At 54.6% G+C, this 68893-nt stretch overlaps 3 protein-coding genes, 1 long non-coding RNA gene and 1 pseudogene across 4 annotated transcripts in view; 2 read left to right on the top strand and 3 right to left on the bottom strand.

Annotated features, from left to right (window-relative positions):
• Nucleotides 1-997, bottom strand: part of LOC125330347 — a 2151-nt pseudogene extending 1154 nt beyond the window's left edge.
• A 10402-nt stretch (nucleotides 998-11399) lies between these two features.
• On the bottom strand, nucleotides 11400-16092 carry LOC125330405. The gene is made up of 2 exons (XR_007205502.1): nucleotides 15800-16092; nucleotides 11400-11712 (listed from the first exon to the last, which is right to left on the bottom strand). It is a non-coding gene; the product is annotated as an uncharacterized LOC125330405 (long non-coding RNA).
• On the top strand, nucleotides 13549-19167 carry LOC125330339 (zinc finger protein 239-like). The gene is made up of 3 exons (XM_048313369.1): nucleotides 13549-13685; nucleotides 17636-17719; nucleotides 17904-19167. The coding sequence occupies exons 2-3, from the start codon at nucleotides 17698-17700 to the stop codon at nucleotides 18740-18742; spliced, it is 861 nt and encodes a 286-aa protein (XP_048169326.1). The 5' UTR covers nucleotides 13549-13685; nucleotides 17636-17697; the 3' UTR covers nucleotides 18743-19167.
• A 19267-nt stretch (nucleotides 19168-38434) lies between these two features.
• On the bottom strand, nucleotides 38435-39243 carry LOC125334587 (endogenous retrovirus group K member 6 Pro protein-like). The gene is made up of 2 exons (XM_048321587.1): nucleotides 38977-39243; nucleotides 38435-38560 (listed from the first exon to the last, which is right to left on the bottom strand). The coding sequence occupies exons 1-2, from the start codon at nucleotides 39241-39243 to the stop codon at nucleotides 38435-38437; spliced, it is 393 nt and encodes a 130-aa protein (XP_048177544.1).
• Nucleotides 39244-64214: 24971 nt separating this feature from the next.
• Nucleotides 64215-68893, top strand: part of LOC125330290 (zinc finger protein 3 homolog) — a 6019-nt gene continuing 1340 nt past the window's right edge. Inside the window, exons 1-3 of the mRNA XM_048313273.1 lie at nucleotides 64215-64345; nucleotides 67966-68049; nucleotides 68234-68893. The exon at nucleotides 68234-68893 is cut by the window's right edge and continues 1015 nt beyond it. Coding sequence (XP_048169230.1) covers nucleotides 68028-68049; nucleotides 68234-68893 — 682 coding nt within the window. The 5' untranslated portion in view covers nucleotides 64215-64345; nucleotides 67966-68027. The remainder of the gene's footprint in view (nucleotides 64346-67965; nucleotides 68050-68233) is intronic.

Raw genomic sequence — 68893 nt, forward strand, 5'->3', positions numbered from 1 at the left:
CACAGGGTTGGTCTGTCCTCCTCAGAGCACCCTGGGCTGCGTTTGCCGCCCCTCCTCCTGCGGGGTCTCCGTGGTTTTTCCTCCCCGTTGGATTCCTGTGCCATGGAGCCGCTCAAAACAGCCTCTTCCACCAGGTTCTGCTGCGGGGATTTGTCCTCCCTGGGCTCCATCCTCAGCTCCTTGTCTGGGGAGGAAGGACAAGGAGAGGATGGGATTTGCCTCCGTGCCACAGGGAAGGGCAAGGAGATCCCCCCAGTCCGTCCCCAGCAGGACGGCGTCGGCAGCGGGGTTGTCCTGCAGCCGGGGGCGATGCTGGGCTGGGAGATGGAGCAGGAGAGAGGGGGAAAGGGGCAGTGACTTCCTCCTCACCTGCCTGGGGGTCCTGGGGCATCTTCCTCTTCCTCGCAGCCTCCTCCTATATCTGGCCAAGGTTTGGGAATGGGAAATCCTGGTCTGGGGAGAAACAAGGGATGAGCACGTTTAGTTGGAAGGTCCCTCTGCCCAAGTCCATCTCGAGAAGTCACTGGGCATTTGGGGTGCATAGAAACATCCCAAACACCAAGATTAAGTCCTGAGAAAGCCTCCCAGGAGTTCATATTTTGTGATCCCTCCCCTTTTGTGTTCGGGGTTCCCCCCATCCCAGCTGCTGTGGGTCATGCTTGTATTGGGGATCCCACTCTCTACTTGGTCCCCACCCTTCCCAGGCTGCTGGGAATCCCAGGAATCCAAAAAGTTCCCCACTCTTCTGTCTCCCCACTTAGGGATGCCAGGGAACCCCACTTATGGTCCTGGGGTCCCTTCTCCCCTTATTCTCTGCTTCAGGGTGCAGGGGGTCCCAGGAGTCCCCTCCCCCTTCCCCTCTCCAGGCTGTTGAGGGTCCTGTGAATCGTGGTGCTCCCCCCTCTCTGGGCTCCCCACTTTGGGGTCCTGGGGGTCACAGGGGTTCGCCCCTCCAGACTGCCGGGGTTCCCCTGGTCCCAGTACTGCCCCTCTCTGTTCTCCTCACTCTGGGGCTCCCGAGGTTCCACCCTCTGGCTCCACTGATGGGTCCTGCAGGCCCCTGACTCCGGGACGGAGGCAGCGGTGCCTGACCCGGGTGGATCCAACCCCCACTGCAGGAGGGACCCGCATGCCTCCAACCCCCGCCAGGTCTCTGCCAGCGTCTGCTGCAGGGACCCCCAAAAACACCTCCTGGGGACTCCCCAGTGTCCCCCCCCAAGGGGCACCTATGGCTCAGCTTTGGAGTCCTGCAAGATCCAAACATCCCCCCCAAAAACACTGGCCCAGGGATTCCCCAGAATATTTGGGCCAAGCTCCCCCTCCCCAGATACCAGGTGGGATGGGGGGGGTCAATGCTCCTTGGGGTGAGGGGCCTGCAAATTCTGGGAGCGCTGGACCCACGAGCTTCCTCCTCTTCCTCTGCCTTCTTCTCATCTTCCTCCATCCATTCTCCTCCCTAATCCCACCTCCTGCTCCTCCTCTCTTCATCCTTTCTCCAACTCCTTCTTCCCTCCTTCTTCTCTTCCATCCCTCCTCCTCCTCCCCTGATTCCCAAAACCCCTCACACCCCACAGGAGGAATGGGAATGGAGCCAGGACAGGTCGGGATGGGCAGTGCAGGGCTCTGGGCTGCTCCCACCCACTGAGAGGAAACCTGGCCAAGGGAAAAGATGCAAAATTGGTGGGTGGAGATAAAAATTTGGTGTTGTGGTCACCATGGGTGGGGACTTCCACCCCTTTTGTCTCATGTCAGGATGGAGAGGGAAGTGGGGAATGCAGAGATTGATGGGAGATCCCAAGGGATTTTAGGGGCAGGATGAGAGCTGGTGGGAGCCCCTTGTTAGAGGGGGTCAGGCTGGAGACCCCACAGTGTTCCCAGGGCCCTGGGATGGAGAGTTGTCACTACGTTCTTCTTCAGGTGGTGGTTCTGGGGGGACCTGGGCTCCTTGGGGCTCTTCCTGCAGCCGAGAACTTGTAGGGACCCTCCTCCAGGTGGCTCCTACAGGTGTTCCAGGGGCTCTTCCAAGGGCTCACAGTGAAGCCCTTCCCATAGTCTGGGCATCCATAGGGGCTTCCCAGTGTGGATCCCCTGGTACCTGGTGAGGTTGGGACTCCTACCAAAGCTTTTCCTGAAATCCTGGCCCCTGTAGGGTCTCTCTCCTCTGAGATGGGACCTCGCAAAGCTTGGGCAGACACAGGACTTCTCCCCCACTTGGATCCTCTGCTGGGCAATCAGCTCCTTCCTCCGGCCAAAGCTCTTCCCACAGGAGATCAGTTCCTTGCCATGATGGACACTTTAGGGTTCCCCAAACCCCTCCCACTTCGACTGGAGGTCCTACCCCCCATTTTTCCCCCTCCACCCTTTTCCCATCATGCCCCATTCCTCAGCCACCAACCGACCCCACTAAGGGGAAGGATCCCACTCCCTTTTTCCTCCCTCTCCCCCCCATCCCCCTCCTTTCTCATCTTCCCCCAAAGCCTCAGTGTCCCACGCGCTTGGTTTGGGGCTCTCAGTCCCCTCTCCCACTCAGTTTCAGGAGTCCGATCCCCTTTTCACTGCTCTCCCTCTGTTGCCAACGGGTTCCCCCTTTCCCACCCCTCCCCTCACCCCAGAGCTCCTCGCTCGCGGCCGGGGGGGCTCCCAGCACCACCAGTGCCACCAGTACGGCCCCAGCTGCCCCCACACGCCCTATCCCCAGCGCCGGCCAGGTGCCGACAGCCCCAAAGCAGCCGCGCTGTGCCCTGAGGGGTCCCCAGAGCGGCCCCGCCCCGCACGGCACTGGGAGCACCAGTCCGGACCAGTGCGGAGCGTGGCCGGGCGGCATCAGCCGTGCCCGGGCAGGGCCGGGCCCCGCGGGGCTCCCGCCCGAACTCGGTCCCCGCTGGGACAGCGCGGGGGGGCCCGGCCTGGCCGCCCCCACCTCCCCCTCCCCAAATTCCGCTCCAGGGGCGCTGGGGGCGGGGGGGCTCAGGTGGGGCCAGAGCTGCCGGAGCCGCGTGTCCCCCGCTGCCAGAACCACCCCCTCAGGATTAGGGGTGCCCCAAAACTCCCTCAGAGCTGGCGGATACCCCGCAGGCCCCTAAGGAGTGGGGTCCCTCCGGCCTCATCATCCCCAACCTTCGGCTGCCTCATCCCAGGCCCCATCCCGCCCATCCCCCTCCCCCAGACTTCATCCCACACCCCAATCCACATCCCACCCTTCCCGGGCCCCATACCGCGTCCCGGGAGCTCCCCAGTATCCCCCAAGCGGCATTTGTGACCCACCTTTGGAGTCCTGCAAGATCCAAACATTCGCCTCCCCCCGGCCCCCCACAGAACTCCCCTCCCCCCAGGAACCAACAAAGATATTGGGGGCTCGGTGCTGGAATCCTCCAAGGTCCAAAAATCCCCTCTCCAAAAATAACCCCAGCGACCGCCCAAGATATTTGGGGCCAGCTGCCCCTCCCCGGTCACCTGCGGGATGGGGGGAGCGATGCTCCCAGAGCCGAGAGCTGCGGACACAGAGAGCGATGGATGCACGTGGAGGCTCCTCTTCCTGCCTCTTCTCTCCCTCCTCTTCCTCCCGCTCCTCCCCCTTTATCCCACCTCTTCCTCCCGCTCCAGATCCTCCATCCATCCTCCCCAATCGCTATTCCTGCTCTTCTGTCCCTTCTCCTCCTCTCCTGCCCCTCCTCCTCCTCCTCCCGTTATTTGTGGCTCCCATCCTGGCTTTGTCTGACATCAGCCCTGGGGCCGTCTCGTGCTCAGCAGCAGCAGCAGCAGCAGCAGCAGCAGCAGCAGCATCCTGTGCTCTGGCAGCACTCGCTGCTCCTTAGGGAAGGCTTTGGCATTTCTGCCGGGCACAGACACTGAAGCTCACCCCGACCTGCCCCGCTCCCATTGCTGGCCCCTGGGCGCTGGGCAGCTGCTGTGCCAGGGCAGCCAGAGACACAAACGAAGCCAAGTCCAGCCCAGCTGCCCGGGCTGATGCAGACGAGCCCCAGGGCCGAGGTCCTGCAGAGCCCCACGGAGCCCTCGGCTCCTCCCTGGGAACGGGCTGTGCTGCGGCTGCCACAGCGGCCACAGCGAGTCCTGGGGCTCCCCCAGCGCCGCTGCAGCAGCACCCGGGTTCCACCTCCTGTGCCAGGCCCTAGGGGAAGACAAGAACAATGGATCAGATGCTGATTTACCAAAATATGAATATCGATCTAATATCGATATCCAACTGAGATGGACAAAATCTCCCTAACAGTTTAGAGTGTATGAGTGTGTGTTTTATTTGGCGCCAGGCACTGCATGGGATAGCTCCCTAAGACGCAGGGCCTGGATACAAACAAACACGATACCTTTTTATTCCAAATATTATAAATATCCAAAATACAAATGTATATTCATACCGTTAACACCTCCCATTCTCTGCTTCATATGGAAATGAGCTTAAATGTCATTAAGCATGCGTAGTGTGTGTTCTGAATTGAGTCGGTGGTCTTGAATTGGGTCAGTGGTCCTAAAACAGATGAAGTAACTCATCTTCCTCATTTTGACCTTTTTGCCTTTCTGAACTTTAACAATCCTAATTACTTTAGTGACCTCTAAGTTTCCTCTTGCGTGACTTTTGAACGGGTTCCCACCAGGGGAGGAAATTGGTAATTGTCCTTGTTCCCTACACCAACTGATCAATGTTTCTATTTCTCATTCTTAGCACAGCTAAGCAAACATACAAATGACAGATCACCAGTTATTTGGTAATCAGTTCCTAACATCATAAAACCCATTTCAGGTCCAGCTCTCTTAACTATTTTAATTAACTCTAGCTGGGCCCAAATTCCTTCCTATTCTAACTGATTTCAACACAGCTAGAGTTAATTAAAATCTTTATGTTTCTTATAAATCTGCGTTTCAATGCAGCCCCCAAAGACCTCAAGCAAATTGTTCAGGAACATCCAGACCCGGACCTGACGTTTGTGAAGCTTCAGCCGGCAGAGTTCTGTGGTGCAGGAGAGCCGGCAAGGGAATAGGGGACCTGCAAGGAGCTGCAGGAGAAACACCCTGAGCCTCAAAGGCCGTCAGGGCCTGCATCTCTGCTGGGGAAAGTTCTTCCTGTCCGGGAAGAGATCCCGGGATGAGGCAAAAGCCAAGTTCATGGCTGATGACAAGATTGCCGTGCAGGGAGAGCAGAGGAGGGACTGCGGGCGGAGGCTGGGAGCCCGGGAAGGAGGGAGGGGTGGGGAAGGTGTTTTGTAGGATTTCTTTTAGTTCTCCTTCTCCTGGTGTGATTGGTTTGGAAATAAATTCCATTAATTTCCCCAGCTCAGGTCTGTCGTGGCCCTGACAGTGAGCAGTGGGTGAGCTCTCCCTGCCCCGATCCCAGCCCTCGAGCCTTTCCTTCTGTGCTCTGTGTGCTGCAGCTGTGAGCAGAGTGCCAGAGCGGCTTTGGTGGCACCGGGCACCCGGCCGGGGCCAGCGCAGCCCAGCGATGCCCGCAGTTCATTCCCTCGGCTCCAGCGCTGAGCGGCCGCAGGGCGGGTCCGGCTGCGCGGGCAGGCGGCTCCAGAAGCACCAACTGCGCCCCACGGGACAGGAGGAGGAGGCAGGGGGTGCCGGGGGGAATGTCCTTCCTCCGAGCCGGCAGCGACACGAGGGAGAGACTGGAGAAAAGGAACCGGGAGAGGAGGGACGAGGCTGGGGCTGTGGAAAGCTGCAGGGATGCAGGGGCAGCCGGGAATTTTGTTCTCCAAATCTCCGGGCGGAAAGGAAGCGCTGTGAAATCCGTCATAGAAAAGAAAGGAGAAATAGCGATTGGTGGAAACCGACTCCACTTGGGACTCAGTTTCTCCCTCTGCATTGCAAAAGCTGACAGACGCCGGGAGCGCCGAGGGACACCCGTCACCGGCGCCACGGCCCAAGGGATCGGAGCTGCGGCTGGCGGGGCTGGAAGCTCCGTCCAGCAGCTCCGCTGCCGCCCCCGACCCTCGGGCTGGACCGTGGGGTCTGGGACACAGCCCCGTGCTGGGGGGCAGAGCCGCTGCTGGGGCCATCGCTGTGTCCGGGGCATCCTTTGTGTCCCTCGTGCAGCTCCAGGCTCGCGAGGGCTCCCCGAGGGTTTCTGTGGCTGTCCCTGCTCCCCAAATCTGTCGGCTTTGATGCCCAAGCGCGGCAGCCCCGTGCCCTGTGGCAGCAGCCGGTGCCGGGACACAGCCCCGGCAGCTGCGCTAATGCCCGGCCGTGCCCAGCAGGGACTTGAGGGGAGGGGACTTCATAAGGATCCCCCCTCTGCGCCCCTCGCTGAGCACGAAAAGGTTCTTTAGTGCATGGCAGCGATTTTCCGGGGTTGTTGGGCTCCGCGGGGCCGAGGCGGCGGCAGCGGGAGCTGGAAAAGTGCGCGGGGCCCGAGCGCGGTGCCCGAGGGCTGAGCGGAGCTGCTCGGGAACAACCCCCGGAACGCCCCGGTGCCGCTTTTTAGTCGCTGCGCAGCGGCCACTCCCGGGGCGGTTCTTTCATAATTTTTTATTTGAATCTCTAGATTTTATTCCATTCGCACCTCTCATCCCGCTCCCCTGCGGTGCGGCTCTTTCACCGCCGGGCTCCTCGCCGGTGTCTCGGTGCAGCTCCTTCAGGGACACGGGCCGTCGGAGACTCCCCTCGGTGCGGCTCTTTGATTGGATTTCATTCTTTTCTCTGTGTTTTCTTCCGTTCCCAGCTCGCCCGTCCCGCCGCCCGGCTCCTTCAGGGACCCGCGGCGGCACCAAAGCCTCGGAGCGGCTCCAAAGGGCCCCGCCCGCCGCCGCTCCCCGAGGCCACCCCGCTGCTGCCGGGGATCGGACACCGCAGGCGGCCCCGGCCCCTTCCTCTTCTTCCTCCTCCTGCCGGGATTCAGCCCCCGCCGCCGCCCGGCTCCTTCTGCCGCTCCTGCCCGGCACGAAGCGGCGGTGCCGCTGACGGGGCCGGAGCGCCGCTGCCCCGCCACTGCCCCGCGCCTCAGGGCCGGGCCGGGGAGTGACCGCACGGCTGGGGAGGGACCCCCCGCTGGCCAGGGCAGGGACTGAGCCCATGGGAGGGACCCCCCGCTGGCCAGGGCAGGGACTGAGCCCATGGGAGGGACCCCGCGCCGGAGCAGGGAAGGATTCCTGTCCCCGAGGGCGAAGCAGCGGCACGAACTGACCGCGACTCCCATCCCTTCTCCCTGCCCCGCTGGGCACAGCAGCGAGGAGCCGCGGATAAAGGGAAGTCCGGCAAGGAGAAAGAGGTCGCGGGAAGGTTCTGTTCCAGGGTTTATTTTACTCCTCACTCTCCTGTTCTGATCCGCTCCGTCCCAAATCCAGTTCATCTCTCCACGGCGGGGCTCTTGTGGCCGCCATGGCGATCCCTGAGTGACCTCTCCCTGCCCTTAGCCCGAGCCACGAGGACTCGGATCTGTTCCAGTTCCGTGCAATTCACGGGCATTTGGGGCAGCTGGAGCGAAGCAGCTGGAAACCACAGCGGGCTCGAGAGGGACTCAAGCAGGGCAGGAGCCGGGGCTGCCCCGAGGGAGCTCTCCCAGCACGAACCTTCCCGGGCTCTTTCTAGGGGAATTTCCTTGAATGTTTCCATTCATCGCTACAAAGCAGAGTCACAAGTGGAGCTGAGCTTTCACCTTGAAATGAGCGAATCGAACGCGTGCGCTGGGAGTGCTGCAAACTCAAGGTGTTCCTTGATCCTTTAATCTTGCAAATATTCAGCCCCTCAGCAGCGATGTCTCTGCCAGCCCTCCGGTTTCTGGCTCAGACCCGGCTCGGAGCTTGGAGAAGAAATCCGAAATCCCAACACAACAACCCCTGCCATTATTTTCTTTTTTTCATTGGTACGTTATGCTATCTTGTTGTATATTCTATTTTACTTCATTTTTGCTCTTATTCTTATTTTCGTTTCTTTCTTTTTTTTCTTCCTATTTTATTGTGTTTTTTCTCCAATTCCCTCCCCACCCCCCCCCCACCCCCCCATCATTGTTCTCCTCTTGGAGGTTTGTGGTGAGGTGCTGTCCCACCGATTCCCCCCTGGAAACCAACGAAATCAATCGAAATAATGATGACTTGAATTCTTTTTGAATTCTTTCCACTGCTGTTTCCTGAAGGTCCCGGCCACGTCCTGCCCAGGAGGAGCCGGGGGCACGGAGGAGCCTGAGGGCTTAACTGGGGAGAAGAGTTTAATTGGAGTGAGAAAACTTTAATTCTGGGGAGAAAATGTGAATGGAGGGGATTGGAATGGGAGGGAACGATTTTAGGTGGGGAGAGAAAAGGAACTGTGGGGAGGAGCCCCCCAGCCCTCGGCCGTGCCCCGAAGGTGCTGCCAGCAGCTCCCCTGCCCCAACCCCCGCGCCGGGGGCGCGGAGCTGCCGCTGCTCGCCGGGAACGTCACGGGATAAAAACTCCATTCAAGCTTTTCCAGCCGTGGCAGCGACGCTCAGCGTTCCTTGGACCTTCCACGGTCCTTGGACATCCCATGTCCCTTGGCTGTTCCGTGTCCCCTGTCTGTTCCATGTTCGCCCGGTTTGTCCCGGCTGCTCCCAGCCACTCCTGCTAGCCCTCAGTGTGGTCCCAGTTGCTCCCAGTGTAACCCCTGTTACCCCAGTTCTGGTGCCAGTGGGTTCCAATCCTGGTCCTGGTTTATCCCGCTGGGTCCCAATGTGTCCCAGTCCATCCCAGCCTGTCCCACTCCGTCCCGGTCCCTTCCCTGCAGCCGCCGCCGTTTCCCGGATCCTGCCCCTCCCGCCCCCGGAGCTGCCGCCGGACGCCCCCCAAGATGCTGACGAGGGTCGGGGGCTTCGTGTTGGGCTTCGTCCTCCTGGGCTGGGGCTCGGCCTCCACCTGCGGGAGAAGGTGAGGGGGGTCCCCGGGGGTCGTGTCCCCCTCTCGGAGCGCGTGGGACTCCCCCATGTCCCCACCATGCCAGGGTCACCCCCTTTTCTCTCCCACAGCGCTCCTGACCCAGCTCCTGCTCCTCCCTGCGAGGGGCTTTGGGGAGCCTCCCTGGGACCCCCTTGAATCCCCATTCTTGGGCACTGAGACCCCCCTGCACCCCTCATCCTGCACCAACACCACCCTGCACCCCCTTTCCCGGGTACCCTCCTCTCCCAGCCCCTGGATCCCCTGTGTCCTTGACCCCGGGGACCCCCGCACCCCCATTCCCGGCCATTCCGGGGAACCTCAGCCCCAGGCCTCCCTTTCCTGGGAAACCCGAACTGGGCACGGCGCTCTGCAGCCGCTCCGGGAGTTACGATCACCCAAAGGAAAGGGACAGGAGAGGCGAGAGAGAAGCAGATTGGGAATCAGGGATCGGGGTCCCAGCGCCCAGTCCTGCTCCGCCGGGGCTGGGGCCCCGCAGCCGCAGGACAAAATGGATCCGCGGGTCCCGGTGCTTGCCCCGCTTCGGGCCGAACCCAGCGGGTTCCCGGCAGAGTTTGGCCGCAGGGCCCGGGAGTTCAGCCCAGCCCGGCCCGGGGGTCCCGCAGGGCGCGGCCGAGGAGGGTCCCGGGGGATGCCAGGAGGGGATCCAGGGGAATTCCCTGGAATTGCCCCGTCCCCTCCCCCCGCGCTCCCTTGGACACTTTGACTTCTCCGCCTCCGGACCTTCGCCGCCGGGATCTGCCCGGCGACCGCTGACTGCCCCCGGCACCGGCAACCCCCTCCCCGCCCACGGCTCCTCCCGGGAACTTCTGGAAACAGTAGCGGAAAGAGTTGAAAAATTCATCATTATTTTGATTGATTTCGTTGGTTTCCGGGGAAGAACCGGTGGGAAACCCCCTCACCACAAACCTCCGAGAGGAGAACAACGGCGGGGGGTGGGGGGAAGGGAATAGAGAAAAACCACAATAAAATAGAAGAAAAAAAAAAAAGAATAAGAGAAAAAAATCAAAGTAAAATAGTATATACAATAACATAACACATCGTACCTATGAAAAAAATAAGATGACGGCAGAGGTGATTCTGTTGGGACTTTGGATTTCTTCTCCAAGCTCTGAGCCAGGTCTGAGCAAGAAACCGGTGGGCTGGCAGAGACATCGCTGCTGAGGGGCTGAATATTTGCAAGATTAAAGGATCAAGGAACACCTTGAGTTTGCAGCACTCCCAGCGCACGCGTTCGATTCGCTCATTTCAAGGTGAAGGCTCAGCTTCACTTGTGACTCTGCTTTGTAGCGATGAATGGAAACATTCAAGGAAATTCCCCTAGAAAGAGCTCGGGAAGGTTCGTGCTGGGAGAGCTCCCTCGGGGCAGCCCCGGCTCCTGCCCTGCTTGAGTCCCTCTCGAGCCCGCTGTGGTTTCCAGCTGCTTCGCTCCAGCTGCCCCAAATGCCCGTGAATTGCACGGAATTGGAACAGATCCGAGTCCTCGTGGCTCGGGCTAAGGGCAGGGAGAGGTCACTCAGGGATCGCCATGGCGGCCACAAGAGCCCCGCCGTGGGGAAATGAACTGGATTTGGGACGGAGCGGATCAGAACAGGAGAGTGAGGAGTAAAATAAACCCTGGAACAGAACCTTCCCGCGACCTCTTTCTCCTTGCCGGACTTCCCTTTATCCGCGGCTCCTCGCTGCTGTGCCCAGCGGGGCAGGGAGAAGGGATGGGAGTCGCGGTCAGTTCGTGCCGCTGCTTCGCCCTCGGGGACAGGAATCCTTCCCTGCTCCGGCGCGGGGTCCCTCCCATGGGCTCAGTCCCTGCCCTGGCCAGCGGGGGGTCCCTCCCCACCCGTTCGGTCACTCCCCGGCCCGGCCCTGAGGCGCGGGGCAGTCGCGGGGCAGCGGCGCTCCGGCCCCGTCAGCGGCACCGCCGCTTCGTGCCGGGCAGGAGCGGCAGAAGGAGCCGGGCGGCGGCGGGGGCTGAATCCCGGCAGGAGGAGGAGGAAGAAGAGGAAGGGGCCGGGGCCGCCTGCGGTGTCCGATCCCCGGCAGCAGCGGGGTGGCCTCGGGGAGCGGCGGCGGGCGGGGCCCTTTGGAGCCGCCCCGAGGCTTTGGTGCCGCCGCGGGTCCCAGTCACTTCCACTTGCCCCAGTTGTCCCTAGCTTGGTCCCAGCTCCCCCCAGCACATTCCCAGTTGCTTCCAGTCCCCACCCAAATGGTCTCAGGCACTCCTAGTATATCCCAGTAGTGCTGAACATTCTCGTAGTCATTCCCAGGCACTTCCAGTTGCCTCAGCATGGTTCACTTGCCCCCAATATTATCCCAGTCACTCCCAGTACATCCCAGTTGTCACCAGCATGCACCCTGTCATTCCCAGGTGTTCTCAGCTCCTCCCAGTGTGTGCACAGGTGGCTCCCAGCATGGGCCTGGCAGCTCCCAGTAACCCCTAGTCAGGGTCCAATCACACCCACCATTATCCCAGTGTGATTGTAGCCACTCCCAGTATGACCCCAGTCACTCCCACTCACTCCCAGTATGATGCCAGTGGCTCCCAGTGTGATCCCAGCTGCTCCGTGTCAATGCCAGCATGACCCCAGGAGCCTCCAGTATGATCCCCAGGGCTCCCTGTCTCTCCCAGTATGATCCCAGTCACTCCCACCTCCTCCCAGTTGCTTTCAGTGTGATTCCAGTTGCTCACAGCCACTCCCAGTCAATGCCAGTATGATTCCAGTCACCCTCAGTGTGATCCCAGTCTCACCCACCATGGATCCAGCTGCTCCCACTGTGGTCCCAGTATGAACCCAGTTGCTTCCAGAGTAGTTCCAGTTGTTCCCAGTTCCTCCCCGTATGAATCCATTTGCCCCTAGGATAGGCCCAGTCCCTCCCAGTGTAGATCCCAGTTGCCCAGTTGCCCCCAGTGTAGATCCACTGCATCGGGCTCAGCTTTTCCCAGTGTGGTTCCAGTTCCCCCAGTATGGTTACAGAGACACTCCCAGTAGATCCCAGTTGCCCTCAGCATGCTCCTAGTCATTCCCAGTCACTCCCAATGTCCCCAGTAAGGTTCTAGTTACCTCAGAATGATCCCAGTCTTTCCCAGTTTCTCCCACTTACCTCCAGGACAATCCCAGTTTCCGTCAGTGTCCCAAAGTGTGGTCCCGGCTGCTCCCAGTATGGTCCCAGTTATCCCAGTTGTGGTCTCAGTCCCCTCAGCATGGTTCCAGTACCTTCCAGTTGTTCTCAGTTGCTCCCAATGTGTCCCCATTTTCCTCCCAACATGGGCCCAGTAGCTCCCAGTAACCCCCAGTCAGGTTCCATTCACACTCACTGTAATCCCAGTGACTCTCAGGATGATCCAATAGGACCCAAGTCACTCCCAGTATGTTTCCAGTCACTTCCAGGATGATCCCAGTCACTCCCAGTATCATGCCCGGCTCCCCAATCGTGATCCCACTTGCTCCCTCTCAATGCCAGTATGATCCCAGTAGCCTCCAGTATAATTCCAGTCACTTCCCACCACTTCCAGTATGATCCCAGTTGCTCCCAGTCACCTCCAGTATGGCCCAAGTCACTCCCAGATACTCCCAGTATTATTCCAGTCACACCCAAAGTGACTCCCTGTTACTCCCAGTCTGGGCCCAGTTGCTCCAAGTCTCTTCCAGTATGGTTCCAGTCATGGCCAGCACCTTTCCAGTCACTCCCAGTCTGAGTCCAGTAGGATCCCAGGCACTCTCAGATACTGCCAGTACTATTGCAGCCATTCCCAGTATGATCCCAGTCAGTTCCAGTAGGATCCCAGTATGACCCCAGCATGGGCACAGCTGCTCCCATTATCATCCAGTGTGGTTCCAGTTGCTCCCATTTACCCCCACTGTGGTTTCAATCTCTCCCAGTGCATCCCAGTTGCTCCCAGCATGTTCCCAGTCACTCCTTGATGCCCTGAGCTGCTTCCAGTGTGATCCCAGTTGATCACAGCCACTCCCAGTCACCCTCAGTGCAGTCCCAGTTTCTCCAAATATGATCCAGTAGGATCACAGTGCAGTTGTCCCTAGTATAGTCCCAGTCCCTCCCCATAAGATCCCAGTTCCTCCCAGCATGGTCCCAGTCATGCCCAGTTGCCCCCAGTTCAGACCCAGTCACTCCCACTCGCTCCCAGTTACCCCCAGTGTGGCCCCATTTCTCCCCACCATGGTCCCAGTTGTTCCCATTGTGGTTCCAGTCACTCCAGTATGTTTGACAGACACTCCCAGCATATCCTGGTTTCCCTCAGCATGTGCATAGTCATTCCCAGTCACTCCCAGTGGCCCCAGTAAGGTTCCAGTTATCCCAGTACAAACCAGTCACTGCCAGTGGTACCACTGCTGGCATCCCCCAGCCCTCTCTGCATTCCCCCTCGCGGCTCTCCAGGCTCTCGAGAGGAGCCCCAAGGGCTGCAAGTCCCCACGCAGGGTCCCCAGCAAGGCCCAGTTTGGATCTGCAGCCCCCAATGTTCCCAGTTTCCCTCTCCTTTTCCCCGGGCTGGGTTCCCCCGCCCCCAGCGGGTGGGAGCAGCCGAGAGCCCCGCGCTGCCCATCCCGACCTGTCCCGGCTCCATCCCCGCTGCTCCCGCGGGCTGCGAGGGGCTCGGGAACGGGGCAGGAGGACGAGGAGGAGGAGGAGGAGGGAGGGAGGAGGGGAGATGGGATTGGGACGGGGCGGCAGGAGGAAGAGGAGCAGGAGGAGGGAGGAAGAGGCGGAGCGGCAGCGGGAAGCTGGAAGAGAGGAGGAGAGGCGGAATCACGCGGCTCCAGCGCTCGCTGAACTCGCAGCCCCCCGGGACCATCGCCCCCCATCCCGCAGGTGCCGCTCGGGGGGACATCGGGGGTCCCCGGGAGGTGTTTTTGGGGGTGGCGGTGGCGGTGGCGGCAGAGCCCCGGCGGGGGCGGGGGGATGCGGGTCCCCCCGCGGTGGGGGTTGGGCTTCCCGGGCCGGGCCCTCCGAGCTCTGCCGGGGCCCCGTGGGGAGCGCGCGGGGCCGGCGGGGGCGGGGGGACACCGGTTTTGGGGAGCCCCGGGAGCCCCGGCTTCCGTAAGCGGGACCCCAGAGAGAGGAGAGCCCCAGGAGCCCAAAGCGGGGAGCCCGAGAGGGGGGAGCCCTGGGATTGGCGGGACCCCGGCGGGGGGGTCTGGGGGCTGCAGGGGCGGCATGGCCGGGAAAGGGGCTCCGGGGTCCCGGGGCCCGGAGGTGGCTGCTCCCAGTAGGAGCCCAGTCAGTCCCAGTATGATCGTGGTCACTTCCCCTCCCTCCCTGCATGATCCCTGTTGCTCCCAGTAGGAGCCCAGTCGCTCCCCATCACTCTGTTATGATACCATTTTCCCCCAGCACGCTCCCAGTTGCTCCCAGTTCCTCCTCCAGCTTTTGTCCAGTGTGTTCCCAGTTCTCCCAGTTGCCCCTAGCATAGTCCCAGTCCGTCCCAGTATGATGCCAATCTTTTCCAGCAAGGCCCCAGTAACTTACACTTGCCCCAGTTGCCTCGAGCTTGGTCCCAGTTCCCCCCAGCACATTCCCAGTTGCTCCCAGTTTGTTCCCAGTCCCCACCCAAATGGTCTCAGGCACTCCCAGTATATCCCAGTTATTCTGAACATTCTTGTAGTCATTCCCAGGCACTCCCAGTTACCTCAGCATGGTTCAGTTGCCCCCAGTATCATCCCAGTCACTCCCAGTACATCCCAGTTGTCACCAGCATGCACCCTTGTGGCGTTTCTGTTGTCTGGTGTCGTGTCACGAGCTTCCCCAAAGCACTTCCAAGAAAGCCTCTCGGTGCAGCCGGCACATTGCACACAGCCACGGATCGCCAGCGAAACAGTCCGGGGATGAAGGAGCAAGAAGAGTTTTCACAGAAGGGTTTGCAGGAGAGCTTTAATGCATCCGCACTCGTGCAAGGTCTCAGAGAAGTCCCGGGGCAGAGCAATGGGGGGCCCAGGGTAAAGGAACTCATCGGGAAACTCTGAGGGGGTATCAGGTAACCAGGGCTGTGGCGGCCAAGGGAGCCAAGGAGGGGAGCAGAACTGGGGTACCTGAACAGAACAGAACAAAGCATTCTGGGGAAGTTTTTCAGTCCCCATGAGCTGGAAAGGGACCGAGGACTTATCCCACCGTAGGACTCCTTTGGTTCCTTGTCCAGCAGGCCCACCGGCCTCCGCACACCCTGCCATTCCCAGTTGCTCCCAGTTCCTCCCAGTGTGTGCACAGGTGGCTCCCAGCATGGGCCTGGCAGCTCCCAGTAACCCCCAGCCAGGGTCCAATCACACCCACTATAACCCAGTGTGATTGTAGCCACTCCCAGTATGATGCCAGTCACTCCCAGTCACTCCCAGTATGGTGCCAGTGGCCCCCAGTGTGATCCCAGTCACTCCCTGTCAATGCCAGCATGACCCCAAGAGCCTCCAGTATGATCCCTGTGACTCCCTGTCTCTCCCAGTATGATCCCAGTCACTCCCAGTATGCTCCCAGTCGCTCCCACCTCCTCCCAGTTGCTTTCAGCTTGATTCCAGTTGCTCACAGCCACTCCCAGTCAATGCCAGTATGATTCCAGTCACCCTCAGTGTGATCCCAGTCTCACCCACCATGGATCCAGCTGCTCCCATTGTGATCCCAGTACGAACCCAGTTGCTTCCAGAGTAGTTCCAGTTGTTCCCAGTTCCTCCGCATATGAATCCATTTGCCCCAAGATAGTCCCAGTCCCTCTCAGCATGATCCCAGTCGTCCCAGTTGCCCCCAGTGTAGATCCACTGCATCGGGCCCAGCTGTTCCCATTGTGGTTCCAGTTCCCCCAGTATGGTTACAGAGACACTCCTAGTAGATCCCAGTTGCCCTCAGCATGCTCCTAGTCATTCCCAGTCACTCCCAGTGTCCCCAGAAAGGTTCTAGTTACCTCAGAATGATCCCAGTCTTTCCCAGTTTCTCCCACTTACCTCCAGGACAATCCCAGTTTCTGTCAGTGTCCCAAAGTGTGGTCCCGGCTGCTCCCAGTATGATCCCAGTGGCCCCAGTTGTGGTCTCAGTCCCCACAGCATGGTTCCAGTACCTTCCAGTTGTTCTCAGTTGCTCCCAATGTGTCCCCATTTTCCTCCCAACATGGGCCCAGTAGCTCCCAGTAACCCCCAGTCCAGTTCCATTCACACCCACTGTAATCCCAGTGGCTCTCAGGATGATCCAATAGGACCCGGAGTCACTCCCAGTATGGTTCCAGTCATTTCCAGGATTATCCCAGTCACTCCGAGTGTGGTCCCAGTCACTCCCAGATACTCCCAGTATTACTCCAGTCATGCCCAGAGTGACTCCCTGTCACTCCCAGTCTGGGCCCAGTTGCTCCAAGTCTCTTCCAGTATGGTTCCAGTCACGGCCAGCACCTTTCCAGTCAGTCCCAGTCTGAGTCCAGTAGGATCCCAGGCACTCTCAGATACTGCCAGTACTATTGCAGTCACTCCCAGTATGATCCCAGTCAGTTCCAGTAGGATGCCAGTATGACCCCAGCATGGGCACAGCTGCTCCCATTATCATCCAGTGTGGTTCCAGGTTCTCCCATTTACCCCCACTGTGGTTTCAATCTCTCCCAGTGCATCCCAGTTGCTCCCAGCATGTTCCCAGTCACTCCTTGATGCCCTGAGCTGCTTCCAGTGTGATCCCAGTTGATCACAGCCACTCCCAGTCACCCTCCGTGCAGTCCCAGTTTCTCCAAGTAGGGTCCAGTATGATCCCAGTCTCCCTCCGCATGGGCCCAGCTTCTCCCACCATGATCCCAGTTGGATGCCAGTTGCCCCCAGCATGGTTCCAGTTGCTCTCTGTTCCTTCCAGTGTGATCCCAGTAGAACGTGATTCAGTATAGTCCCAGTCACACCCCATATGACCCCAGTCCTTCCCAGCATGGCCCCAGTCATGCCCAGTTGCCCTCAGTGTAGCCCCATTTTTCCCCACCATGGTCCCAAGTGTTCCCATTGTGGTTCCAGTCGTTCCCAGTATGGTTGACAATGCTCCCAGTATATCCCAGCTGCCCTCAGCATGCTCCTAGTCATTCCCAGTCACTCCCAGTGGCCCCAGTAAGGTTCCAGTTATCCCAGTACAAACCAGTCACTGCCAGTGGTGCCACTGCTGGCATCCCCCAGCCCTCTCTGCGTTCCCCCTCGCGGCTCTCCAGGCTCTCGAGAGGAGCCCCAAGGGCTGCAAGTCCCCACGCAGGGTCCCCAGCAAGGCCCAGTTTGGATCTGCAGCCCCCAGTGTTCCCAGTTTCCCTCTCCTTTTCCCCGGGCTGGGTTCCCCCGCCCCCAGCGGGTGGGAGCAGCCGAGAGCCCCGCGCTGCCCATCCCGACCTGTCCCGGCTCCATCCCCGCTGCTCCCGTTGGCTGCGAGGGGCTCGGGAACGGGGCAGGAGGAGGACGAGGAGGAGGGATGGGAGAGGACCCTCAACAGCCTGGAGAGGGGCAGGGGGGACTCCTTGGAGCCAATCACCCCCAGCATTCCTAAGTGGGGAGATGGAAGAGGGGGGAGCTTTTTGGATTCCTGGGACTCCCAGCAGCCTGGGGAGGGCGGGGGCCAAGTAGAGAGGGGGACCCCCAATACAAGCGTGACCCCCAGCAGCTGGGACAGGGGGGAACCCTGAACACCAAAGAGGAGGGGCCAGAGACAGGGAACTCCTGGGAGGCTTTTCCTGAGCAGGTTTTTATGGACACACGATGCCTGGTGGCTTCTAGAGATGGACTTGGGCAGAGGGACCTTCAAACTCAACGTGCTCATCCCTTGTTTTGCCCCAGACCAGGATTTCCCATTCCCAAACCTTGGTCAGATATAGGAGGAGGCTGCGAGGAAGAGGAAGATGCCCCGGGACCCCCAGGCAGGTGAGGAGGAAGTCAGTGCCCCTTTTCCCCTCTCTCCTGCTCCATCTCCCAGCCCAGCATCGCTCCAGCTGCAGGACAGCCCCGCTGCTGACGCCGTCCTGCCAGGGACGGACTGGGGGGATCTCCTTGCCCTTCCCTGTGGCACGGAGGCAAATCCCATCCTCTCCTTGTCCTTCCTCCCCAGACAAGGAGCTGAGGACGGAGCCCAGGGAGGACAAATCCTCGCAGCAGAACCTGGTGGAAGAGGCCGTTTTGAGCAGCTCCATGGTGCAGGAATCCAACGGGGAGGAAAAAGCGCGGAGACCCTGCAGGAGGAGGGGCTGCAAACTCAGCCCAGGGTGCTCTGAGGAGGACAGAACAACCCTGTGCCAGGAAGGGGGCCAGAGATCGAGCCAGAACTCAGACCTGGTGGTCCATGAGCAGCTTCACAGTGGGGAGAAGCCCTACAAGTGTGGGGAATGTCGGAAGAGCTTCAGCCAGAGCTCCCACCTGATCCGCCACCAGATGATCCACACTGGGGAACGGCCCTATGAGTGTGGGGAATGTGGGCAGGGCTTCAGCCAGAGCTCCAACCTGATCCGCCACCAGAGGATCCACACTGAGGAACGGCCCTATGAGTGTGGGGAGTGTGGGCAGAGCTTCAGCCAGAGCTCCAGCCTGATCCGCCACCAGAGGATCCACACTGGGGAACGGCCCTATGAGTGTGGGGAATGTGGGCAGAGCTTCAGAGACAGCTCCAACCTGGTCGTCCACCAGCGCATCCACACAGGAGAGAGGCCCTATGAGTGTTCCGAGTGTAGGAAGAGGTTTCACACCAGCTCCAATCTCCTCCTGCACCAGCGGATTCACACAGAGGAGAGGCCCTTCCGCTGCCCCGACTGCAGGAAGGGCTTCAGGGACAACTCCACCCTCGTCACCCACCGGCGCATCCACACCGGGGAGAGGCCCTACGAGTGTCCCCAGTGTGGGAAGAGCTTCTCCAGGAGCTCTCACTTGACCCAACACCAACGGAGGCACCGGTAAGGGAAGCCCTGTGAGTGCCCCGAGTGCAGGAAGAGCTTCATCCTCTACTCCAACTTCATCCCCCAGCGGAGGACCCACGTTTGGCAGAGCCCTGGTGACCCACATTCGCCGTGATCCAGTTTGGGAAGAGCCCTGGCTGGTGCTCTCCACGTCCTCCTGGATCCCTTTAGGCACCTGAGTGAACGCAGGGGCTGGAACATCCATCGGGACTCTGATTGAAATCGGAAATTCATTGGGAAGAGCTGATTTGTTGAGTTTATGGCCCAAAAATTCTCACCTGCTCTGTCCAGTTGTTTCTTCTGGTGGCATCCAGCAATCCTGGATGATCTTGGAGGTCTTTTTCAATCTAAATAGTTTCCTCCTTCATCCTGTCAAAACAACCAAAATTAGGGTAGAAATAAAGGAATTCAACAAAGGTATCTAAAGCAGCACCATTTTCCCGGGATTTGGGGGTGAATTTGGGGTTGGTTCAGGGGAGTATTCAGGAGGATTTGGGTGTTGTGAGGCCATGGGCTGGGCAGACGGGGCCACGATCTCGTAGTTGTGCTGGCAGAATGTGTCCACCTGAGCTCGTCTATTCTCCAGGGCTTGCGGGTGTCTGTCCCAGTCCCTGGCCTGGGTCTCCCCGTTTGGGTTGTGCCCCCCAAAGTGCCCAAATCGCTGCTGAAGTGCCTGAGCTGCTCCCGGCTGGGGATGTTCCTGTCCACCAAGCTCTCCTGGTCAGTGCCATGGGGGGCTGGGAGGGGATTGAGGGGCTCGTGGGGGGATTGGGAGGGGCTTTTGTCACTCTTGATGGGCATTTGTGGTGCTTGGAGGGGGCTTTTGGGGTGGTTGTTGAGGGAATTTTGGGGATCTTGCCTTGGCTGTGTGTCTTGGAGAGAATTTGGGTGGTTCTTGGGGTCATTTATGTTGCAGGGAATGGTTGGGGGAGTTCCTGGCACAGAGCTGTGGGGTGGTTTGAGGGGTTTGGGAGTGGCTGTGGGGCTGGGAGGGGGTTTTGGGGTGCTTGTGATTCCCCAGAGCCCCAAAACTGCCACCAGACCCTGCCCCCCAAGATGCTGCTGGGGTTTTGGGGACTCCACGTTGGGGTTCATCCTCCTGGCACTGTGGGAGAAGGTGAGGGGTGTCCCCAGGGGCCGTGCGTGTCCCCCCCAGAGCGTGTGTGACCCCCCCATCCTGGTGTCACCCCCTTTTCCCTCCCCACAGGGCTCCTGCCCCAGCCCCTGCTGCCCCCGGGAGGGAATTTGGGGAGGGGGCAGAGGGGGTGCGCAGCCCCCGCCGGGGGATGACCCCGGCCCAGCGCCTTCGGTCAGCACCGAGCTGGGCTTGGGGCCGCAGGAGGAAGACGCCGATGGGAAGCAGATCCTGCAGGGGGGACAGGGCTTGGGCTCAGGGCAAGGTCCCGCCCTGCACACCTGGCTCAGGTGTGAGCCTGCCCCGGGAAGGGAGCGGGACATTCCCATCCCCACGGATCAGGGCTGGGAGCAGCGCTGGGAGCACGGACATGGAAATATTGGGAGCGACTGGGACCACACTGGGGGGTGAATTATCCCCCCAGCACCTTTCCAGGCCGCCCTGCGACCTGAGAAATGCTCGCTGGGCCTCGGCCTTGGCCAAGAGGCCCCGGGCTCAGCTCCTCTGAGCTGAGGCGCTGCCGGCTCCCGCAGCCCACCCAGGGCCGCCCTGCCCGTGCCGGGGCTGTGCTGGAATTCTCTGCTGCTGCTGGGCCACTCGGGGGGTCTGGCCCAGCAGGAAAGGTGACCCTGAGCCAGGAGCTTTCCTTGGCCGCAGCAAAGCCTCGGCACGGAAAGACCTTCCCAGCGCTGTGCCCTGGGCCGGGAGGGGTTGTGCCACCAGAGCTGTCCCTCCATTTCTTCTGCTAGGCAGCTCTAGGACATGGAAAGTGGAGAAGCCAGAGCTGCCTCTCAGCTTTCCGCAGTCCTCCAGAGGAATCCTGTGTGGGAAGCACCCTGGGAACAGAGTTTCTGTGCCAGGGCAGGGGAATTCAGAGCCCTTTCCTCCCCCGTGGGCCAAGGCTCTGGCCCTGGCCCTTTGCAAAGGCCCTGCAGCTGCCAGAGGGGCCTTTTTGGCTCAGCTGAGAGCAGTCCTGCTGCAAGGCTGTCCTCGAGCTGCTTGGGCTGCAGATGTGCCCAGGGAATGCTCATTGCTTGCAGTCTCAGGCGCTGTGGGTGTGCAGGTGTAAGTACTGCAGGAGGGAACAGCTCTGCTGGGGGGATTCTCTTTTTCTTGGTGTGTTTTCTATGTTGAATGAACGTTCCCTGCCAGCTCTGGGCAGAGCTCTGTACCTGTATGTGCCACTTGTCTGTGGCATTGTGGCTCAGGAGGTGGCCAAGGGGAGCTTGGCCGAGGTGTGGGCAGAGGAATGGCCATCAGGCCAGGCTGGGGGGTCAGCGGCCGGTCAGTTGCGTTGCGTGGCCGCGGCTCTGGAGGCTTGTGTGGGAGCGTGTGCAGGGCTGGAAGGCTGGGGCTGCCGCCGCTGTGTCCCAGAGCCGGGAAGGCCGGGGCTGGCCCGGCCCTGGCCCGGCCCCGCCAGCTCTGCCAGCTGCCGGCGGGGACACAAAGGGCAGCTCCGAGCTGCGGCCGCTGCGCTGCGGCCGCACAAACGCAGCGCCCGCAGAGCTCCAGAGCAAGGTCCTGGCCCTGGCTCGGGGCTGGGCCGGGGCCAGCGGCAGAAAATCAACTTGCAGCTTGGGCCCCGCAGCAGGGAGGAGCAGCAATTGCTGGCTGAGAGAGACTCTTGCCAAGGGCCTGCGGGGCCGGGCCCCAGGGAACGGCTTCCCGCTGCCCGAGGGCAGGCTGAGATGGGATGTGGGGCAGCAGTGGTTCCCTGGCAGGGCGCTCAGGGCCTGGCACAGGCTGGCCCGAGAAGCTGCGGCTGGCCCCGCATCCCTGCAAGTGTCCCAGGCCGGCTCGGCCATTGGGGCTTCCTGCCCAGGAGGGCTGGGCCGGGCTGGGGCTGCTGAGGGCGGGATGGGCTCTGGCTGAGCCAGCTGAAGGCTGGGCATGATGAGGCCGGGGGGACCCCGTTGCTGAGTGGGTTCTGGGATATCCCCCATTCCTGAAGGGATGTCAGGGTACGTCGCATTCCTGAGGCACTTTTGGGGTCCCCCCAATGCTTCGGGAGGGGTTCTGAGAGGGGGGCTCTGGTACTTGGAAGTGGGACCTATTACCAGGGAGCCATGGAGCCCATTTTGGGAAGGATGCTGCTGTTTCTTGCAATGTTTAGAGGTTCTGAATAGCCTGAGGGGCCCTGGCTCTCATTTTGGGACTTGAGGTGAGCCCATGGGCACAGCAGGCGCTGAGGAGAGGTTCCAACCTCCCATTTGGAAGGAGGGATTGAGCGGGTGCCTCCAGTAAACTCAATCCCAGCCCCAATGTGTCGATGGCAGCCCCAAATGGCTCGATCCGTCAGCCCCAAGCCCCGTGTGTGGGGAGTCAGGAACCACAGAAGGGGAATTGGTTTCCAGGAGGGGTGGGATGGGATGGGATGGGCTGGGATGGGGATGAGATGGGATGGGATGGGATGGGGTGGGATGGGGATGGCATTGTGGGGGTGGGATGAAGTTTGGGAGTGATGGGGTGGTTTGGGCACTTGGCGTGTGTCACTCCAGGGAGGGAAAGCAGGAGCCGCTTTTGGGGAGGCTCCTGCTTCTTTTTGGCAGTTTTGGGGCCTCTAAGTGGCTTCTGGGAGGTTTCAGGGAATTTGGGGAAAGTGACGTAAACCCCCCTCAATTTGGGGGGCTGAGGTGAAGTTCCCCACATTTTGGGAGGGTGAGGGGACCCCAATTGGGAGGGGATCCTGCTGCTTTGCACCCCTTCAATGGGGTGAGAAGTGGGTTGTGGGGGAAGAAAGAGAGAGAGAAAGAAAGAGAAGGAAGGAATTCAGAAGGAATTCGAAAGGAATTCGGAAGGAAGGAAGGAATTCGGAAGGAATTCGGAAGGAAGGGAGGAAGGAAGGAAGGAAGGAATTCGGAAGGAAGGAAATAATCCTTAATAGTAATGTGAAACCAACAAGAAAATAGAAAGTAAAAAAAAAAAGAAAAAGAAGGAAATAAGAGAAGAAAGAAGGAAAGAAAGAAGACAGAAAACAACAGGAAATGAAAAAACCAAAGAATTAAAGAGAAAAGAAGAATAGAGAAAAGAAAAAAGAAAGAAAGAAAGAAGAAAAGAAAGAAAAAGAAAAATGAAGAGAGAAAGGAAGCGAGAAAGGAAGAGAGAAAGAGAGAAATCCAGAGCAAGAGAGAGAGAAGGAAGGAAAGAAAAGCAAAAAGAGAAAAGAGGGAGGGAGGGAGGGAGGGAGGGAGGGAGAGTGACCTCAAGGATGAGAAGCTCTTCCTCAGCCTGGGCACCTTCTTCAAAGACACGCTCCACGCCCCATGTGCAGGTGAGTGCACAGCCAGGGGGATGCTCCCAGAGCTGGGCATGGCACGGCCTGGCCGGGCACCAAAGGTTCCCCCTTTGCTGGGGCGGCTGCAGCCAATTCTTCAGTGGCTGCCAAGCTGCTTTTGGGCTCTGGGCAGCTGCTGAGGAGGTGGATGTGCCATGGCTGGCTGCAGGCTGGGCACATGTCCTGCCCTCCTGCTCTGCTCCCAAAGGCAGCAATGCTGGGCAGCTTTGGGCCCAGCTCTGAGCGCGGCCAGCATGGCCTGGGCACTGCGGGCGGCTGGGACAATGTTCCGGTTTGGCCAAATTTAGAAATATATCCTCTGAGGGAAGGCACAACCACCCCTCCCCCCACCAGGTTCAGGAAAAATAAATTTTCCTCAAAGGAAAGTGAAAGAGAGAAAAACTATTTATTTAACAAACACACGGGAAAAGGATAATAATGCTAAATAATAAAATCTCTCGCTGTGGAGGAAAAACCTGGGAAAGTGTCAGAGTCCTCCCTTTGGTCTCCTCGGAGCTGGGGCTTGGCCCAGGGCCAGGCCCTTTGTGCCCAGTGGAAAGTCCTCCCGATGTGCTCTGATGTTGAAGCAATCAAGCAGTCCAGTAGAAAAGGGAGAAAATCTGAAATTCCAGGGAAGGAAAAATTCAACTCTCAGTCCCTCTCTGGAGAAAAAACAGCTGAGCCACTGGCCAAAAAACTGTCCTTGGGAAAACAGCAAACCAGGTGCCTCCTCCCTCCCCTGCCACAGCTGGGAAACCAATTGCTATCTGTGTGTGACCTTGAACAAGCTGCAAACTGCTTTGGAGAAGTTTTGCTCACTTTTTCCTTCCCCCTCTCAGGCTCAGTTTAGAGGCATAGAACGGCACAGGAATTAATTTCTGGACATGGGCAGCGATATGGGATACACATCATAAGGTCACCCCAAGACATTCCACCCCTTATCCCATATTGTTGGCTGAATGCCCAAACTAAGATATTCTAATTCTACACACACATTAATACATACATATATATATATATATACACAGCTGTATACAAACAGTGACAGTGACAATCAGCAAGCAGTTGTACACAGGCATTTCACACTACAGGTGGTTCTCATACAACAATCAGATCTCCCTGCGGTACACAACGCGTTGTTCCATCTTTCTGCATTACCCACCATGTGCAACCAGGTCCCTGAGCAAAGACAACCCCACAGATGGGTTTGTCTGTACTCGAGGCAGAATTTATCCACACAGTCTTTCCTAACAGACCTCTGACATGCACTACTGGGACCTTATCTCCATCGGTTGTATGCAGGGATTCAGACTGGGCTGGCCCAGCTCTATTGGTGGAACCTCGGGTGTTAACTAACCAGGTGGCCTTTGCCAGATGCTGTTCCCAGCAACTTTTGAAAGTTCCCCCACCCAGTGCCTTCAAGGTGGTTTTCAACAATCCATGGCACCATTCCACTTTGCCTGCAGTTGATGCATGGTAAGGGATGTGGTACACCCACTCAATGCCATGTTCTCTAGCCCAGGTGTTTATAAGGCTGTTCTTAAAATGAGTCCCATTATCAGATTCAATGCTGAATTCAATGGTGGAGTCACTTCATTCAAGGCACGATAGTCCACAGTCAACCTCCATTCTCCTTCCAATTTGCGCACAGGCCAAATGGGACTGTTGAAGGGTGAGTTGGTCTTACTGACCACCCCTTGGCTCTCCAGCTCATGGATCATCTTGTGGATGGGAATCACAGCATCTCGAGTTGTCCGGTACTGTCGGCGATGCACTGTCGAGGTAGCAATTGGTACTCTGTTCCTCTGTTCTTCCACCTTCAGAAGGCCAACTGCAGACAGGTTCTCTGATAGCCCAGACAAAGTGTTCAATTGCTTAATGCCCTCTGTCTCCACAGAAGCTATTCCAAAAGCCCACTTGAGTCCCTTTGGGTCTCTGAAATACCTGTTCTGGAGGAAGTCTATGCCCAAAATGCACGGGGCCTCTGGGCCAGCCACAATGAGATGTCTCTTCCACTCATTTCCAGTCAGGCTCACCTCGGCTTCCACCAAGGTCAAATCTTGTGATCCACCTGTTACACCAGCAATAGAAACAGATTCTACCCCCACGTGCTGCGATGGGATTATTGTACACTGCGCACCAGTGTCAACCAAGGCATCATATTTTTGTGGTTCTGATGTACCAGGCCAACAAATCCACATAGTCCAAAAAACACGGTTTTCCCTGGCCTCTACCTGGCTAGAGGCAGGGCCCCTCTATGCCTGGTTATCCTTCTTTTCCTGGGTCTGCATCTTAGAGGTTCCTTCATGGGAATCGGATATGCCATCGTCTTTTCCATCATTTCCGGCAGTTTGGCTACAGGCAACTGGAGCTACTTCCTTTTTGGTAGAACTTCCTTTCTGAGACTTGCACTCCTTCAATTCACGCACTCGTGCTGCCAGAGCAAAGGTGGGTTGTCCACCCCACCTCTTCGTGTCTTCCCCACTGTCACACAGGAATTTCCACAGCTCACTTCGTGGGATGTTCCTTCTCTCTGGGGAACATCCACGGAGAAGGCACTCTTTAATCTCCTAGAGATTCCTTTTTATTTCATCTTCCATTTTCTGCACACGTTTCCACAGCTGCGATTTTTGCATGTGTTGGGCCATGCACAGAATCTGCATATGCTCGGAGCTTCACTGCCATATCCTGCACAGCCTCATTTGCACCGTAGTCCGGTTTCATTATTGCTAAAGCAGAAGCGTATTCTGGTGGCCCAAGCTGTATGAGTTTTCGCCACATGTATGGAATAACTCTGGCCCGGTCTGGACTCCTCAATCCTGGGTCATTTGTGAAGACAACCTCTACCACCCCTAGTTCTCTCAGGCGTTGGATCCCTTGTTCTATGGTCTTCCATGGGGTTTGCTGCATGTAGAGATCATGTCCACACATATATCTTTCAATCACGCCTGTCAAGACCCGTCTCCAGAGACTGGCAGAGTCAGCCCCCCTTATCATCGCTTGGTCGATAGCTGGATCACGTGACAGGGATCCCAAATGCCTCGCTTCAGCACCGTCCAGCATCCCATCATCACCTGCCACATCCCAAATACGGACCATCCAACTTATTATGGATTCATCGAACCGTCGGGTGTAATCCTTTCTTAGGCTGTGAAGGTCCTTTATGGACATGGACTCAGTAATGGTTTCTGTGCCTGAGTCAGGTGGTGGTTTTGAGGTTCCTTCCCCTGCATTATCCTCATCTTTCACTGGGCAATCAGTTTTGGTTGTGTGTTTTTTCCTCGTGACAGGAGCCACTGTTAATGGCTTAGACTCTCCATCTGGTTTGGGCTTGCTATCTTGTTTGGCGGCAGCCTGAGTGACTGGGGTGTCTACAGGCTTTACTGATTTATCTTCCTGCCCCTCTACCTGCTGCAGTGTGCCACAGGCATATGCCAAAGCCCAACATATTGCAAAAACCTTTTCTCAGAATTTTCATTGTATTTCTCTTTCAGATATTTCCCCACCTCAGCTGGTTTCTGAATTTGTTCAGATGGGAAATCCCAAACTATCGGGTCAGAGAATTTCTTCAGGGTTTGGCCTATATCCTCCTATTCCCCACACCACTCAGGATTTTCCACCTCTAGGTCAGGTGTCTCAGCAGTCACCCTGGAAATCTGAGCTCTCATTCTAGACAAGCTGCGAACCACATAGAGGAAGCTTACCAGATAAAATACCAGAAATACCAGGAGGGTGGTCTCTTTAACATCCAGGGGAAACTGAACATTCTCAAAAGATAACCTATCAAATTTAAAGGGAAGGGAAACCCCGTCTCCTCCTCCTCTAACAATCCGGGTGCAATTACTAATAAATTCCCAAAACAGGCTACCGAAGCTAGGACTGGGGTTAGGACGGAGAAACCACTTATCATACATGCTTCGAACAGCTGCCTGTACATCTGTCAACTTCTTATAAATCATTATCACTGAGCACAGCAAAATAGAAATCCGAATTCGTCTCCCTTCTCTGTAAAATTTACATATCAGGGACAAGATTGAAGCAAGTTGTGGATAGGCAAACAACCCTAGGGACCAAAACAACACTAGTACCTCAATGAAGCCTAAGGACCAGAAAGACATGAGTACATCGAGCCAGAGAGACATCATGAACTCAACCAGCATGGTGACTACTTTACCCCAACACAGAATAAGTAAATTCAAACCAAAATGTAATTAGCACAGGGTTTTTTTCACTTTCCTTTGAGCCCCACGGCCTGGGCGCCATGAAATTTTTTCCGGTTTGGCCAAATTTAGAAATATATTCTCGGAGAGAAGGCACAACCACCCCTTCCCCCCACCAGGTTCAGGAAAAATAAATTTTCCTCAAAGGAAAGTGAAAGAGAGAAAAACTATTTATTTAACAAACACACGGGAAAAGGATAATAATGCTAAATAATAAAATCTCTCACTGTGGAGGAAAAACCTGGGAAAGTGTCAGAGTCCTCCCTTTGGTCTCCTCAGAGCTGGGGCTTGGCCCAGGGCCAGGCCCTTTGTGCCCAGTGGAAAGTCCTCCCGATGTGCTCTGATGTTGAAGCAATCAAGCAGTCCAGTAGAAAAGGGAGAAAATCCAAAATTCCAGGGAAGGAAAAATTCAACTCTCAGTCCCTCTCTGGAGAAAAAACAGCTGAACCACTGGCCAAAAAACTGTCCTTGGGAAAACAGCAAGCCAGGTGCCTCCTCCCTCCCCTGCCACAGCTGGGAAACCAATTGCTATCTGTGTGTGACCTTGAACAAGCTGCAAACTGCTTTGGAGAAGTTTTGCTCAGTTTTTCCTTCCCCCTCTCAGGCTCAGTTTAGAGGCATAGAACGGCACAGGAATTAATTTCTGGACATGGGCAGCGATATGGGATACACATCATAAGGTCACCCCAAGACAGACAAGGGGACAGGAGGCTTCAGCTGACGGGCGGCTTCTGGTTTCTCTCCTTGCAGCCGGGCTCTGCCGATGCTGAGGCTGCTCCGGGCTCTGCCAGGGCTCTGCTGGGCTCAGCCCCGGGCACGGCTGGGCCCGCTCTCCCCTCACAGGGCTCTGACAGCTTTGCATCAGACCAGCCCCTTGCGAGCACAGCGACGGAGCTTTCTGCTTTTGCAGGTGAGTGAGACTCTGGTGCAGGCCAAGAGATTGCACTCAGGGACACACATGCCACTGGCAAGAACCCAAACTCTCCACAGTGCCAGCGGAACGCCTGGATCTGTCTGTCCCACTCTTCCTTCCGTTTGGGCTGGAATTGTGCCATTGCACTTTCTTCCTCCTCTAGAAGTGCCACAAGTCAGCCAAAGCTGGCGAGTGGGCCGTGTTCCTGAGGCAGTGCAGCCTGGAGCTGATGGATGAAGAATTGCCCTTCTCCACTGCCAAACCAGAGCAAAAGCCCTAAGCCGGACTTGCATCTTGAAGAAAGCCCTGACAATTTCCGAGGGAATGTGCAGCTCATTGGCAGGGTGAGAAGGAAGGAAGGGCATCTTCTCAAGGAGTTGGGGTGGGACAGAGTTTAGATTGCCAGTCCTGCTCGGAGCTGGCAGGGCACAGAGCCGTCCTCAAGCCCAGCCGTGCCCCACAGCAGTGTCTCAGGGCTGCTGTGCCAGGTTACGGTGTCATTCAGAGGCGCTCTGCAGCCCTCAGCTGTCCTCACTGCCGTGTTCCCACTGCCTTTTCCTCGGCCCTCCACCACGATGAGCTCTGTGAATTTTTTCCCAGCTCTGTGTCCAGAGCAGCTGTCCAAGAGCTGAAGGGAGCAGCGTTTAGAAGCAGTTCCAAGATTTCTAGGCAGGAAGGGGAGCTGGTGGCCCTCCTTGGAACTCACCGTGTTCATCAGGAGGGAGTGCTGGTTCCTTGGGAATATGGAACAATGGGAACACAAGAGTTGGGAAAAATCCCCATTTTCTGTGGATTTGTGCAAAGAGGGGAGCAGCAGAAACACTTTGTGTCTGCTTTTGGGGACACAAGGTCCAAGGAGCTGCGGTGGCAGAGGGGGACCTGGGCTGGTGGCCGCTGAGGTCCTGTTTCAGGACATCCTGCAGTGGCACAGGACAGAGCTCCAAGCACCCACAGCCACACTGCTGCAGTCTCTGGGGTGCTGCACATCCTCCAGGAAAAGCTGCTGTCACACAATGCTCTGGGATTGATAATCTCTATTTGCAGTGCTTTAGGCCCGTGTTTCAAACTGCAATAGTTTTACACTCAAGACACAAGTCATGCCCAATCCATATTTCAATTTCCTATTGCTTCAGCCACAATTTAAATTAGCAGTATTGGAAACAAACCCCAAAATCCTTTAAAAAGGCTGAAGAGGTCAGTTAGATGGATCCACACCATCAGCACATTCACAAAGTAAATACCTGAGTTCTCTTTTTAAAACTCTTCATCCAGAGTTACAGAAGATTTTTCACGACACATTTGGGGTTTGATTTTATCTTTCATAGTTTTTACTGTTTTTTCTTTTCTTTTTCTTTTCTTTTCTTTTCTTTTCTTTTCTTTTCTTTTCTTTTCTTTTCTTTTCTTTTCTTTTCTTTTCTTTTCTTTTCTTTTCTTTTTTTTTTTCTTTTCCTTTTCTTTTCTTTTCTTTTCTTTTCTTTTCTTTTCTTTTCTTTTCTTTTCTTTTCTTTTCTTTTCTTTTCTTTTCTTTTCTTTTCTTTTCTTTTCTTTTCTTTTCTTTTCTTTTCTTTTCTTTTCTTTTCTTTTCTTTTCTTTTTTCTTTTCTTTTCTTTTCTTTTCTTTTCTTTTCTTTTCTTTTCTTTTCTTTTCTTTTCTTTTCTTTTCTTTTCTTTTCTTTTCTTTTCTTTTCTTTTCTTTTCTTTTCTTTTTTTCTTTTTTCTTTTCTTTTCTTTTTTTTCCTGAATTTTAAACTGAAACCACAACCTGAAAAAGGAGTGTCCTTTGCTCCTTGTTCCCGTGTGGAGCAGCTCCCTTCCCGCTGGCTGAGCTGCTCAGGCAGAGCCCAGCAGGGCTCTCCTGACCCTGCAGGGCTGAGGCTTTTCCCCATTGCTGTGCACAGAGTGATGGAGCAGCACTGCTGAACACGGGGACACGAAGAGGGACCAGAAGCAGCTGCCTTTGTCCACCTGAAGCTCCCAGGCCCAATCTCTGAGCAGTCAGGGCTGGAAGAGACTCGCAGGCTCCCTGTTTGCTGTGCTGCCCCACTCGTGAGCGGCCCAGCTTTGCGTGAGGCACAGGGAGAACAAGGGGCAGCTCCCTGCCAGCCCCGCAGCCCAGGCACCCCTCAGGCCCCGGGGCTTGGGGCACTGTCAGCACCCGCTGCTCCAGCGCCCGCTCCTGCTGGCACTGACAGCAACACCCAAACTGTGGCTGATCCCGAGGGAGCAGCAGCAGGGCCTGGATCTGATCCCTGACTCTGGGGCAGGGCTGGACAAATGACCCCCACAGCAGCAGCAGCAGCAGCAGCAGCAAATGGAGCTTTCAGCACAGCCCCTGCCACTGTTCCTTCCCGTTTGCAGCAGTGTCACAGCAGCCTGGGGCACCTGGGAGCCCTCAGTGCCAGCAGGGACTGGAGATGGCAGCCCTGGGCTCCTGGAGGGTGTGCAAGGAGCAGAGGTGGGCACTCCCTGTCCATGTGGAGCTTCCAGGTGACAAAGGCTGCTGTGAGCAGGCAGCTCCAAGGGCAGAGAAAGGAGGGTCTCGAGCACTGGATCTGTGCCAGTGCCACAGCCCTGGGCAGCAGCCACCGAGCCCCGGGGGCACAGAGGGCACAGCAAGAGGGACAGAAGCAGTCAAGTGCAGAGCCTGGGAAGGGCGAGAGCTGGGAGCAGGAACAGCTGCTTCATTGCACTCTTGGAGAAAGCTCTTGGCTGTTTCAAAGCGCTGAGAGGCATGAAGGGCACAGAGGAGGCCACAGCAAACAATGCTCCTGTTTTCACAGCCTCCCCTCTCCGTGTGCCAGAAGGAATTGGATGAACTGTATTCTTCTCTCCGAGTCGTCTTGTTAAGCATGAGCAGCTCAGCACCAGGAGCTGAAGGAGCTGAAGCCTTAGGCCACAAGAGCTGAGCAAGAGGAGACTTTTGGGCAAAGCAGTGCTGGTACCATGGACCTGGCTGAATGCAGCAGACAGAATCCTGGAATTACAGAATCCTTCCTTTTGGAAAAGACCTCTGAGCTCATCAAGTCCCACTGTTAACCCAGCACTGTCAACCCAGCACTAAACCATGTCCCTGAAGTGCCAAGGCCTGAACAAGAGGCCTGACTGACGCCTGAACAACAGGCCCTGAGCCAAAGGTGACCTCTGGATGCACCTTCCAACCAAAGGTTATCTTTGTATCTGCTCATTACCAAAATATGCATGATCATTAGCGTTTTGATAGATGTATCCACTCATTAGTGAAACATGTATTGGCCTTTCTGTGTTTAGAAGCTGGACAAGGCCATGAAATCCGACATCTGTCCTTCTTTGGGGCTGTATGGTCAAAGTCAACTCCCTTGGCTCCTGCTGGAGCCCTGGCCAGGCTTAGGAGTGCTGCAGCGGGGATTGCTGTACCATGCGTATATCAAACCAGGAGTCCCGTGGAAAGGAAATATATATGGACAGATTCTTGGTGGATGTTTCAGAGATGTTTATTTCTCCAGCCGCATGGCCGGGGTTCTGCTGAGGAACTCCTTCAGTCACGGGACCCGAAGGTCCTTGCCCACACAGGGGAACACAAACCAACCAACTGGGAATGAGGCTGACCAGGGGCAGGGAAACCCCGTGCCTCCCCTCAGGGCCCCTCTCCCAGGCCTACACAGCAGGGGGAGGAGACCCCAACATAGGAGGAACCCAAGAGGAGGATGAAACCAGATGTTCCCGCACTAGAAGTGCTGTCAGTTTGTTTACTCAGCGCTATCAAAGCTGGACCCTCTCCCAGTGGGGTTGGAGCCTCAGCTGTGGGTGGAGGCAGCTGCAGGAATTCCCAGTGTCTGGGAGTGGCTCTCCAGTCCTTGGCTGGGACAGCTTCCCCCAGCTGATGGGTGGCTCTGGGTGATGGTAAAGTCTGAGGGTAACTGGGGATGGATCTTGGTTAATCACTGCAGGCAATCTTTGGTGGTGATGATTTGGGACATTGCTGAGCTGCTCCTTCTGTGATTCTTTGCAGATTTGCATTCTATAAATTACACAATTCCTTCAGTTGGTGTCTGTGTGTTTGGTGCTGACCCTGCCCACTGGCAAAACAGGGCCCTGTCCTGCCTGAGTGTTACCTGAGAAGACAAAAACCCTCACTCCAAATGTCCCCCCTTCCTCCTCATTCCCCCCACTTTATACACTGAGCATGATGTCCTGTGGTCTGGGATATGCCTGGGGTCAGTTGGGGTCACCTGTCCTGGCTGTGACCCCTCCCAAGCTCCCCCGCACCCCCAGCCCCTCCCCAGCGAGGCCGGACGAGGGGCAGGAAAGGTCTTGGCTCTGTGCAAGCTCAGCAAGAACAAAACCATCTCTGTGTGACCAACGCTGTGCTCAGCACAGACCCAAACACAGCCCCAGAGAAAGGCCTGGCAAGGAAATTTCCTCTGTCCCAGCCCACAGCAACACTCCATGGCCACCCACCATCACCACGGCTCCACAGGTTCCTTTCCATGTCCCCGGCCCTGGCCACGGGACCTTGGGCTGGTTGCCACGGCAGCCGACTGTGGCACAGGGCTCAGTGCCCGTGTCCATGGCAGCAGTGCCCGGCCACGGGCCCTGAGTGCAGGTGACCGTGCCAATCCCCATGGCAGCGGGGCCAAGTGTTGGTGTCTGTGGCACCAAAGTGAGGAACGGGTCCCTGTGGCCGCTGCCGTGGCACCTGAGGGCATCAGCGAGTGTCATTGCAATTGTAGCTGGCACCAGCCCCGGCACCGCTCTGTCCTGAGGGCTGCCATGGCAGCCGAGGGCAGCCACAGCTCTGCGGGCAAGTGGCCACAGAGCCTGACTGCAGAAATGGGTCCTGGGGGGGTTTCCAAGGGAACTGGAACTGATGAATGTTGCCATGGCATCCAACCCCCTGGGATGTCACACAGCCATCCTGGATGTCACAACCCATTCTGTGATGTCACAGCCTGCTCTGCGATGTCACAACCACTCCGTGATGTCACAACCACTCTGTGATGTCATAGTCCACTCTATGATGTCAGACCTCTGCCCTGTGATATCACAGCCATATCTGTGATGTCACAGCTCACTCTATGATGTCACATAGCCAGCCTGTGATGTCATAGCCACTCTGTGATGTCACAGTCCTGTCTGTGATATCACACAGCTGCTCTGTGATGTCACAGCTGACTCTGTGATATCATAGAGCCACCCTGTGATGTCACAACCCACTCTGCAATGTCACAGCCTGTTTGGGGATGTCCCATGACCACACTGTGCTATCACATAATTACTCTGTGATGTCACATCCCTATCAGTGATGGCACAACTCTTATCTGTGAGGTCAAACCAGCACCTGTGATGTCACAGCCTATTACAGCTGGTGATGGGGTCAGCGGCTCTGACCCAGGAAGAGGTGACTGGTCCGGGGAGATGGTCTCGAAAGGAATCGCCTTCCCAAGGCCCAGTGTCTTCCCTCAACTGCTGGCAGGAGGGCCCTTGAAGAGACTGTCAGCTCTTTAGTGATTATCAGCTTGTGATTCCAGCTCAGCTCTGCAGGGCAGCCTCCAGGCCAAGCCAGACCAGAGAGAGAGACGAAAGGCTCGTGTGGCTGGTTCTGCACAAAGGTAGCTTTATTGTTGGTCCGTACTCTGGCGAAGGGGAAAGCCAGGGACGAGAACCCTCTCTGAGCCACAGGGGCCAGAGGGCTTGCTTTTATAGGGATACAGGGGATGGGTGAAGACCAATGGGTTACAGAGGATCTGGGAGGGGTGAGGACCAATGGGTTACGAAGGATCTGCATAGGGTCTCCTAAAGGATTGTGGGTCTGTCTTTTCTCGCTGTGACCAAAGAAGTGGTTGCCTTTCCAGGGAGTCCTGCTGGGCGATTGCAAAATCTCTTATCTCAGCAGAGATCCCTCCAGGGCAGGGGCTGGGCATACCCCACAACTCCCCCTTCTGTATTTATTAAAAAGGCATTCCCAGCAACCTTTCTGCAGCAATGTAGGAGGCAAGAGAACATAAGTAACACAGTAATAATTACAATGAATACCCACAAAGCTCCCTTAATCAAAGATGCAATCCATCCCGTTATTCCCCATCGTCCAAAAAGGTCATTGACCCAGTCTAGGCTCTTATCTACTTTTAGGTCTTTTGCTAGTTCTTGTAGTTTCTGGATGTTCACCTGGATGGATGTTGAGTGTGAAGAAAGATTGAAGCAGCACATCCCTTCAAAGTCTTGGCAGCCATGTCCGTGGGCAAGCAGTAGGTAGTCTATTGCTGCTCGATTCTGTAGGGTTGCGTGTCTGGTAGTCTCCTCATCTCTTACATGATCACTCAAGGTGGCAGATGTCGCATTGGCCTGTTTGCTTGGCCAACACCCTAGGTGATTGATATCCCCAAGGGCCTTGAGTGCAGCTAACCAAGGGGTGAACACGGAAGCTGCAACTTGTCCTACCTTATTCCAATTGTAAATGTGGCTGTCACAACTTTCATCAAACTCAGCAAAGGATCTCTTTTGGCATATTGATGTGTCTGTTTGTCTCCAATTATGTAACAATGTAATATTTGGGGTGAGAGTAGAAAGCTTGCCAAGGCTACAGGGGCCTCCTTGGAGGCATGAGGGGATCCCAGCCCATACTCTGTCACCACAGACAAGAAACACTCCCCAGGTTAACACTTTTGGGTGGAGAGTGGACACAGAGAGTACGTGGCTGGTGTAATTGCACCAATCTTGACTATTATAGGCTTTGTTAATTGGTGATATGTCTTTTCTGTATGTGTTTTTTGCTTGGTCAATCCCTGGCCAGCGTTGGCTTTGCAGTCTAAAATAAAATTTGACACAATATGTTGCTTTGGAGGACCCCAGCAGGTTTAATTCTTGGGGTTCATCTCGAGCGTTTGGCAGAATCTTTGTCCACTCATCCCAAGTGTCTACCGGGTTGGGCCTCTTACCTGTGGTGCGGAGGAGCTCTGAGTTAGTGATGGGCCAATCATCTGCTACTAAAGGAATTCCTACCAGGCACGTAGAGAGTGGGTTGTCTACGCTGCCCATGGACAGGCACAGATTGTCTTGATTGAGTGTCTTTGCTAGGGTCACCCAAACATTATGGCTAGGCTGTGGGACAAGCCAGCTGAAGGCATGTGGTACAGTGAAGAACATCGAGGCAGTGATGAGGACAGCATCAATGTAGATACATTTCATCTTTGGGCAGGGATGGGGCTTCTGAGAGAGAAGATAAGCAAGATTTGTTAGCTTTGTGGTGAGAGGGGAGGTTTTGGGGTTTAAGGAGGTTTGACAAGGGTTGAGGGAAGGGGATATTTTGGGGTAACAAGGGGTGATAATATATGAACTAAGGATCAGTTTTTTCAGGCTGTGTCTGGCCTACGGCTTGACTTTTGCCATAGCTTCTTGTTCAACTTTCTGTTTCGTCTGCTGCCGTGTGGTGGGACTATCTTTTTCCTGGTTGGTGGGCTTCCGGCGGCGTTTTCGTCTCCATGCAGAGCTGGTCTGGTTTTGGGGAGGTCCTGTATTTGACTCAGGAGAGTTCTTGTTGGTGTTTGTGGAAGCAGTGTTTGTAGGGCCTAGGTATGGTTTTATATTTTTTCCTGGGAACCACTTCGGGCCAGATGGTAGCTGGACACAGGCGTAGCCTCTCCCCCAGGTAATCAATTGGAAAGGCCCAGAGACCTGGTGTCTAGGTCCTTCACCAGCACTGGTGGCTTTTCTGTAGCTTAGCTTGGGTTGAATTTGAGCAGTGGTGGAGTATTGGGGGGTCAGGCTCTGATGAGGTACCATTTCGGAAGTTAATGACATAGAGAGCCTTACAGAGTCTTTCAACAGGAGACAAGATTTCTGTTTCTCTCCGTTGCTGATTGAGGACTCTTTTGAGGGTTTGGTGGGTCCTTTCTACAATGGATTGTCCTGTGGGATTGCTAGGTATGCCTGTCTTGTGTTTTATTCCCCATTGGTTGAAGAAATCTTTTAACTTACGAGAGGTGTAGGCAGGCCCATTATCTATTTTGATTTCTTCAGGGACTCCCAGGGTGGCGAAGGCAAGGAGAAAATGCTTGATGACATGGATGGCATTTTCCCCTGCATGGGCTGACGCAAACACTGCCCCAGAAAATGTGTCAACTGACACGTGCACATATTTGGATCTCCCAAAGGATGGGAAGTGGGTTACATCGGTTTGCCACAATTGGCAGCTGTTCAGACCATGGGGGTTGACTCCGGTACCCATAGATGGTATTTGGTAGTTCTGGCAGTTCGGGCACGTTGCAATGATCGCTTTTGCTTGATCTTTTGAAAGCTTGAACATTCTGACGAGGGCAGGAATGTTTTGGTGAAAAAATGCATGTGACAACTTTGCCTGGGCAAAGATGTCAGGGATGTTTGCAGTCTCTTCTGGCATGGCCAGTGCATCTGCTCTCCTGTTCCCTTCAGCAATGGGACCAGGGGGGTCAGTGTGTGACCTCACATGCATAATGTAGTAAGGCTGTTTTCTGTGAGAGATTAAATGAATTAATGTAGAAACCAATTGGTAAAATCTTTGGTTGGAGACCTCCTTTAGAAAAGCATGTTCAGCCCTCATAGCTATGCCAGCGACATAAACTGAATCTGTGACCAAATAAAAGGTTCATCTTTAAACTTCTCAAAGGCTCTGACAACAGCTGCTAACTCAGCAATCTGTGGAGATCCCTCTACTATTTGGGTATCAGATTCCCATTTTTGGGTATTGGGTTGCCTCCATGTCATGACAGACCGATGGGACGAGCCAGACCCATTGGTAAAGATGGTCAGAGCTTTGAGACGTTTTCTACTTTGGATTAATTTTGGAATCAATTTAAAAGCTGCATCACGGTAGAAAAATCTATGTTTTGGCATGTGAATGGAAATCTGGCCTGTGTAGCTATCTAGGGCAAACTGGAGGCTCTCATTGGTCTGGAGCAACTGCTTTAGATCTTCAGGGGTCAATGGCAAGTATATGCCTGTGAACTCACACCCTGCAAGAGAGCGGAGACGAGTTCTGGCCTTTTTTATTAAATGTGCCATTACTTCTTGGAAGGTGGTTAATGTCTTTGTAGGTTGATGGCTTGTGAAGACCCATTCAAGTATCAGCAAAGGGTCTTGGAGTTGAGGGTCCCATTGGAAGATCAGTCCGTATAAACGGGGAGCCTTACCCAGAACTGCAAACTGGAGAGGCAGGCTGGGTTCAACACGATGGGCTTGGCGTGAAGACAGGGCTTCCTGGACTTTGGTGATGGTATCTCGGGCTTCAGGTGTGAGGGCACGTGGAGAGTCCAAGTCTCCGCTGCCGTGGAGGAGGTTGAAGAGGGGAGTGAGGTCTTTTGTTGTGACTCCCAGTAGGGGGCGTATCCAATTTATGGATCCGCACAGACTGTGTAAGTCCCTTAGGGTTTTGGGATCCTCTTTGATGGCGAGTTGCTGGGGTACGATGGTTCTCTCACAGATCTGGAGGCTGAGGTAAGTCCATGGGCTGGAGTGCTGCACTTTGTCCTCACGAATCTCGAACCCTGCTTCTTCTATGGCTTCAATTGTCTTTTTAAGAGTTCTGTCCAAGTAAGTTTTTTCTGATGCACAGATTAGTATATCATCCATATAGTGGTAAATGATTGCTTCTGGGAATAGGCTCCTGATAGGGGACAGAATATGGGCGATGTACCACTCGCAGATGGTCAGGCTGTTCTTCATGCCTTGTGGTGATGCCATGAAGACTTTTGCCTTTTCTTTTATACCCCTGTTATACCTTTTTACAACTTCTGTACTCTTAGTGCTTTTTGCCTACATTCTTAGACTTGTTTGTCAAGCTAAGAGACTCAACATTTCAGAAGCTTTGTAGCTAGGGATGAGTGTGCCCCAGAGCCCAAGGTCCTCTCCAGAACACATTCTGTAAACCAAGACAGAACCATCCAGGGGAAGGTTCCTTGGGGAGGGGGGCTCACTTGAGCCTCTCATTGGGGAATCTTTGATCTGCTAATTAGTAACACCTATAATGATACACCCAACGTTGGGGGGGGAGGGGGACAGAGATAGACTCGGCGGGGTGCATCTCGATGCATATGACCTGGACGTGTACACCTAAGGATCCTTAAGAATAAATACCAAGGTAAAATCCCTTTCCCCCTTCTAACCGTGTATGCCTCTTGATTTTAAGACCAGGAAAAGGCATCAGTGGGAGGACGAGCCAATGGTATCTTCTGAGTGGGGCTTGTTCGTTAAGAGAGGGGATGGAGAAGGCGAACCGTGGTGCGTCTTGAGGATGGAGCGGGATGTTAAAGAAACAGTCTTTAATGTCTATGATGGCAAGCAGCCAGTCTCAGGGCAGCATCGATGGTGATGGCAGGCCAGGTTGGAGGGGGCCCATGTCTTCAATGACCTCATTGATTTCCGTAGGTCCTGGAGTAGTCTCCATTTGTCTTTGCTGGGCTTTTTCAGTACAAAGACAGGGGAACTCCAAGGGCTTGTGGTTTCGGTGAGATGACCTTTGGCAAGTTGCTCTTCCAGCAGGGCTTCCAGCATGCTGAGTTTTTCTTTTTCAAGGGGCTACTGCCTTGTCCACTTTGGGTTGTCAGTCTTCCAGGTGAGCGGGGGAGTAGATGGCAGTGCGTGTTTCTCAGTGGCCCCAGTCAGAAATCCTGGCTGGGAATGGTAAGGGTGGCACCCCACTGGGATAGAAGGTCTCTGCCCCATAGGGTGATGGGGGCTCTTACCATGAATGGTCGGGTGGTCGCTATCTTGCCCTCGGGTCTTTCGATGACAACATTTTGTTTGCTTCTCATGGATACTGCAGCTCCACCAATCTCGGAGATCATACCTGCCACTGGCTCCACTTCCCAATTCCCTGGCCACTTGGAGAGGGCGATGATGGTCACGTCTGCTCTGGTGTCCAGCATCCCTGGGCAGTAGACCCTCTCTCCTTTACAGAACAAGCTGCACTCGATGGTCGGTTTGTTTGAGCCCACAATCTCTATCCACATTGCTGTAGGATTGAGAGGAAGCTGTTCTGGGCGGTTCTGTGGAAGTAAAAAAGCTTGAGCAATCGGTGTTCCCTGTGGGAGAAAGAAAGGTGTGTCCGTGCAGCAAAGCTGGACAAGAATCTCTTGTCCAGGGTGCACTGTTTGTATCTCAGGTAATACAAAGAGTTGTTCTGGACCATGGATGGTATCGCTTAGGATAAGAATGTCCCATGGGCCGTTCTGCAGTCCATACTTTCCTTTGGGGATACGATAGAAACGCTTGTCAACAAAGTTAATTGGCAGTGATGTTACCAGTTGGCGTCTGGTTCCAATCGGTAGCACTCCGTGTGTTGGATCCTTCTCACGTGTTCTGGGATCGCCTGGGATGATGGTGCCGGGTGAGGTCCAGTTGTCTGCTCTTGGTGACTCGATGTGGAGTTTGCAGCCGGGGCGGGGTAGTATGGCCTTTGATTTGTTGTCTGAGTGCGGGGCCTTGACACCACGCTCCGATAGAAGTTTTTTGGATGCTGCTGATGCTGTTGCTGTCTCTGGTGCCTTTGGTAGATGGCACGACGGTCCTGGGTGGGTGACCTTTGTGGGCAGTCCTTTATAAAGTGTCCAAGTTCACCACAATAGAAACAGCGGGCATTCTCCTTAGAGACTGCTGCAGCAAATGCACCAGAAACTCCCTCTGTGATGCCCTTTACAACTGCTTGGGTCATTGTGTTTCCTGCAGATGTGTGTCTAGTACAGGTCTCTATCATTTGTTCTATTGTTGGTTCTGTGTCCATGGGTAGGGCCCTCAAGATATTCTTACATTGTTCGTTAGCATTTACCATGGCAAGTTTACCCAGAAGTTCTTTTCGTCCATCCGGACTCTCTATCTGTTTCTCTAAGCTAGCTTTTAAACAATCAACAGACTGAATGAAGCTTTCATTTGCTGACTGTTTGATGTTAGAGAAATATTGTGTAGGAACAGAATCATCTGGAGTAAGGAGCAGCGATGTCTTAGCTGCAATAGCTATGTCTTGTAATGCTACTTCAGGTAAGGTTGTAGCTTGATCTGAGGGTTTTTGGAGGTCACCTCCAGCCAATTGTTCTATTGTCCAATCTGTCTGATTTGCATCTTTAGCATAAGTGTCAGACAGTGTTTTTAAATGTCTCTTCCAATGCCTTTCCCATAACATATATTCGGCAGGAGAAAGGATGCAATTAATAATGTTTTTAATATCATGTGGTACTAATGTATAGGCAGAGAAAGTGGCTTCCAATAAGTTTCTAAAGAAATGTGACCCTCTCCCATGTTCCTTTGCTGCCTTGCAAAGCTCTTTGACTTCTTTGTATGGGATAGGTTCCCATGTTTTTGTAGTTGGACCACCCCTCCTCCCTTTCCCTATAATGACTGGAAAGGCTGAGATTTTCTGGGCTAACTCCCAGTCTCCCTCCTGGTTTGCTTCCCATCAATCCTCAGATTCAGAGTCAGAGCTGCTGCTACTGTCATCTGAAAAGGAGGGATAAGCTGTGGCAGGGCGGGGCTGGGATACAGGGGGCGTAGTACGGCATTTTTGAAATGCTGGCTTTCCTTTAGCCAGGGCAGGGGGAGCGGGGTGTCGGGGGTGGTTTGAGGGGTGGGAAGGGGGTCTGTTGTGGCAGCATGGGGGTGGAGAGGTTGTACAGCAGCAGGTCGTTTGGGGAGAGGTCGGGTTGCAGGTAGTGACGGTTTTGCAAGTCTGTGTGGAGTCAGCATGGGCTGTAGGAGGGTGTGGGGGAGCGGTGGGCTCTAGCGCAGCAGCTGAGATGGGGATTGCGCAAGAACCCGTGGAGGGGGAGGGGTGCAGGGAGAGGGGGAGCATCAGCAGGGATTGCGCAAGATGCAGCTGGGGAGGGCGAGAGCGGGTGTGCCGGCACCTGCCAGGGTGTCAGGGCCATTGTCGGTGGGGGATGGGGGGAGGGAGATTGTATTCTATGGGCGATAACCTGAGGCAGTGCTGCGGATAGCTGGGTCCCGCCAGCGGCAAGAGGGGCAGGCGCTTGTTCCGTGCCCCACAGTGCATGCGCGGAGCTCTGCGGGACCGGTCCCGTGTTGTACCATGCTTGCTCCGTGGGTGCATGGAGGGGCAGCAGTGGCGGGGCAACTTGCTGACATGGGGCCGCCGTGCTGGGGTGGGGGGGGGGGGCCAGGACCGCATGGAGCAAGGATGTGGCAGGGAGCTGGGATGCAGTGGGGTGGGATGCGGTGGGGTGGGGGGGGGGGTCAGAGGCTCCGTGAGCCGGTGCAAGAGGGGTAAGGGTGGTGTCGTGCACGAAGGGTTGCAAAATACCAGGGGCACAGCGAGATGGGGCTGGGGCGGCTCAGAGGCATCCATCCCGGGGAGGGGGGATGGGTCTGGGATGGATCCCGTGTGCACTGCCTGGGGGGTGGCAGCAGAACCGAGGGGGCGAGGGGGGGGGTTGGGTATGGGAGGACTGCTGGAAATAGGGGATCGGGGTAGAAAAGTGGGGTGGCCGGCGCCCCAGCTGGGCCAGGCCTGGGGCGGCTGGCGGGGTCCGCGCTCTGGCTGGCCATTGCCAGAGGCGGAGAGGGGGAGTGGGAAGGGGGAAGGGGAGAGAAGGGGTTTAGGTGAGGGGGGGTTGTCGCACAACACATTTTAACCAATAAATGAAATAAAGGAATGAATTTGGAAACAGAGAGGTTTCCCATGGCTTGAGAGGAATAGAGTTTCTTCCCCAGCCTGTCCCAGAATGGATCAGAAAGGACAGAGTCTGTGGTAGCATCAGGAAAATTTAGAGATATCCAATTAGTGAAAGATTTGGCATTTTTCTTAGAAAGAGCACCTTTGGAGAATTTAAAGTCAGATTTTAAGAGAAGGGTTAGAAGAAAGGGGTATAGGTCTCTCTCTGGTCTGGTCTGGCCTGGGGGCTGCCCTGCAGAGCTGAGCTGGAATCATAAGCTGATAATCACTGGAGAGCTGACAGTCTCTACAAGGGCCCTCCTGGCCAGCAGCTGAGGGAAGACTGTTGCCTCTCGGAGGCGTAGCGACCTGGTTCAGGAACGGTACGACGACCACCTCAGGTCGTTCGGGCCATCAGCTCACAGACACCAATGTGATGTACAGCAAATGGCGTTTATTCATGGGTTACATAGGGTTAAATAACCTGGGTTTACTGCGTCACTTCCTTCTGGTCACGTATTACCTGTAGAGGGGAGGAGTTCTACCTGTCCCGCACAACGCGATATCTTCCGAACGCCTGTCCCTAATCTCCTACATTTCCCCCCCCCATCCTAAATTATCCACATTTCTCCCCCCTCCCCCATGATTGATTAAAAAACATGCAGAGTATAAATGGTATAAAATTTCAAGAACTAGTAAAAACCTACATAACAAGTTATAAAAAGTGATATAACATTTATAAAATAAATGCGCTCTAGAGCAATTGTTGGCGGTCAACAAATAGAATGTTAACCTTTTTTAACCGGCTTTTAACAAATGACACTAATTTGTTTAGTATGCAAGGCCCGAAAATCAATGTTAGGAGTAATATAGTGAGGGGGCCTATTAGAGTGGAAACAAGGGTGGTCAGCCATGGAGACTGGTTAAACCATGACTCGAACCATCCTTGTTGAGCTTCTCTTTCTCTTTTTCTCTGGGCTAGTCTTTCTCTTAGTTCAGTCATTGAGTCTCGTACAACTCCGGTGTGGTCTGCATAAAAGCAGCATTCCTCTTTCAAGGCGGCACACAGGCCTCCTTGTTGCATGAGCAAGAGGTCCAGTCCTCGCCTGTTCTGCAGGACGACTTCTGAGAGAGAGGAGACAGATTTCTCTAGAAAGGAGATGGATTTTTCAATCCTTTGTAAGTCCTCATCAATAGTCATCTGCAGCTGAGAAAGTCCCTGGTGTTGGGTCACGAGGGCTGAGACACCTGTGGCCGTGCCGGTGGCTCCAAGGCCGAGCAGCATTGCGATGGTTATGCCTGTTATTATCTCTCTCTTGTGGAGCCGGCTAGGTTCTTCAAAAAGGTGGTACATTTCTTCTTCTTGGTGATACAGGACTCTAGGGACAATTAAAATTTGGACACAAAAATCAGCAGAATTATCAAATTTATCAAGAAGCACACAGGGGCTTATTCCGGATTGCTGGCAAACAAACTTTCCTGACGTGGATGGGACCACGCACTTATTGATCGTTTTGTCAAGTTTGACAAATTCAGTACAGACATTGCCTATTCGTTTTGCTAAGGCTGCACTGCCAAAGCACTTGCCTTGGCCTGTGATCTGACTCAGAGTAACTCCTCTGCGGGGGGTGTTCCACCTGCACTGGTGTGGATTTTGTGCTGCTGAGTAGCCAAAAGGAGCATTAAGTGCAATGCCCTCATAAAAAGGGGATTGCGCATCATAACACAGCTAGCATGCTTCTGTAAAGTTCGGGTTTGATTGATTCAATGACAAAAAGGTAGCGTTTAGTACGCTGAGAAACGGATCATAAGGAGCTGACTTAGGTATTTGATAGGTATCTAATGGGCCAGGTGGGGTGAAGATGGGATTTTTATTTACCGTAAGAATCTGATTAGGCCCGACTGGTCAGGATTCTGATGGTAGGAGCTTGACAATTTGTACATTCACCCAATAGTTGTGAGGGGCGCGAACATACACTGTCCATGCTCTACCTGAGGCCCAACTTTTATGGGCCAGCTGTAGAATTGTCATTCTGTAGTGTGTGCAAGTGTGTCTCGTCCCGTCTTGGGGCAGGTATATTCGCTTGTCAAGTGAGAATTTTGGCTCGCGACAGCCTTGGGGTGCATACTTGACTTGGAGGAACTCATCAGGTTGCTGTGGTCACCATCTATCGCTTGTCACGATAGTCTCACACCCCCAATACCCACAATAGCCGTACCCTGGATAGTTACAGTAGCTTTTACCTGGGTTTGAAGCAGGACACCAATAGGTTTGGTACAGTGAGAAATCACCAAAATTGGGGAATTGTAGATGCGAGGGAAAAATGTCTTTTAGCTTGAAAGATGGGCTGTCTGGTGTGATGGTTTCTTTGATTGCTTTGTCGCCCGAAAGGTGGCGTAGAACTCACCTGAATGGCTGGTGAGGGTGATGTTCTGCATCGGCTTGCCCTCTGCCAAGGAGCTGTAAAAGCAAAATTATGCAAAGATACCGCTGTTGCTTGGATTTCACTGGTATAGGATTCTTGGGTGCTGCTGGGCTGCTCGATGACTTGTCGCTTTCCTCAGGCACAGGGATGTATGGGTCACGGGGGCGTCCAAAGATCCAGTCCTGCAAACAAAACCTCACAGCTTTCATTAGTCTTATTCTGAAGGTCTGGTTTGATTGACTTAAGTGGACACCATTTGACTCTACCATCTTTTTTAACAGCCGCATACCCTCGCCCCGTGAGCACTAGTCTCCAGCCTTGTTCCCATTCCCCCAACTCATTTTTGATTACAACTTGTGGGCCTTCGTCTAGTGCTCGAGTGGCCCAGTGTTCTTGGGCGGGACTGTTTGTCTCGTCCCCCCTAGGGAATTGGTTCAGTGCTAGCAGGGCAGTTGCCAATATGCGTGCCTGGTCTCCTGGGGGAATAGAATTGGTAAAGCCCTCTGGTTTTGCTAACACTTCCAATTTGTTTTTCAGGGTTTGATTTGCCCGCTCAACAATGGCCTGCCCGGTGCTATTGTACGGGATGCCATGTACCAGAGTGATACCCCACTTTGAAACGAATGTTTGGCTCGATTTTGAAATAAAGTTCGGACCGTTGTCTGTCTTGATCTGCTTCAGAACACCGAGCCACGCCATAGCTGTTAGCCAGTGTTGGATGGTTGCTTTAGAATCAGTTCTTAGGTGTTGTGTGGCCACGATCATTCCACTATATGTGTCCACAGTCACTGCAAGCCACGCTCGGGGTTTTGGTAGATGACATAGTGTAAAGTCTGTTTGCCATATTTCTGAGGCTTTAAGGCCTCGGGGGTTGACTCCACTGGACCACAGCGGTGACTTTTGACAGTGGGGGCATGTGGCTATGATGTGTTTCGCATCAGCAGTTGAAATCCCGCACCTTTTTGCTAGTGCTCTAGCTCTGATGTGGAGAGACTCGTGTAGCTGATGGGCATCTCTCAGTGTCCACAGTCCTTTTGTGGCGGTGTCTGCCTTGTTGTTTCCGATTTGAAAGAATCCTTTAACCGGATTGTGGCTGTTAACGTGGATGACAGATATGGTGCCCTTCCGCGAAGAGAGTGCTTCTTCAAGCATCATAGCCACCGTGGACACTGACATGCCGGGCCCTGACATGGCTAGGCAGAGCTTAGCCACAAACATAGAGTCAGTTACAATGCTGAGGTGCTCTTCCGGGAACAGTCCACATGCCAGCACTAAGGCAGCTGCTTCAAGTTGTTGGACTGAAAGCATAGGGTCGGTTGCTTTGATGCACTGCCACTGCCCTCCCGACTGCCACACCGCTGCTGCAGTTGAGGTTAGCGACGATGCGTCTGTGAAGACTGTCGGTCCCGGTTGCGATCAGTCGATGACTTTTGGCGGGAGATCGATGTCAATGATTGCAAGCAGCTGGGTCCATGGGGGTTTTGCAGCATAGTGAATCTCTCCTCCAAAACCAGTGAGGGCTATGGCTAAAAGTTCTGATATTGTTGTTGATTGCACCGAGAGCTGTTTGTGGAAGGGTAGGTATATCTCGGCAGGTTCCGTGCCCAAGTGCCTTAGGGCAAGCCTTCTCCCTTTCATGATAAGGTTGCCAAGACACTCAACTCTCAGGGAAAATGTGCGCGACGGCTTTCCCAAGACTACCCACTGTATTGGTTGGGCTTTGTCAGGGGGCCCTTGGGCTAGCACTCCTACCCCTCCTTTCTTTGTAAAGTGAACATATAAATCAAATGGCACTCCCGGGTCCCACCTGGTAAGCGTACTCACAGACATTTGCTGCTCAATAAAATCGAGCAAGCTTGTCGCTTCTGGTGTCAGAACTTTCTGTTCCCATGAGTTTTTTCCTCTCAGGAGGTCATTTAAGGGGTCCATGACCTCGGGAGGAATCAGGATGATGTTATGGAGCCATTGTAGAGATCCCACCAGCTGCTGCATATCATGGAGCGTCTTGATATCCCTGTGGATTTTTATCTGGAGAGGGGTTATGTAGGAGCTTGTAATTCCTACTCCTAGAAAGGTTACACATGGTCCCTTTTTTACCTTTGCGCTCGCGATTTCAAAGCCATTTGCTTTCAGGGTCTCTGAGACTGTCGACACTAGTTGGTCTACCTGGCTTGTTGATGGCGCGGCGATAAGGATGTCATCCATGTACTGAATGATGGTCGCAGCTGGGTCGCGGCACCGGACTGGCGCTAGCGCTCGGTCTACCGTGATCTGGCAGATGGTGAGGGAGTTGACCATCCCTTGGGGTAACACCTTCCACTGGAAGCGCAGGTTAGGCCATTGGCTGTTCGGGAAGACGATGGAAAAGGCAAACTGCTCTTTGTCTTCATCATGCAGGGGTATGGAAAAGAAACAGTCTTTAATGTCAAGCACCGCGCAGGGCTGCCCTTTTGGTATCATAGAGTTCATGGGCAGCAAAGTTTGGACTGGACCTATTGGTTGGATTTTCTTGTTCCCTTCCTGCAGGTCGTGCAGGAGGCGAAAGCCCTCGCCAGATCGTTTGGGTATTCCGAAAACCAGGGTGTTCCATGGGCTTGTGGAGGGCTTGTGTGGTTCCGCTGTAGCTCGCAGCTAACTAGCTCAAGGAGGGCGGTCATTCAAGGCTTTGACAAAGGCCACTGCTCGACCCACACCGAATCTACCGATTTCCATACCAGTTTGATGGGCAGCGGTGGGTATGCGGCAGTGGCCCTTAGAATAAATTTGTCACCCTGACTTTCAGTAGGGCAAGGGCATCTCTCCCCAACAAGGGTGGACATTTTGGCATAACATATGGGAAAAGGGTGATAGTTTTCTCCGGTCCTCTTTCGGTGCGGAGCATTATTGCTATCAGTTGGGTGCTTTTTTGGGCCCGAGATAGTCCCCCAACTCCACCCACCATGAGGGCCTCCTCCAGTTCCCAGTGTATAGGCCAGTATGTTTCTGGGACAACGGTAACATCTGATCCTGTATCAATCAAAAAGGGGAGACGAATAGCAGAGTCACCTGGGTTGTTATGGAGACAGCAAACTCTCCACACTATAGGCGGGTGGCTGCCCACTTTCATGGTCAAAGCTACCCAGGGGTCTCGCTCCCAGGAGTTTGTCCCTGCCGTGCCTGGAGCGCAGACAGGTTTAACTGAGCCATCAGTTGAGCTGTGGAATTGGTCATTTCCCAGGGGGGCAGTGGGTGCGGGAGCTCCATGGCCCATTGAGGATTGGCATAGCTGGGCCGCTTCATGTCCCGAGTGGGAGGGAGCTGTGTGCGGCCCGGATGCCCCCTCCCCCTCCCGTTTCCCTGGAGCTTGGATCTGCATTCTCTGGCAAAATGTCCCTTTTTCCCACATGCCCAGCATGGCCCTCTAGGTCGCGTCTGGCGTGGGGGAACTGCTGTTGATGGAGGCTCTAACTGGGGGCAATTCATCACAACGTGGCCTGCCTGGCCACACTTAAAGCATGCCATTACACTGGTTATTGCAGTGCGGACAGCTGCCTGGATTGGGGCCAGATGTTCTTCTTTTGCGACATGCTTAATCATATCTGCAATACTGGACCCGGTTGGTAATGACCGTAATACGTCCTTAGTGGCAGAACTGCATTGTTGACGCAAGCATTCTGCCACCACAGGGCCCTTTGCTTCTGGGGGCAGAGCAGAGGAATCGACTGCTGCCTGGAGGCGGTCCACAAACTGTGTGAAACTTTCGCTCTCGTTCTGCTTTATTGTGGACCATGGCGATGGTCTGGCAATAACTCTGGAAGCAGAGCGAATAGCTTCTCTAGCGGCGCGGGTAGTTGCCATGACTTCGTGGGCCTGTAGGCCCTCGGCCTGCGCCTGGGGTGTGATCATGGTTGGGTCCGTGCCCATTAGCCGCTGTAGGATGGAGCCATGGAGGGGGTGGTCTGCCCCGGTTACTAGGGCTAGTTGCTTTGCGCAATTGTCTTCCCACTCTTGTTTGAAAACAATCATCCCTGCTCCATCAAAAATTAATCTGCAGGTTTGTTTAATGTCAAATGGGAGCATGTCATCCCCTCCAAAAAGGCTGTCGATGAGGGTGGAAACCATAGCCAAATTAATCCCTCTGTCTGCAATTGCTTTAACAATTGCTTGTATATCTTTAGGATTTATCAGTGAGTAAGTCCTCTGGTTTCTGCCTTGCCCCCCTACCCGGACCGGGAAAGCTAGCATGGCTGAAGGGGCCCATTCAGCACAGGCTGTTTTTATCTTTCTCCAGTCTGTAAGCGGAGTACGTTCTTTTTCAAATTTCCCCTTGGCCCAAGTAGGAGCGCGGTGGTTATAGCATTTATCTATTCTTAAATAATCTTGGTCGGAGTCGGAGTCGGTTACGGACCATTCGTCAGGCCACTCGCTCCAGCTATAGTCCGACTCGGAGCCGGAAGTCGACTGACTGGATACTTCCGGGCTCCGGAGCTTTTTCACCGGGCTCCTACCCCGCCCCCTTCTCTTAGGATTGAACCATTCCTTCCCCCTGGGCTCGCCCCGCCTCCTGCTGAGGGAGGCTCTTGCTATATAAGGGCATGTTTCTGGGCGAGCGCTCTGGTTGGCCTTGGTTCCTCCTCTGGGATTCCCCCCCCTTTTCCGTTCACGCGCGTCTGCAGTATCTGGCGGCCCTTCTTTGATCCTGCCGGCCGCATCTGTGTTACCTGGCGCACCACCCCCGCTGCCGCTGGCCGCGTGTGTGCCTCCCGGCGCACCTCCCCCGCTTGTGCTGGCCGCGTGTGTGCCTCCCAGTGCACCTCCCCCGCTCCTGCCGGCCGCGTGTGTGCCCCCCCCATCCCCTCCGGGGTCGGCGCCATTCTGCGGGGCATAGGGCGGGGGTCTGGCCCACGCCGTTTCGGACTCCGCTTTAATGGCAGCCCCTCTAGCCTCCTCCACCAGCCCGCCCCAGAATGACTGCGCCCCCTCCTTTCCCTCTGTAGGTAGGGTTGGGCTGGGGGGCTGTGGAGAGGGTCCTTGCTCCTGTGAGTCTGTGCGCTCGGCGGGGCTGCTTTCATCTGCAGTTTGCGTAGTTGCCCCAACTCCCAACCGAGGTGTGGCCAGCAAACAGTTCTGTGCGGCTTTCCAGGTCTCCTGGTCTTGCAGGGCCTTACGCAAAGCCTGCACGACTTTTCCCCATAATTTAAGGTATTTCCCCGAACCCGAGGACATTGTTTTGTCGGCCAGAGCCTTGGAACATTTGTTCCATACTTCTGGGTGGAGTATATCCACCGGTCGGTCTATGACCCCAATTTCCAAAAGCCTCACAACAGCGAGAGTAAAATCTTTCGGCTTGCAATCAATACCCCATTGCTTATGAATCTGAGATACAACCTTCGCGAGAGCTTCCATCCTCCTCGCTGGTCTGGGAGCGTCCTCCCCGCCGGGCTGGTCCTGCCACACCGGCCACCGTTCACCTGTCCAGGCGAATTCCCGATCCCGATTCCGATTCCAGATCACGGGTTTCGGCACCACTTGTTGCCTCTCGGAGGCGTAGCGACCTGGTTCAGGAACGGTACAACGACCACCTCAGGTCATTCGGGCCATCAGCTCACAGACACCAATGTGATGTACAGCAAATGGCGTTTATTCATGGGTTACATAGGGTTAAATAACCTGGGTTTACCGTGTCACTTCCTTCTGGTCACGTATTACCTGTAGAGGGGAGGGGTTCTACCTGTCCCGCACAACGTGATATCTTCCGAACGCCTGTCCCTAATCTCCTACAAGACACTGGGCCTCGGGAAGGTGATTCCTTTCCGGACCGTCTCCCCGGACCGGTCACCTCTCCTGGGTCAGAGCTATTGACCCAATCACCAGCTGTAATACAGAGGAGGCTGCTGTTCTAAGTTCTTTATTTCATAATCTCATAGCTTCTTGAAGGCAGAGTTCAAAGGGGTTACATGATAAGGCCAAGTAGCAACAGCAGCAACAGCAGGCAAACAGCAGGCAGAAAACAGCTGCTTCTTCTAATTCTAGTTTCCTGATTCCTTCTTAAAGAAGTGTGGATTATATTTGTTAATTGACCAGTGAAATTAACACAAGATTCTAGTTTTTCTTTTTTTAACCTATCCTGGTCTAATTCTAACAGTCGTAGATCTTACACAAGTATTACATAGGTATTACACAGATTTGCATACATAATTTCTATCAGCTCTTATTGTTTATGTGAACACTCTAAGAAATGTGAACAGTACAGTTCTATCTATATTTTGTCTAAAGAAATTCTGTGAAAAGGTAACACTGCTGCAGTAAGAACTGTGTTTAAGATCTCTGCGGCAGCTTTTTAATGTTTAAGGCACTTAGCATATATTTCTACTAAAAGTTAAAAATCTATATTTTGCAGGGGGGAGGTCCACAGTGCAGGGGAGCTGGCCAGAGACACGACACAAACACTGATACAATTTGAGCATGGTGCTCCCGTTATTTTTTTCTTACACAAACTTATATCTACTTTGCAAAGATTCACGCCCTATTCCCACAAAACGGCCTCTAAGCAGCGGGGGAGCCGACCAGTGTATAACTTTGCCAAGGATTTTCAAGGCTGCCTGCTGCCAGGTGTTATCCAGGCCTGCCTGCAGCCAGGGGCCAGTTCAGGGGTTTTTCCACAGCCACCCTGGGTTGGCCAGAATTTCCTGGGGTATCATATGTCCCTGTTCGGGTGCCAGTTATTACAGCTGGTGATGGGGTCAATAGCTCTGACCCAGGAAGAGGTGACCGGTCCGGGGAGATGGTCCCGAAAGGAATCGCCTTCCCAAGGCCCAGTGTCTTCCCTCAACTGCTGGCCAGGAGGGCCCTTGCAGAGACTGTCAGCTCTTTAGGGATTATCAGCTCGTGATTCCAGCTCAGCTCTGCAGGGCAGCCTCCAGGCCAAGCCAGACCAGAGAGAGAGACGAGAGACTCGTGTGGCTGGTTCCGCACGGAAGGTAGCTTTATTGTCAGTCCGTACTCCGGCGAAGGGGAAAGCCAGGGACAAGAGCTCTCTCTGTCCCACAGGGGCAGAGGGCTTAGCTTTTATAGGGATACAGGGGATGGGTGAAGGCCAATGGGTTACAAAGGATCTGCATAGGGTCTCCCAAAAGATTGTGGCTCTGTCTTTTCTTGCCATGACCAAAGAAGTGGTTGCCTTTCCAGGGAGTCCTGCTGGGCAGTAGCAAAATCTCTTATCTCAGCAGATATCCCTCCAGGGCAGGGGCTGGGCATACCCCACACTGAATAATTGGTAGGAAAGTGAAAATAATGTACGTTTTTAGTAACTATTGGTTAAAATATCTTTAAAAGCTGTGTAAATCTTGGTAACACGAGCTCACTCCTGCTTTTCTTCCTTCTATGCTGTACCTGGGTCATGCTAGTGGCTCAGTTCCTCTGATAAGACTTAATAAACAACTATCTGGAAGCATTGAAAAAGAAAGGTTTTGGCTTATCTTTGAAACTCCTTGCAAGGACTTTAGGTAAAATCTCTCCCATCAGGAGGGACTTGATTTACGGCACGGTTCAGTGTCAGAGCAGCAGAAACACTTTGTGTCTGCTTTTGGAGACACAGGGTCCAAGGAGCTGCGGTGGCAGAGGGGGACCTGGGCTGGTGGCCACTGAGGTCCTGTTTCAGGACATCCTGCAGTGGCACAGGACAGAGCTCCAAGCACCCACAGCCACACTGCTGCAGTCTCTGGGGTGCTGCACATCCTCCAGGAAAAGCTGCTGTCACACAATGCACTGGGATTGATAATCTCTATTTGCAGTGCTTTAGGTCCATGTTTCAAGACATCCTGCAATAGTTTTACACTCAAGACACAAGTCATGCCCAATCCATATTTCAATTTCCTATTGCTTCAGCCACAATTTAAATTAGCAGTATTGGAAACAAACCCCAAAATCTTTAAGAAAGGCTGAAGAGGTCAGTTAGATGGATCCACACCATCAGCACATTCACAAAGTAAATACCTGAGTTCTTTTTTTAAAAGACCGCTTCATCCAGAGTTACAGAAGATTTTTTACTACACATTTGGGGTTTGATTTTATCTTTCATAGTTTGTAATGTTTTTTCTTTTCTTTTTTCCTAAATTTTAAACTGAAACCACAACCTGAAAAAGGAGTGTCCTTTGCTCCTTGTTCCCGTGTGGAGCAGCTCCCTTCCCGCTGGCTGAGCTGCTCAGGCAGAGCCCAGCAGGGCTCTCCTGACCCTGCAGGGCTGAGGCTTTTCCCCGTTGCTGTGCACAGAGTGATGGAGCAGCACTGCTGAACACGGGGACACGAAGAGGGACCAGAAGCAGCTGCCTTTGTCCACCTGAAGCTCCCAGGCCCAATCTCTGAGCAGTCAGGGCTGGAAGAGACTCGCAGGCTCCCTGTTTGCTGTGCTGCCCCACTCGTGAGCAGCCCAGCTTTGCGTGAGGCACAGGGAGAACAAGGGGCAGCTCCCTGCCAGCCCCGCAGCCCAGGCACCCCTCAGGCCCCGGGGCTTGGGGCACTGTCAGCACCCGCTGCTCCAGCGCCCGCTCCTGCTGGCACTGACAGCAACACCCAAACTGTGGCTGATCCCGAGGGAGCAGCAGCAGGGCCTGGATCTGATCCCTGACTCTGGGGCAGGGCTGGACAAATGACCCCCACAGCAGCAGCAGCAGCAGCAGCAGCAAATGGAGCTGACTTTCAGCACAGCCCCTGCCACTGTTCCTTCCCGTTTGCAGCAGTGTCACAGCAGCCTGGGGCACCTGGGAGCCCTCAGTGCCAGCAGGGACTGGAGATGGCAGCCCTGGGCTCCTGGAGGGTGTGCAAGGAGCAGAGGTGGGCACTCCCTGTCCATGTGGAGCTTCCAGGTGACAAAGGCTGCTGTGAGCAGGCAGCTCCAAGGGCAGAGAAAGGAGGGTCTCAAGCACTTGATCTGTGCCAGTTCCACAGCCCTGGGCAGCAGCCACCGAGCCCTGGGGGCACAGAGGGCACAGCAAGAGGGACAAAAGCAGTCAAGGGCAGAGACTGGGAGCAGGAACAGCTGCTTCATTGCACTCTTGGAGAAAGCTCTTGGCTGTTTCAAAGCACTGAAAGGCATGAAGGGCACAGAGGAGGCCACAGCAAACAATGCTCCTGTTTTCACAGCCTCCCCTCTCTGTGTGCCAGAAGGAATTGGACGAACTGTATTCTTCTCTCCAAGTCGTCTCGTTCAGCATGAGCAGCTCAGCACCAGGAGCTGAAGGAGCTGAAGCCACAAGAGCTGAGCAAGAGGAGACTTTTGGGCAAAGCAGTGCTGGTACCATGGACCTGGCTGAATGCAGCAGACAGAATCCTGGAATTACAGAATCCTTCCTTTTGGAAAAGACCTCTGAGCTCATCAAGTCCCACTGTTAACCCAGCACTGTCAAGCTAAGCACTAAACCATGTCCCTGGAGTGCCAAGGCCTGGACTAGAGGCCCCGAGCCGAAGGTGACCTCTGGATGAACCTTCCAACCAAAGGTTATCTTTGTAACTGCCCATTAATGAAATATGCATGATCATTAGCGCTGTGATAGATGTATCCACTCATTAGTGAAACATGTATTGACCTTTCTGTGTTTAGAAGCCGGACAAGGCCATGAAATCTGACATCTGGCCTTGTTTGGGGCTGTATGGTCAGTCAACTCCCTTGGTTCCTGCTGGAGCCCTGGCCAGGCTTAGGAGGACCCCAAGAGGAGGATGAAACCAGATGTTCCCACACTAGAAGTGCTGTCAGTTTGTTTATTCTCTCTGTGCAAGCTCAGCAAGAACAAAACCATCTCTGTGTGACCAACGCTGTGCTCAGCACAGACCCAAACACAGCCCCAGAGAAAGGCCTGGCAAGGAAATTTCCTCTGACCCAGCCCACAGCAGCACCCCATGGCCACCCAGCATCACCACGGCTCCACGGGTTCCTTTCCATGTCCCCGGCCCTGGCCACGGGACCTTGGGCTGGTGGCCACGGCAGCCGACTGTGGCACAGGGCTCAGTGCCCGTGTCCATGGCAGCAGTGCCCAGCCACAGGCCCTGAGTGCAGGTGACCGTGCCAATCCCCATGGCAGCGGCGCCAGGCGTTGGTGTCCGTGGCACCAAAGTGAGGAACGGGTCCCTGTGGCCGCTGCCGTGGCACCTGAGGGCATCAGCGAGTGTCACTGCAATTGTAGCTGGCACCAGCCCCGGCACCGCTCTGTCCTGAGGGCTGCCATGGCAGCCGAGGGCAGCCACAGCTCTGCGGGCAAGTGGCCACAGACCCTGACTGCAGAAATGGGCCCTGGCGTGGTTTCCAAGGGAACTGGAACTGCTGAGGGTTGCCATGGCATCCAACCCCCTGGGATGTCACACAGCCATCCTGGATGTCACAACCCATTCTGTGATGTCACAACCACTCCGTGATGTCGTAGTCCACTCTATGATGTCAGACCTCTGCCCTGTGATATCACAGCCATATCTGCGATGTCACAGCTCACTCTGTGATGTCATAGTCCACTCTATGATGTCAGACCTCTGCCCTGTGATATCACAGCCATATCTGCGATGTCACAGCTCACTCTGTGATGGCACATAGCCAGCCTGTGATGTCATAGCCACTCTGTGATGTCACAGCATCCATCTGTGATGTCACAGCACCCATCTGTGATGTCACAGTCCTCTCTGTGATATCACACAGCTGCTCTGTGATGTCACAGCTGACTCTATGATGTCATACGGCCACCCTATGATGTCACAACCCACTCTGCCTATTCTGAGATGTCACATGACCACTCTGTGCTATCACACAAGTTCCCTGTGATGTCACAGCCTTATTGGAGATGTCACAGCTCTTATCTGTGATGTCAAACCAGTACCTGTGATGTCACAGCCTGCTCTGTGATTTCACTATTGCTCTGTGATGTCATAGTCTGCTAGATTATGTCTGACCTCTGACCTGTGATATCAGACCCCATTCTGTGATGTCAGAGCCCACTCTGTGATGTCACAGCACCACTCTGTGATGTCACAGAGCTGCTCCATGATGTCACCGTAGACTGTGATGTCACACAGCAACCCTGTGATGTCACTCTGTGATGTCACAGCCTTTTCTGGGATGGCCCAGCCCTCTCTGTGACGTCACACCAATACCATGTGATATCACAGCCTGCTCTGTGAGGTCACACAGCCCCTTTCTGACATCACAGCTGCTCTGTGCTTCTATGACACAGGCACAGAAGTGTTACCAAACTTCAGTGAAACAAAACCTCCTCAGCACCAGCGCAGCACAAAGCAGCAGCATTCTTTATTGGGCCGGATGTACGAGGGGAGAGCCCCTCCCAAAGTCGTGTGTGCTGAGTTCAGGAATGTTCCTGTCTGCAGACTGTGTTTCACAGACACATTCCCAGATTGTCCCACAATAAACACACACATGATAAGCATTTCCCCAAAATCATTGCATATTTCCCCAAACCCTTTGCACATCCGTTCTTCTGCCCTGGGGGTCTCTTTGGGGGTCCCTGGTGGTTGGTGACCCCAAAGCCAGCCCTGACTGCCCGGTGAACTGGTGAAAGTTGGCACACCTGGGCTGGTTGCTGCCTACAGAATCAGCGTTGTGCGGTTCCATGGCCAGTGGCTTTTGGAGAATAAGCATTGTATGAACCCACCAGGTGCCAACCATTTTTCATCTGGCAAATTTCCCCTCCTTGGAGGGCTATGAAGCTTCTCTTCCCTTCAAGCCTTCGGAAGCCTCACGCTGCTCCTTTACTCACATCCCACAAGTTCCTCAGTTGCTTTCACAACCATGTTCTTTACACAGCTTAAAGCAAGTGTCATAAGCACAAGTATTGCTGTGATCCCAATTATACCTTGCAAAAGTGAGGCCAACCATCAGTCAGAGAAAATCCAAATCCTTTAAATATTTTATTCAACCAGTTACTGTCTAACCCTCCCCTTAATGCCCTGCTGGATGCAGCAACTGATTTTATCCTCTCTACCCGATCATCCAATCCAGCAGCACATTTGGAATGTGCTCACAACAAGTGCTGTTGTTTCAGTTCAAGAATCCACATACTCCCTGTCCATGTCACAGCAATAGGGCTAAAGCCAATTGTTGCAGTGGGGATACTGCAACATACATATATCAAACCAGGAGTCCCGTGGAAAGGAAATATATATCGACAGACAGATTCTTGATAGCTGTTTCAGAGAGATGTTTATTTCTCCAGCCGCATGGCCAGAGCTCTGCTGAGGAACTGTTCCAGTCACCGGACCAAGGGTCCTTTTCCCAGGGCTACACGGCGGGGGAGGAGACCCCAACACCTCACCCGTTTTATTTTAATAAAAAGGAGAATGAAAACAACTGGATAAACATAACAAGAACAGTTTCAAAACAAAACAAGCCACCCTCCTGAGTCTTTAAATGTCCAAACAGATTCTGTGGAACATCTTAGGGCTGACAGAAGGGAGACAGAACTCTCTGAGCATGCTTTGTGGGGAAACTGAGGCAGGAGAGGGTTTAATTTCTTCCCTCCCCCTTTTCATCCCCCACTCGGCATTGGAAAGGGATTTTTGGGGAAACAATTGGCAAAAGCATGGTTTTGTGAGGGAAACCATGGATGAAAAAACGGATTGGGAATACACTGGGGGTAATAGGACATAGGGTAAAAGGGAAAGGTGGGATTAGGAAAGGGAGACTGTAGGGGGGACTTACAATGGAGATATTGTCTAACATGACTACGATTTTTTGCATATATACTGCCTTTTACAGGAACACCATCAGGCCCAGTGACCTGCGATGCTTGTAACCCTTTTCTACCTTGTATAATTTTGAATTGCACCACCTCTCCATCTCCCAAGCTTGGGATGCATTTTTCAGGGTTATTCTTTTTAATAGCAGTTCTATGCACGAATATGTCTTGCTGGTTGTCACACCTTGTTATAAAACCATAATTTTGCTTAACATTATACCATTTTACTATCCCTAAGATCTTAGTTACTATGATCTTTTCCTTTTTCCGAGTAGCTGCTGTTTTCTGTCTCGCTGCGTCTTTGCTCTCTCTTTCGGTCACTCCCGTGTTGGAATTGTGGGGGCTGCTGGTGCCTGCGCGCTCTTCCCGGGGTCGCGTTCGGGGCTGCGCGGGCCGGGCCGGGCCGCGCCGCTCAGTTCTCCGTGCGTCGCCTCCTCTGGTCGCAGCTTCGCTGCCGCTGCCAGGCGCTGCACCCACGTCTCGGCCGGGCCCCCAAGCGATGACTCCCCCGTCTCGCATGGCTCCGCCCGCGCGCGGGAACTGCCTCGCTGCTGCTCGCAGAGCACTCGGTGCACGTAGCCTGGGTCGCACGGTCCCTGCGCCAGGCTTCCCTTCGCCAGGACACAGCTGACATTGCTCAACAGTCTCGGTAACTAAATAATATTCACGAAAATATTCTTCCATCGGCATATATTTTGACTCCAATATTAACTGTGTCCAAACGGTTTTCCAAAAGCCCTTCATAAGAATTAAATCCCAAGAAACATAGAAAAAGTTCTTAAACAACCATGCCAGGAAGTGTTTCAGTTCTTTTTGAGTTTGAATCAAGCTAAAATTTACAAATCGTTGTTCAAGAATCATTTTAAGTTTAAGATAAATGTCCATATGCGGCTCTGAGAGCCAAGAGTCTTCCCACGGTTCCTCCATAGTTTAGATATGGAATAGCAAAGCAAAACCAAGAAGAGGAATCCAAAGTTTCCAGGGTTTACTCACACAAATCAGTCACTTAGGGATCGGGGATCGTTCTGCTCACAAATCTCCACCATTTGTTGCAGTGGGGATACTGCAACATACATATATCAAACCAGGAGTCCCGTGGAAAGGAAATATATATCGACAGACAGATTCTTGATAGCTGTTTCAGAGAGATGTTTATTTCTCCGGCCACACGGCCAGAGCTCTGCCGAGGAACTGTTCCAGTCACCGGACCAAGGGTCCTTTCCCAGGGCTACACGGCGGGGGACGAGACCCCAACAGCCAATCTGCTCTGTAAGGGCATTTTAGCTGGGGCTGGCAATTGTTCCTTTATTCCAGCAAACCCCAAAGGAGCTGCATTCACTAGAGTTTCCATTTGCAGAGCCCAATGGTGTGGGGCTGGTCTGTTCCTAAAGGCAGATCTTTGCGGAGCAGAGATGGATTCTAAAACCCATCCCGCTGTAGTTCCTGCACTGGGATGTTTCCAAGTTTCATCCCCTTTAACCTTTCCCCACAGTCGGGTTCCCAGTGGTGACTCCTTGCACGAGGGATGGAACGTTAATACCCCCAGTGTCCATGGTGCTCTTGATTCCCCCAGGGGCAAACGTGTGCTCCAAATTCCATCACTTCCCACCCATCCTGGGGCTCCTAAGGATCTGACCGTGTCCTGCTGACAGTCCATGTCTCTCCAACTCTCATTGTTTGTTGGCTGAGCTCAGGTGTCACTGAGAAAGACACAATCATTTCTACAAACACAGCCCAGCCTTAGAGCCTGGGCCACAGCCAGGAGCCGCTGCACCTCAGGATTCCAAACAGCTCAAGTGTCTATCCGAGGGCAATCCCACTTTTCCTTTGTCCTGGGATCCTTTGGCCTTGACCTTGTTAAATCAGGATATTTTATACCCACCTGTAAGGGGTCCTCTGGGAGGCCTGGGCTCCCTTCCCAGCCCAGACACCCCTAAACTGGCTGGAAATATTCCCATTGTCCTGTCTGAGGGAGATTCCATACTGCTGGAATTTGACAGCCCCAGGGGATATCAAATCAATCTGTCAGCTGATCAATATTTCCTGAGGTAATTTCCAGACCCAGTTTGGAAATGTTACAATTCTCAGCAGTATTGTTCTGTTGTGTCCATGGTAAGGAATATTCTCCTTCCATCCCTGTCCAGGTGCCCTGGGTGCTATTTCCTTCCCACACGCATTCCCAGATTTTTGTCAAATTGCTGACTGAAGCTCCCCACGGAGCTGGATTTTCTGCAGAGGTTGGTGTTGGCAAACAAGCTGTTACAGGGGTTACATTCTGTAATCGGCCAAAATCTTGCACTGACTTTGAAAACCGCATTTCCCTTCCCAGAAGTCAGGAACATCGTTTCTATTATTATTATTATAGATACACAATTATTGATCATCTTCATCTAGATCCAATAAATAGTATCCCCTTAGAAAATCATATTTGATACCTAAAACAACTGGATTTATGTAAAAACCCCAAACTCCACGGTGTCAGTCAGTCTTGTTTCTGCTGTGTTTAATGTGTGCTCGCTGGTTTTACCCACATGTGAAGAACCCCGAGTTTGATTCCTTCTACCTTGAGTGCAGGGTAGGTCACCAGGAGGACTTGAGATGGTCCCTTCCACTTCGGCTGGATTGTTCCAAAATTCCAGGTTCTGATGCACACTGCATCTCCTGGTTGGAAAGGATGTACAGGCGAGTCCAGCCCCAATGATCTGTTGAGAACCATGCACCTTTTAAGGCTTACAAGAGTTAGTCCCACTGCTATTAAATATTCATTTCAGCAAAACTTCTGAGCCTTCCCTTGTCTTGTTGGTGCCACATGGGAAAGCCAGTTCCCCTTCTGCCTGGGCAGTTCTGCAAAATCAGTTTGCCAAAATCACCTGGTGATTATTCCCATTTAATGAGCCCTGGAGGCAGCCTTCTTCCTTCAAAACCAATCACTTCTTTCTCAACAACTGATCTATTATTTTTTGCCATTTTTGTGCTTACTAGATGCCTTTGTAAACTGGCCACCATATTCTCCATTTCCTAATGTGTTTCCTGATGGTTTAGCTCTGTTATACATTAATTGTGGAGCTACAATTACCTGCCCACATGGGGTTACCAATCACCTGCTGGGATTTTCCATAGCTGCTGCTGATGGGACTGACTGCCTGTCCTGATCACTAGAATCTGGTTTTTGTTGCAGAACATTCAAGTTTTTTGCTAGGTATTAGTGCAAGCATCCTCTTGAGCTGTTTTGTCAGCCAATGGATTCCCTGGGTTAACTGGGGAGTCTCCAAACCCATGGGCTTTACAAGGGCATCAGGGCCACTTCTTTTGGCTTTGGCACACTCTGCAGTAGGTGACTGATTTCTTTTTGTACTCAGTGGAGACCTCTGTGCCCTTTCCTTCCATGTGGCTCCCTGGGCGTGTATTATTCCAAACCCATAGTTCACATCAGTCCATATGTTCACCCTTTTCCTTTCAGTGATTTCTAGGAAAGGTCATTCATTCTGCTTTTTGTGCTGCTGTGTTCAAAGGTAAAGCCTGAGCTTCTATGACCTGGGTCGAGGTTCCCACTGCACACCCAGCTGCCCCTTTTCCATCCGTACCACGCTGCTCCCACCAGGGTGCAGGTCCAGTGCTGGCTCCTGGATGGGATTGCTCTCGAGATCCCAGAGTCTGCCAGAACACACTTGTTCCATGGATCCCAGGCAGTCATGGCACAAAGACTCCAACCCTTCTCTTAAAAGGGACTCTAGTACTTCCCTGTTCCAACTTTGGGTACCTTGAACCAAACCCTGCAAAGCTTTTGCTGCAACTTACAGGCAACAATCATCACTACCACTTACAGGCAGGCTAGCAGTTTGCGAAAGAAAAGTAAGGGGAGCCACGGGGGTGTCCCAATGGTCCCTTGGTTCCATGGGCCCCGCAGTGTCACAATGGTCTCTGTTGAGCTTTTGGTGGGATACCCTTCCTGTTTGGACGAGGGTGAAAGAGCAGAGGAGGCTGCTGTCCTGCTACAGCTCTTTATTTCATACTCTTGTAGTTTTCCAAAGGCAGAGTTCCAAGGGGTTACATGATAAGGTGAAGCAGTAACAGCAGCAGCAGCAGGCAAGCAGCAAGTAGCAAACAGCTTCTTCTTCTATTTCTAGTTCTAATTCTTTCTTACAGAAGTGTGGATTAGATTTGTTAATTGACCAATAAGATTAACACACGATTCCAGTTTTCTTTTCTTAACCTATCCTGGTCTAATTCTAACAGTCGTAAGCCTTACACCAGTGTTACATAGGTATTACACAGATTTGCGGATGCAGTTTCTATCAGCTCTTATTGTTTATGTGAACACTCTATCTAAAAAAACTGAACAGTACAGTTCTATCTATATATTTGTTCTAAAGTAAAGAATTCTGTGAAAAGGTAACACTGCTGCAGTAAGAACTGTGTTTAAGGTCTCTGCTGCAGCTTTTCAATGTTTAAGGCACTTAGCATATATTTCTCCTAAAAGTTAAAATTCTGTATTTCTATTTCACTTTGGTGTGGCTTCATGTATCTCGGCTTGTCCAAAGGTTTTAATTCAACCCCTGTGCTTTGGCTTCCCTCTGGGCTCGAGTCCGGAGAAGCTTCCACTGCAACAGGAAAGGGGTAAAAGGGCATCTTGGTTCTCAGGAACGGGGGTTCAGGGGGGTCTCAGGACCGAGGAAATGGGGGGGCAGGGACCTGGAGAGGTAGAAGGGAGTTCCAGGGGCTCCCTGTGCCCAGGAAAGGGGAGTCCAGGGTTTCCCAAAAAAGTGGGGTGACAGGGTGGGGACCCGGGATGTCTGGGAAGGGGGAGCTCAGGGGGTCTCTGGTTTTGCAGAAAGGTGGGGCTGGGGGCTGGGAAAGGCAGGAATGGGGGTCCAAGGCATTCCAGGGCATCCCAGTGTCAAGCACACGGGAGGTCTGGAGGCTGGGAGACATGGGATGGCTGGGAAAAGGGGAGCAGGGGCGTCCTGATGTCCAGAAATGGGGGATTCAGGGGGGTCCCGGTGCCGGGGTCCCAGGCCCCCCTCGCTGCCCCAGGAGCCCCCAGCCCCAGCGCTGGAGCCATCGCACTGCTCCGGGCAGATCCCGGCGGCGCAGGCTGGGAGATGCGGCAGTGCCCGAGGGAGGGCGGCAGGAACGGGGGATCACTTCCAGCTGTCCTCAGGGAAGGCTCTGTAAATCCCAGTCAATCCCAGTCACCCCCAGTGTGGTTACAGACACACCCAGTGTATTCCCAGTTGCCCTCAGCATGCACCCTGTCATTCCCAGTTGCTCCCAGTTCCTCCCAGCGTGTGCACAGGTGGCTCCCAGCATGGGCCTGGCAGCTCCCAGTAACCCCCAGTCAGGGTCCAATCACACCCACTATGATCCCAGTATGATTGTAGCCACTCCCAGTATGACCCCAGTCACTCCCACTCACTCCCAGTATGATGCCAGTGGCCCCCAGTGTGATGCCAGTCACTCCCAGTCACTCCGAGTATGATGCCAGTAGCCCCTAGTGTGATCCCAGTCACTCCCTGTCAATGCCAGCATGACCCCAGGAGCCTCCAGTATGATCCCTGTGACTCCCTGTCTCTCCCAGTATATCCCAGTCACCCCCAGCATGCTCCCAGTCACTCCCACCTCCTCCCACTTGCTTTCAGCATGATTCCAGCTGCTCACAGACACTCCGAGTCAATCCCAGTATGACTCCAGTCACCCTCAGTGTGATCCCAGTCTCACCCAGCACGGTCCTGGTTGTTCCCAATGTGCTTCCAGTCAGCCCCAGTATATCCCAGTTCCCCTCAGCATGTCCGTAGTCATTCCCAGACACTCCCAGTGGCCCCAGTGAGGTGTTAGTTATCCCAGTATGATCCCAGTCATACCCACAATATCCCAGTTGCCTCCAGCATGCATTCAGTCATTCCCAGTTACTCCCAGTTGCTTGCAGCATCATCCCAGTTTCTCTCAGTTGCTCCCAGTAGCCCAAAGTGTGACCCCAGTTGCTCCCTTTCAACACCAATATGATCCCAGTAACCTCCAGTACAATCTCAGTCACATGTCAGCACTCCCAGTATGGTTGCAGTTGCCTCCAGCTAGATCAACCCAGTCAGTCCCAGTATGATGCCATTTGCTCCCAGCGTGCTCCCAGTTGCTCCCAGTCACCCCCAGTATGGGGGATGATATGCATGGTGTGTTCCCAGTCACTCTCAGATACTCCCAGTATTAGTCCAGTCGCTCCCAATATGATCCAAATGTGACCCCAGTGTGCTCCCAGTCACTGCCAGTATGAACCAGTTGTGCCCCACATGGTTCCAGTTGCTCTCTTTCACCCTCGCTTTAGTTCCAGTCATTCCTAGTCTCTCCCAGTGTACCCCAGTTCCCTCCAGCATATTCCCAGTCACTCCCAGTTCCTTCCAGCATGGTCCCATTTGCTCACAACCACTCCTAGTCAGTCTCAGCGCAGTCGCACTCACTGCCACTATGATCTCAGTCACCTCCAGCATGATCCCAGTTATCCCAGTTCATTGCAGTATAAGCCCAGTTGCTTCCAATCGCCCCCAGCATGCACCCAGTCACTCCCAGTTCCTCCCAGTTGCTCCTAGCATGATCCCAGTTGCTCCGAGCATGGTCCCAGTCGCTCCCAGCTGCTCCCAGTCACCCTCAGCATGATCCCAGTCACTCCCAGTGTATCCTATTTACCCCCAACATGGTCTCCATTGCCCCCCACAGGATTCTACTCACTCCCAGTATGATCCCAGTCTCCCTCGGTGTGATTGCAGTCTCCCCTAGCATGGGTCTAGCTGCTCCCACTATGATCCCAGTATGATCCCAGTACAAACCAGTCACTGCCAGTGGTGCCACTGCTGGCATCCCCCAGCCTTCTCTGCGTTCCCCCTCGCGGCTCTCCAGGCTCTCGAGAGGAGCCCCAAGGGCTGCAAGTCCCCACGCAGGGTCCCCAGCAAGGCCCAGTTTGGATCTGCAGCCCCCAATGTTCCCAGTTTCCCTCTCCTTTTCCCCGGGCTGGGTTCCCCCGCCCCCAGCGGGTGGGAGCAGCCGAGAGCCCCGCGCTGCCCATCTCGACCTGTCCCGGCTCCATCCCCGCTGCTCCCGCGGGCTGCGAGGGGCTCGGGAACGGGGCAGGAGGACGAGGAGGGAGGGAGGGAGGGGGGGGGGAGGTGGGATTGGGACGGGGCGGGAGGAGGAAGAGGAGCAGGAGGAGGGAGGAAGAGGCGGAGCGGCAGCGGGAAGCTGGAAGAGAGGAGGAGAGGCGGGATCACGCGGCTCCAGCGCTCGCTGAACTCGCAGCCCCCCGGGACCATCGCCCCCCATCCCGCAGGTGCCGCTCGGGGGGACATCGGGGGTCCCCGGGAGGTGTTTTTGGGGGTGGCGGTGGCGGTGGCGGCAGAGCCCCGGCGGGGGCGGGGGGATGCGGGTCCCCCCGCGGTGGGGGTTGGGCTTCCCGGGCCGGGCCCTCCGAGCTCTGCCGGGGCCCCGTGGGGAGCGCGCGGGGCCGGCGGGGGCGGGGGGACACCGGTTTTGGGGAGCCCCGGGAGCCCCGGCTTCCGTAAGCGGGACCCCAGAGAGAGGAGAGCCCCAGGAGCCCAAAGCGGGGAGCCCGAGAGGGGGGAGCCCTGGGATTGGCGGGACCCCGGCGGGGGGGTCTGGGGGCTGCAGGGGCGGCATGGCCGGGAAAGGGGCTCCGGGGTCCCGGGGCCCAGAGGTGGCTGCTCCCAGTAGGAGCCCAGTCAGTCCCAGTATGATCGTGGTCACTTCCCCTCCCTCCCTGCATGATCCCTGTTGCTCCCAGTAGGAGCCCAGTCACTCCCAGTCATTCCCTACTGTGATACCATTTTCCCCCAGCACGCTCCCAGTTGCTCCCAGTTCCTCCTCCAGCTTTTGTCCAGTGTGTTCCCAGTTCTCCCAGCATAGTCCTATTCATTCCCAGTATGAAGGCAGTCTTTCTCAGCAAGGCCCCAGTCAGTTCCACTTGCCCCCATGTTGCCTCAAGCTTGGTCCCAGTTCCCCCCAGCACATTCCCAGTTGCTCCCAGTGTGGTTGCAGTCCCCACCCAAATGGTCTCAGGCACTCCCAGTATATCCCAGTTATTCTGAACATTCTTGTAGTCATTCCCAGGCACTCCCAGTTACCTCAGCATGGTTCAGTTGCCCCCAGTATCATCCCAGTCACTCCCAGTACATCCCAGTTGTCACCAGCATGCACCCTTGTGGCGTTTCTGTTGTCTGGTGTCGTGTCACGAGCTTCCCCAAAGCGCCTCCAAGAAAGCCTCTCGGTGCAGCCGGCACATTGCACACAGCCACGGATCGCCAGCGAAACAGTCCGGGGATGAAGGAGCAAGAAGAGTTTTTGCAGAAGGGTTTGCAGGAGAGCTTTAATGCATCTGCACTCGTGCAAGGTCTCAGAGAAGTCCCAGGGCAGAGCAATGGGGGGCCCAGGGTAAAGGAATTCATCGGGAAACTCTGAGGGGGTATCAGGTAACCAGGGCTGTGGCGGCCAAGGGAGCCAAGGAGGGGAGCAGAACTGGGGTACCTGAACAGAACAGAACAAAGCATTCTGGGGAAGTTTTTCAGTCCCCATGAGCTGGAAAGGGACCGAGGACTTATCCCACCATAGGACTCCTTTGGTTCCTTGTCCAGCAGGCCCACCGGCCTCCGCACACCCTGCCATTCCCAGTTGCTCCCAGTTCCTCCCAGTGTGTGCACAGGTGGCTCCCAGCATGGGCCTGGCAGCTCCCAGTAACCCCCAGCCAGGGTCCAATCACACCCACTATAACCCAGTGTGATTGTAGCCACTCCCAGTATGATGCCAGTCACTCCCAGTCACTCCCAGTATGGTGCCAGTGGCCCCCAGTGTGATCCCAGTCACTCCCTGTCAATGCCAGTGTGACCCCAAGAGCCTCCAGTATGATCCCTTTATAGGGTTAGGGTTGGGCTAGGATTAGGGTTAGGGTTTGGGGTTAGGGGTTAGGGTTAGGGTTACAGACATTCCCAGTAGATCCCAGTTGCCCTCAGCATGCTCCTAGTCATTCCCAGTCATTCCCAGTGTCCCCAGAAAGGTTCTAGTTACCTCAGAATCATCCCAGTCTTTCCCAGTTTCTCCCAGTTACCTCCAGGATAATCCCAGTTTCTGTCAGTGTCCCAAAGTGTGGTCCCAGCTGCTCCCAGTATGATCCCAGTGGCCCCAGTTGTGGTCTCAGTCCCCTCAGTGTGGTTCCAGTACCTTCCAGTTGTTCTCAGTTGCTCCAAATGTGTCCCCGTTTTCCTCCCAACATGGGCCCAGTAGCTCCCAGTAACCCCCAGTCAGGTTCCATTCACACTCACTGTAATCCCAGTGGCTCTCAGGATGATCCAATAGGACCCAAGTCACTCCCAGTATGGTTCCAGTCATTTCCAGGATGATCCCAGTCACTCCGAGTGTGGTCCCAGTCACTCCCAGATACTCCCAGTATTATTCCAGTCACACCCAGAGTGACTCCCTGTCACTCCCAGTCTGGGCCCAGTTGCTCCAAGTCTCTTCCAGTATGGTTCCAGTCATGGCCAGCACCTTTCCAGTCAGTCCCAGTCTGAGTCCAGTAGGATCCCAGGCACTCTCAGATACTGCCAGTACTATTGCAGTCACTCCCAGTATGATCCCAGTCAGTTCCAGTAGGATGCCAGTATGACCCCAGCATGGGCACAGCTGCTCCCATTATCATCCAGTGTGGTTCCAGGTTCTCCCATTTACCCCCACTGTGGTTTCAATCTTTCCCAGTGCATCCCAGTTGCTCCCAGCATGTTCCCAGTCACTCCCACTTGCCCTGAGCTGCTTCCAGTGCGATCCCAGTGTCTCACAGCCACTCCCAGTCACCCTCCGTGCAGTCCCAGTTTCTCCAAGTAGGGTCCAGTATGATCCCAGTCTCCCTCCGCATGGGCCCAGCTTCTCCCACCATGATCCCAGTTGGATGCCAGTTGCCCCCAGCATGGTTCCAGTTGCTCTCTGTTCCTTCCAGTGTGATCCCAGTAGAACGTGATTCAGTATAGTCCCAGTCACACCCCATATGACCCAAGTCCTTCCCAGCATGGTCCCAGTGATGCCCAGTTGCACTCAGTGTAGCCCCATTTCTCCCCAGCATGGTCCCAATTGTTCCCATTGTGGTTCCAGTTGTTCCCAGTATGGTTGACAATGCTCCCAGTATATCCCAGCTGCCCTCAGCATGCTCCTAGTCATTCCCAGTCACTCCCAGTGGCCCCAGTAAGGTTCCAGTTATCCCAGTACAAACCAGTCAGTGCCAGTGGTGCCACTGCTGGCATCCCCCAGCCCTCTCTGCGTTCCCCCTCGCGGCTCTCCAGGCTCCCGAGAGGAGCCCCAAGGGCTGCAAGTCCCCACGCAGGGTCCCCAGCAAGGCCCAGTTTGGATCTGCAGCCCCCAGTGTTCCCAGTTTCCCTCTCCTTTTCCCCGGGCTGGGTTCCCCCGCCCCCAGCGGGTGGGAGCAGCCGAGAGCCCCATGCTGCCCATCCCGACCTGTCCCGGCTCCATCCCCGCTGCTCCCGCGGGCTGCGAGGGGCTCGGGAACGGGGCAGGAGGAGGAGGAGGAGGGATGGGAGAGGACCCTCAACAGCCTGGAGAAGGGCAGGGGGGACTCCTTGGAGCCAATCACCCCCAGCATTCCTAAGTGGGGAGATGGAAGAGGGGGGAGCTTTTTGGATTCCTGGGACTCCCAGCAGCCTGAGGAGGGCGGGGACCAAGTAGAGAGGGGGACCCCCAATACAAGCGTGACCCCCAGCAGCTGGGACAGGGGGGCACCCTGAACACCAAAGGGGAGGGGCCAGAGACAGGGAACTCCTGGGAGGCTTTTCCTGAGCAGGTTTTTATGGACACACGATGCCTGGTGGCTTCTAGAGATGGACTTGGGCAGAGGGACCTTCAAACTCAATGTGCTCATCTCTTGTTTTGCCCCAGACCAGGATTTCCCATTCCCAAACCTTGGTCAGATATAGGAGGAGGCTGAGAGGAAGAGGAAGATGCCCCGTGACCCCCAGGCAGGTGAGGAGGAAGTCACGGCCCCTTTTCCCTCTCTCCTGCTCCATCTCCCAGCCCAGCATCGCCCCCGGCTGCAGGACAACCCCGCTGCCGACGCCATCCTGCCGGGGACGGACTGGGGGGATCTCCTTGCCCTTCCCTGTGGCACAGAGGCAAATCCCATCCTCTCCTTGTCCTTCCTCCCCAGACAAGGAGCTGAGGACGGAGCCCAGGGAGGACAAATCCCCGCAGCAGAACCTGGTGGAAGAGGCTGTTTTGAGTGGCTCCACGGCACAGGAATCCAACGGGGAGGAAAAAGCGCGGAGACCCCGCAGGAGGAGGGGCTGCAAACGCAGCCCAGGGTGCTCTGAGGAGGACAGACCAACCCTGTGCCGGGAAGGCGGCCAGAGATTGAGCCGGAGCTCAGACCTGGTGGTCCATGAGCAGCTTCACAGTGGGGAGAAGCCCTACAAGTGTGGGGAATGTCGGAAGAGCTTCAGCCGGAGCTCCCACCTGATCCGCCACCAGAGGGTCCACACTGGGGAACGGCCCTATGAGTGTGGGGAATGCCGGAAGAGCTTCAGCACGAGCTCCCACTTGATCCGCCACCAGAGGGTCCACACTGGGGAACGGCCCTACGAGTGTGGGGAATGTGGGAAGAGCTTCAGCCAGAGCTCCAGCCTCATCTGCCACCAGATGATCCACACTGGGGAACGGCCCTATGAGTGTGGGGAATGTGGGAAGAGCTTCAGAGACATCTCCATCCTGCTCCGCCACCAGAGGATCCACACTGGGGAACGGCCCTATGAGTGTGGGGAATGTGGGAAGAGCTTCAGAGACATCTTCACCCTGCTCTGCCACCAGAGGA

The sequence above is a fragment of the Corvus hawaiiensis genome, chromosome 1 (assembly GCF_020740725.1).
Source record: "Corvus hawaiiensis isolate bCorHaw1 chromosome 1, bCorHaw1.pri.cur, whole genome shotgun sequence".
Taxonomy (NCBI): domain Eukaryota; kingdom Metazoa; phylum Chordata; class Aves; order Passeriformes; family Corvidae; genus Corvus; species Corvus hawaiiensis.

Coding starts and splice junctions, on each gene's coding strand:
- LOC125330339 (XM_048313369.1), top strand. CDS start 17,698: ATGCCCCGGGACCCCCAGGCAG. Junction 17,720..17,903: donor GCCCCGGGACCCCCAGGCAG/GTGAGGAGGAAG, acceptor CTTCCTCCCCAG/ACAAGGAGCTGAGGACGGAG.
- LOC125334587 (XM_048321587.1), bottom strand. CDS start 39,243: ATGTGGATAGAGATTGTGGGCTCAAACAAACCGACCATCGAGTGCAGC. Junction 38,561..38,976: donor CGACCACCCGACCATTCATG/GTAAGAGCCCCC, acceptor TTGCCATCATAG/ACATTAAAGACTGTTTCTTT.